Source organism: Xenopus laevis, chromosome 4S (genome assembly GCF_017654675.1).
Source record: "Xenopus laevis strain J_2021 chromosome 4S, Xenopus_laevis_v10.1, whole genome shotgun sequence".
NCBI classification, from domain to species: Eukaryota; Metazoa; Chordata; class Amphibia; order Anura; family Pipidae; genus Xenopus; species Xenopus laevis.
The window spans coordinates 4561537-4622484 of record NC_054378.1 but is presented as its reverse complement, the minus strand read 5'-3'; the positions used below and the strand labels follow the sequence as shown (position 1 = coordinate 4622484).

The 60948-nt window shown below is 36.2% G+C and overlaps 3 protein-coding genes, 1 long non-coding RNA gene and 1 other non-coding gene across 5 annotated transcripts; 4 read left to right on the top strand and 1 right to left on the bottom strand.

The window, feature by feature from the left end:
• The first annotated feature begins 2504 nt into the window (after positions 1-2504).
• LOC121393165 lies at positions 2505-4922 on the top strand. Its single transcript, XR_005960783.1, has 3 exons — positions 2505-2531; positions 3706-3762; positions 4880-4922. It is a non-coding gene; the product is annotated as an uncharacterized LOC121393165 (long non-coding RNA).
• A 130-nt stretch (positions 4923-5052) lies between these two features.
• On the top strand, positions 5053-24424 carry LOC121393424 (mucin-5AC-like; the record flags this gene model as incomplete). The annotated part of the gene is made up of 22 exons (XM_041561909.1): positions 5053-5306; positions 5967-6081; positions 6778-6868; positions 7675-7781; positions 8745-8844; positions 9058-9183; positions 9279-9396; positions 10417-10555; positions 11819-11926; positions 12055-12124; positions 13975-14112; positions 14289-14453; positions 15470-15564; positions 15771-15897; positions 16676-16931; positions 18036-18088; positions 19267-19367; positions 19743-19894; positions 21984-22122; positions 23492-23602; positions 23860-24039; positions 24173-24424. Coding segments are annotated over 22 exons (2997 nt in total), but the record flags the coding sequence as incomplete, so codon positions are not given.
• A 2613-nt stretch (positions 24425-27037) lies between these two features.
• On the top strand, positions 27038-29943 carry LOC121393423 (mucin-5AC-like). Its single transcript, XM_041561908.1, has 5 exons — positions 27038-27179; positions 28026-28072; positions 28616-28816; positions 29530-29741; positions 29914-29943. The coding sequence occupies exons 1-5, from the start codon at positions 27079-27081 to the stop codon at positions 29941-29943; spliced, it is 591 nt and encodes a 196-aa protein (XP_041417842.1). The 5' UTR covers positions 27038-27078.
• A 4518-nt stretch (positions 29944-34461) lies between these two features.
• LOC121393422 (mucin-2-like) lies at positions 34462-56474 on the top strand. Its single transcript, XM_041561907.1, has 15 exons — positions 34462-34672; positions 34812-35336; positions 35476-36003; positions 36143-36667; positions 36807-37334; positions 37474-42384; positions 44371-46968; positions 48651-48746; positions 50085-50125; positions 51229-51357; positions 52547-53200; positions 53911-54039; positions 54126-54180; positions 54681-54816; positions 56082-56474. Exons 1-15 carry the CDS (start codon positions 34462-34464, stop codon positions 56251-56253), a joined length of 11238 nt encoding a protein of 3745 aa, XP_041417841.1. The 3' UTR covers positions 56254-56474.
• trnat-ugu lies at positions 50878-50950 on the bottom strand. The gene has a single exon. It is a non-coding gene; the product is annotated as a tRNA-Thr (tRNA).
• Positions 56475-60948: the final 4474 nt, after the last annotated feature.

The window sequence follows — 60948 nt, the reverse complement described above, 5'->3', positions numbered from 1 at the left end:
ATATTTATAATTTTCTCTACGTTGATCTGTCAGTCTTCTTATCATCTCCAAGCAACATTCTGGAAAATGTAACTCTCATCAAATTGAAAGAACACAAACATCCTGAATCTAAAGGATTAGTGTGATGAGCATGTAGCATGTGTGACGATACTTGTGATCTACACAAACTTTGACTCCGCCTCTTCTGTTATAGTTAGAGGCAGGGTTTTCCTCTATAAAAAGGTCAGCCAAAAAGCAGTAAGTGTAGCTTCACTGGATACCCACAGTTCAGTACCAGGTTACTGAACAGAGGAAAAATGGGGACAAACAGAGGAACATGGAGTCCTATTTATGTCCTCCTGATAGTGCTTCCCTATCTACTGACACAAGGTATGTGTTTTGTTGTAGTTAGTATTGTTAGCATTATTATAAACTATTATATTTAATATTAGTCTAATAAATAAAACCTATACAAATGTATATTTTTCTTTGTTCAATATATGTGCAAAGCTTAACAAATCTATATCAAAATGTAGTTAAAATCAGAAACATTATTCTTTACTCCATGAAATGTATTTAATAGCATATTAATTATTTTTTTTTTTTATTTGGAACTGATCTAACAATCTACCCATACTTATTATTTTTCCCTTTTTCATTAATGTTAAAACTAACTTAGTTACTTTAGTATTTAAACCTTCTGGTTTTGCTACTGTTTTTAATATTTTAGGGCTTGAATATTACTAATCAGGGATGGGCGAATTTTTTCGCCTGTTTCGCCGCGGAAATTACGCCCATTGACTTTAATGGGCGTTGACGTAATTTCGATGGCAGGCCCATCCCTATTACTAATTGCAGCAATTTGCAAATTTTGACAAAACATAAACATATTACAGGGGATAAAAGCATTTAAATAGTCAAGGGATAGGGTTTTATGCTGCAACTTTACTTTATTGAGATAATCATAAAGGATAGTAAAAAAAGTACAATTTACTTTTTTGGTAAAAATAATAAAATACAGAGCATTTTTTTTGCAAAAATATAAAAATACATATAATTAGTTCTAAATTTGTTACATTTATCCATACAGAAGTTCCAGCTGAATCATATGCAAAAAAAATTCTAAATCTGCAATGCTGTACAACGAATATGCAGTTTACTATAATATAAAAAGGGGCAAATTTATTAAGGGTTGCATTAAAAAATTTTTGGTGAAAACTCTCAAATTCATATTGTGAATAATCCAAACTCGATTCAAATTTTAAATTGAATTTAAATTCAAAAATTGAGATTAAGCAAACCTTGACCCGTGGAATAATTCAAATTTGACTATTCACCACCTAAAACCTGCCGAGTTCATGTATAAATCCAAGTTTTTTTGGGAGAAAAAGCTCAATTCGAATTTAGTCGAATTTGATTATAATTCAATTCAAGTTTTCAGATCGATAATATTCGTTTGAGTTTTAGATATTCCATATTTTTTTATAAATTACCTCCCAATTGAATTTAGAGTATATTCGAGTTTATTAGACTTAAAAAAAAGTCTCATGAATTTGAAAAAGAATCTTTAATAAATGGGCCTCTCAATGTCTATCATGACAAAAAGCATTTTATTTTGTTGGTTTAAAAATATGGTAATAATGAGTGTGCATAAGGGATGATAGAAAATTTAAGCCAGCTCAACATAGTGAACATCCAATGGCAGCCACATTTTATACAATTTAAACAACATCAAAAAAACAAAAATTAAACACAAAAGAAGAACCACAAATAATTTTATCTAAAAACATAAAATATGTTAATGAATTTGGGATTGTTAGGAGGTTATTAACTAAAATCCAAAAATGTCCTATTATTTCAGTAAAACTACTTTGACTAAACTCCCATGCCCATTTTTATCATTTATCAATAAATTTACTCAAAATATTGTGGTGCGGGAGAAGACTTGATAAAATCGTAAAAGAAATTCAAATTTTTTTCAGATTTTCCCAAAAACCACACATTTTTCATATTATTGTATAAAACTCAGCGTTGCTCATGATATCTTCCAATTGTAAATGGGCCATCAGCCATTGGCTTCCACAAGATCACAGCAGGTTTGAGATGGAGTACTTTTTTATTTGGACTTTTAACAGCTTTGGGGTTTAATAAATCTTAAAAAGAAAAAAAATGGAATTTAATATATAACCCCCTTAATTTTTAATGTATTTTTAATGAATTAAAATATATTTGTAAGAATTCAAAATCGGCATTTCATTTTGGAAAATTGGACAAAATATTTTTTCTTTTCCATTTCATGGATTTCCCCAAAAAGATATTTCTAGCTTTGTGAAAGGTTTGTTTTTGAATTACAACAATAAGTGCTTAGAGCATGGCAAAACAAGCTTTTTATTACTTAGCTGTTAGTATGTATTTTATGGCTGCTATCATGTTTTGGTTGTTGGTGAGTGCTGGGTTTAAATTGTAGTTTCAAAACTGATTTTTCTTTTCCATTTGTTTAGCTAGTGGATCTGCCGAAAGGGATACTTCTGGGCAAGTTGCAAGCATAGAAGGTTTGTTTTTGGTTTGTTTTGGTTGTTGGTAATTGCTGGGTTTAAATTGCAGTTTCAAAACTGATTTTTCTTTTCCATTTGTTTAGCTAGTGGATCTGCCGAAAGGGATACTTCTGGGCAAGTTGCAAGCATAGAAGGTTTGTTTTATTTAATACAACAATACACACTAGTTAGTGTCAGACAAGGCACAGGGCAAAACCAGCTTTTTGTGACTCAGTTATTAATAAGGCTGCCCAGCTTGCACGAATTCATCCCCTTATCCTTTAATAAATATTGTCCCATAGCCACAGTCCCTTTTCAGAAATAGGAAAATATCAGCCTTCAATTCCTAATTACTGATTTCCCACGAAATTTGCGAAACTGCAAAAAATTCTCGAAACGGTGCTGGCGTCTAGTTTTTGATGCCGGGGTCCGTTTTTTATGCCGGCATCTGTTTTTTGGATGCCGGCATCCGTTTTTTGGATGCTGGCACATATTCGCCGGCGTCCAAAAAAACGATGCCGGCGTCCATTTTTTTGGACACCGGCGAATTTTCACGGCGGTTTCACAAATCACTGGAATTTCACACCTGGTGAATAAATTCGCCCATCACTTTTCCTAATCCTGCTATCATTCACCCTTTTCTTCCTGCTATTCTACATTCACAGTCTTTACACAACTATAATTAAAACGTGGCTTCAAAAATTACCCTGGTGCATCAGAATACCAAAATATGTAAATGGATGATTCCACTGTAAAAATAGGTTGTAGCCCTTTGCTCTGATAATCTGCTAAAGTAATTTACAATCTTTTCAAACTACCATTATAACTATTTGTTGTATGTTTTAGTTGTTTTTTTATTTTTAACCTTTCTTGTAGTGGACCTCAAATTAACCTATAACTAAAATAGAACTTTAAGAAAACTAAGTATAGAAGTTAAGCTGAAGATAGCTAGTAATTAAAAAAAACATTGGTGTTTAACTGAAACAAAATTCATAATGATAAATGTTTCTTAGACAACCTTCTTCCACCTAAACTCCAGGTTAATTGGCTACTGATAAAAATGAACTTTACTATGTGTGATTGTGTTAGGGACCTTAGATTATAGGCTCCACTGGGGGTACTTGTGTCAGTGCTAATAAATACGAAGAAATAAATCACCAAGTAACCATTTTTACCCCTTTTCTCATAATAGATTCCCCAGTAAAAACATATGACTACATGTATCAAAATTCAAACCCATTTAGCATTGGTAAGTGTACTCTACCTCTCTGTCATGGTTATTTTCTGCATTTCAAAGGATAACAAAATTCAGATTTTTAAGAAAAAAGACCCAGCTGGTTAAAGGAGAAGGAAAGTCTTTTTGCACTTGGGGGTGCCAAATGTTAGGCACCCCCAAATGATTGTATTTACTAACCTGTCGGTAAGGTGGTCCTATCAGCGAGCACCATGGATTGATCCTCTTCTTTCTTCAAATTTCCTGGGGCAAATGCATGCGCAGTAGAATGAAATAGCCGGCTTTTGAGTTAAAGTTCGGCTTTTCGCTCTACTGAAGGGGGAAGACATGCTGAGGTCCTATAGATCCTTCAGAATTCCTAAGTTTGTTCTTTCATAAATTACCCCTTATGTTTGATTTTAATATCAGGTACTGGAAGGGACAGTACCACCGTAAAGTGAACATATTTTGTTTGCCTTAACTTTTTACCTGTTTGTTCTGCACATGCAAATATGAGAGTTTTCATCTATGCGTGGTGAGCCATGAATGACATTTGCCTTGTCTTTATTTCAACTCAGGTTGTAAAACCATTGTATTATAAAAGCTTATCTTTCCTTTACTATGCATATGTGGGCTTGACAGCCCTTTTGCAACATGATTGCCAGCCACCATGGCTATGAAACTGCTTTTTTTATACCGGTGATAACGTTTTTGAAGTTAACCTATGTTTTTTTTTTTATCAGTCCCAGGGTAACTGTACAGTATTTTGCATTTAATTCATACATATTTTTTGGTGTTAACCCTTTAGTATAAGCTCCAGACTTATAAACAGGCTATATCAATCATCTATCATCTTTAAATAATCTCAGAGTTTTTGGGCTGTGCATAAATATTTAAACTCCTGCATTTTTGGAAAATAAATGGCATTTCTACTCTACATCTATAATTAAACTAAGGTATATCAGGACTGTTTGTAAAGTATAATGTAAACTATAATGTTCTCTTTGCACCACTGTGAGCAATGCTACATCAATACCAATGCCATTTGGCATTCAAAACATAAGTTTTCTTATATATTTATATATTTATTATATGTAGTTTATTTTTTTAATGAAAAAATATTAAATTAAATCTGCATTTGCTTCCCCTTTAGGTACTTCCTTTATTTCACCAAACATAAATCCCGTTTTCAAAAGTAAGTTACAGTAGATTATTTAGCAGTGCTACATTACAAATTGCAGTGACCTGGTATACTGTATATACAGTAACACAAACAGAGGAATAGAAATGCTCTAAACGTTCCTTCTTTGACTTCTAGGCAGCTCCCCTGCACATAATGGATATGTCTGCAGTACATGGGGCAATAACTATTTTAAGACCTTAGATGGGGATATCTTCTACTTCCCTGGAGAATGCAACTACTTGTTTTCTTCAAACTGCAAAAGTGTCACTGAGGACTTTAACATCCAGATCAGACACTCTGTTGTGAAAGGTCTTCCCACAGTTAGCCACATTGGTATGAAGATTGAAGGGGTATTTATCGAATTCACCGAAGGAACCATTAAATTCAATGACAATGTGTAAGTTTTTCTCTTGATCTTATCTTGCACAGTCATACCATGTTACTCGCCTAATAATTTAAAGTAGGAGTCCCCAACCTTACCTACCCATGTAGCCAAATTTAAATGTAAAATAAGTTGGAGAGCAACTTAATCATGCAAGAAGTTCCTAGGGGTGCAAAATATGGAATGTTATTGGCAATTGGTAGCCCCTATGTGGACTTGCAGCCAGCAGGAGCCTCTGTTTGGCAATAAACATGGTTTTGTACAACTAAAACTTGCCTTCAAGCCAGAAATTCAAAAATAAGCACCAGTTTTGAGGCCACTGGTTGGGGATCACTGATTTAGAGCAATGCTTAGGCAGGAACATTCAGGTTAATTCAAATTGCATGGTTCAGAAACAAATCAGCTGTGTATGGATATAAAGTTGTATGCAAAGAACAGTTGAAATATTAGATCATTCTTTATCCTTCATTATATTTTTATGTTGGCAGCAAGGCCTCGTGGTGCTTCCTGCAGTAATTGTATTGAGCTGTCCCAGTAGGGACCTTACAGACCCTGCAGTACCTTCAGGAGAGCAGTCTTCAGTAAATTGATATACTCAGGTCATTTTTGTTTCTATAACCATGGAAAATATGTACATATATTTATAATTTTTTTTCTATATAATTTTGGATCCAGGGTGGATCTGCCATACAGTTTTTCAGGAATTCAGATTGATAGAAGTGGACCATACATCAGAGTAATTTCCAAAGTGGGCCTGGAATTTAAGTGGAATGAAGATGACGCTCTAATGGTAATTGTTACATACATATTATGTTTGTTTTATTTAGCAAATTATTAAAGATTGAAATAGATGAAAAAAACCCTCTCTAAAACGTGTTGAGATTCTATAGAAGTGGACCTGTATCTTCAGCCTGATTAACTTATTTGGATTTTTTTCTTAAAGAAGGTTGTGGTTATGTTGTTGGTGAAATAAAATGATAACAGAAAGAAAGTGAATCAAGTTTTGTCATAAATGCAAACATGTATAAATGTGTTCCTTAGGTTAATTAAAATGGACATTATTTACAAGTACAGATAATAACTGAAGAAAAGGATGGTTGACAGTTGCCCCAAGCTTATGAGCAAGAAAGGTATCAACATCTATAAATCAAAATGAATAAGGGTGGGTTTTTAGTCTTGAGTGATGTAAGTGATATCAGAACTGCAGTTGGATCACATACTTGCTGCCCTTATTGATGCACTAGATTTTCTGGTTCAGTACACTGATATCAATCTACTTGCATGGAACCTTACTCTCTGCAGTGTAAATGTAGTGGCCATTTCAGATATACTGGATCATGCATTTGGGACTTCTCCTGAAACACATTACAATTTACTGCCAACACCAAATGTCTTCGGTTTTGACAGAGTTCATAACGCTGATGCAGTAATCAATCAAATGGACATGCTATGGCATAATGTAATAAACATGTCTTCTCTATTTTAGTTGGAACTGGATGAGAAATATCGCAACAAGACTTGTGGTCTATGTGGGGACTTCAATGGAATTCCAACTTACAATGAGTTCATGTTTAACGGTAAGCCATTTCAGATCTAGTGGGACATTTACTAAAGGGCGAAGTGGCGAAGTGGCTAATTTGCCAGCATGACGTCATTTCGGCACTTCCCCGATTTACTAACAGTAGTTGGAGTAATTTCACCAACTTCTCACTAACGCCAGGCAAATTTTCGTTCTGGCAAAAGAGTGTTACTACGCAAATTCACTACATTTTTTATTTTACTGACCGTTACCTCTATCACCAGACTTGCCTTCGCCACCTCAGACCAGGCGAAGTACAATAGAGTAGATAGGAGTTCCTCAGAAAAAAGTTGAACATTTTTCTAAGTCCCAAAAAACGCTGTTTTTTTTCCTATTTAAAGGGTGATAGACTGAAAAATATCGTAAATTTTATTTTGGGTACCCTCCTTCCCCCCTACATTTGCTAACATATGGCACCTAAACTATACTGTGGGCACATGTGTAGGGCAATATAATAACTTTATATAATTTTATTAAGGTTCCCTGGCCTTGTCTAGTGTAATGTCTTTGCTGCAGCATATACGGCCATTGTACTTTAACTGCATGCCGTATGCTAATTAGCCAACGCTAGCGTAACTTCGAACTGCTGAGCGTAAATTTGAGTGTTCGGTACGCTGTGCGCAACTTCGGATCTTTGTGAATTAGCGTTGTCCAGGCAAATTTACGCCTGGCGAAGTGTTGCGATGTGCACGAAGCCATTGCTGCCGAATTTTCGTCGGGTAGTGAATTTGCCCCCTAGTCTCTATTAATTAAAGTACGTCATGTAAAGATTTTTTTTAAAAAAAATCAAGGTGTTTCTTACAGATGTTAAGTTGACTGATAATCATTATGGGAACATGCAGAAGATCAATGGTCCTACTGAAACATGTGCAGATGTGCTTGAGGTTCCTGAGGATAAGTGCACTGATTTGGTAAGTATATTGTAATGATCTAGCTAGTAACAAGTCATATAGCTGTTAGTTGATATAACATTTAAACCATGTTCACAGTGTTCCAAACCTATATATTCATATATACTGTACTTTTCTCCTCTGGGATTGCACGTGCAATCTTCTTTGTGTGTACATATACAATTTATTAGTCTGTTGTTCTGTTGTGTGTGAAATATTTCCTGATTTTAATGTTCTTATTTATAATTTAATGTAGGAGCATCTATAATGTGTGGACTTATTGCAGATGTCCTAATTAATGATGTCAATAAAATAAAATCACTTGCCTTTGGTTTAACAATTTGTCGTAATACATTTGCTTTAGCCTTCTAGGTCTTAAATAGGTTTAAAACACAAGGTACAAAGATATTTAACTTAAGTTTCATTCACATTCACATCAATCACACCTTTTCCCCACTGAAATGTATGGTTTGGTTAGTGCACTCTACATATCGGATGGTCTTCTATCTGTATGTAGAAATACAGGTTCTTTAAAGGTCACTTTCCATTGACAATAATGAGAATCAGTTAAGTACAGGAAATCCATTATCCACAAAGCTCCAAATTACAGGAAGACTCCAATTTACTCCAATATAGTAAAATAATTGTAATGCTTTAAATGTTTTCTCTGTAATAATAAAACAGTACATTGCACTTGATACCAACTAAGATATAATTAATCCTTATCGGAGGCAAAACCAGCCTATTGTGCTTATCTGGAGAACCTCAGGTCCTGAGTATTATGGATTACAGGTGGCTTCTCAGGTATTACTTGCTGGCCAGGGGATATTTACTTTATGTTGCTGCAGTGATCACAATTTTAGTGTGCACTTAATGTAAAATTATACAAAAATTATAGTCTAATTAAAACCACTGTTAAGTCGTCTTTGTTGACTTATAAAAATTGTAAATCTGTTTAACCTTTTTGTTTATATTCTTTTACAGAGCAGCATTTGCCAGGCGATCTTGAAAAGTGCATCATTTTTATCATGCAACCGTCTTGTAGATCCTGCTCCATACATAGATGTCTGTGTACAGGACCTATGTAGATGCAAAAAAAATGCAACTGGATTCTGCCTCTGTAATACATTCACAGAATATTCCCGTCAATGTGCTCATGCTGGGGGCTTCCCAATCAACTGGAGAACAAAAAACTTGTGCCGTGAGTGATGCTTGGTTAAATTTGTTTTTGTATTTTGAAAACAAAACAATCCCTATTTAGTACAGAATTTGTACCAAAATACTTTACTTTTTCCAGCTTTACAATGTAGTTACAACATGCAGTACAGAGAATGTGGAGCAGCTTGTCCAGACACCTGCAGCAATCCTGACCGCTCATTATCCTGTGACAGACACTGTACAGACGGTTGCTTTTGTCCAGCAGGTAAATTCTCATGGAAATCATTTTAGAAAATCAAATAAATGTTGACTAATGAACGACTTAAAAGATACAATTTATATATATATTTTATTTTTAAGGAACTGTGTGGGATGACATTAACAACTCAGGGTGCATTCCCAGCTACCAGTGCTCCTGTGCTTATAATGGAAACATATATAGCTCTGGAAGTTCCTATTTTGCACAGTGTCAGTCATGGTAAGCCATATTTTATTTCCGTAGATGCTCTTTAGTGGTGAACGTAATTTTTCAGAGCAAAAATTATGGCCATAGTCTCCAACAAAAAACTGTTGCGCTTCAAAAAAGATGTTACTTGTCAAAAAAATTTTGTTGCCCAGAGACTTCAATGCATTTTGCCAAATTTACGGTGAAGCGAAACGGGTCAGGTCAGATTCAGCCCATCTTCTTTTATACAATTTTATAGTTTATGGGGCCGATTCACTAAATTCGAGTGAAGGATTCGAAGTAAAAAAACTTCGAATTTTGAAGTATTTTTTGGGCTACTTCGACCATCGAATGGGCTACTTCGACCTTCGACTAGGACTACGACTTCGAATCGAAGGATTCGAACTAAAAATCGTTCGACTATTCGACCATTCGATAGTCGAAGTACTGTCTCTTTAAAAAAAACTTTGACCACCTACTTCGGCAGCTAAAATCTACCGAAGTCAATGTTAGCCTATGGGGAAGGTTTCCTAAGTTTTCCTAAGTTTTTTTGATCGAAGGATATTCCTTCGATCATTGGATTAAAATCCTTCGAATCGTTCGATTTGAATGATTTAATCGTTCGATCGAAGGAATAATCCTTCGATCGTACGATCGCAGTATTTGCGCTAAATCCTTCGACTTCGATATTTGAAGTCGAAGGATTTTAATTCCCAGTTAAATATCGATAGTTAATTAACCCTCGATATTCGACCCTTAGTGAATCAGCCCCCAAATGTCTTCAAAAAATATAAACTGTCCTGTTTTAAGTTTATTTTATTTAAGAACTGTCAATGGTATGGACTATTTTACTAATGTCCTCTATCTTATTGAAATCTATTTTAATTGTATGTTGATTGAATAAATGACATCAAACAAGAATCACTAGCTAAGAAGGGAATGGACTTTCAAAGAATTTTCATATAACAAAATGCATGTCCAAAAGAAAAGAAGGTTAAAATGAGTGATACGTATTTTCTCCTTGAGAAATAAATTACTTATATTCTTCACTAGCACATGTTTTAGAGGAAAATGGAAATGTGTTGAACGAGATTGCTCTGGATCATGTTCAGTTATTGGAGGATCTCACATCACCTCCTTTGATGTCACTCGTTACAACTTTTTTGGTGATTGCAGCTACGTCTTGACAAAGGTACAAATATTTACTATGAGATAGGATATAAAAAAGATTACACACTTTTCTTTATGCTGTGTTTTAATGCCATGATAATAGATGGTGGAATGTTTCAATAGTTTAGTTCTGCTAATGCTGACAGTTACAATTCCCAGTGTTTTCTTTCTTTAGATTATTAATACCCATTTGTGAATAAGGCATGCATTAGGTTGAAATACAGAGGCCAATCTCATATGATTCTGACAGATTGGTTCAAATGAGTTTATACTCTACAAGGGGCCACACATGGTATGGCCACGTTCTAGGAGGAGAATAGCTAGGAGGATAATTTAAATGAATAATATAAAGAAAGACAAGAAAGACTTAATTACCCAATTTTAAAACATTGTAAAAATCAATGTAAAGAAAGTGCAAAAACACATGGGGCCCATTCATTCGCCATCTAAAAGCTACCGAACCCAATGTTAGCCTATGGGGAAGGTCCCCATAGGCTTAGCTAACTTTTTTTGGTCAAAGGATAATCCTTCAATCGTTGGATTAAAATCCTTCGAATCGTTCGATTCGAAGGATTTAATAGTTTAAATGATTATTCCTTCGATCAAAGTATTTGCGCAAAATCCTTCAACTTCGATATTCGCAGTCGAAGGATTTTCATTCCCCAATCGAATATCGAGGGTTAATTAACCCTCCATATTTGACCCTTGATGCATTTGCCCTATCATATAAAGCAACATAATCAACACAGTTTGATATATAATATTGTCAGCTAAATATGAATGCGTTGCCAACGTGTGTTTCGCTAAATGCTTTCTAAACAGAAAAGGGCTCTTTTCCTAACTTTTATTTAATTAAACTGCATGCACTGAATTTTTATTATTGAATTTTACATTCCAATTAATTTATTAGTCAATTTTGAGCACTGACACTTTATAAATCACACAATTCATTTTTGGACTGTACATAAAAATGTAATTGTAGTTACAATAATTTCATGTGTGAGTTTAATGAATTGCGATTAATTTCATTTTGAACTAAGCACAAAGCACATAGCACTTTAGAATGAATTATATTATCAATCGAATAATTATTCCGAAATTTCAAATAATAACATTTAATTGCTGGTCGAAAGTAAGTAGTTTTGTTTGTTTTAACAGTTGCCATTATTAAGTGAAATTACATAAAAAGAACACAAATATACATTTTGTTACAGTTTTGCTAAAAAAAAAATCCTGTTTTACTTCTAACAATGACAACTGTTTTGTTTTTGTTTTTATCTTTTAGGCATATGACAACCAGTTCAGCGTCGTGGGAGAATTGTCAAAGTGTGGACTTAAAAATACTGAGACTTGTTTAAAAAGTATTGTAATCTATTTAGAGTATGGAAATTACGTAAGTTATAAGTGGATCTTGTTTTCAATCCATCAGCTAAAGATAACAAGGAAATAAAATATTATAACTGTTGGTGTTGGATTAATAATTATTTTGTATTCTTTCATCCTTTATTTTTCATCCATTAGACCATTAAAATTCAATCCACTGGCAGTGTAGATGTGAACACAATCTTCTCCCAGCTACCAGTCTCATCAGGTAGGTCGGATCACTCATGTTCATCAGCCACATTACAATAATATTTTCACTTCCTTAAACAACAATATGGGGCACATTTACTATTGGTCGAATAGCGAGGGTTAATTAACCCTCGCTATTCGACCGTTGAAGTAAAATCCTTCGACTTCGAATATCGAAGTTGAAGGATTTACCTAATTTCCTTTGTTCGATCAATCGAAGGAAAAATCGTTAGATCGAACGATTAAATCCTTCGAATCGAACGATTCAAAGGATTATAATCCATCGATTAAATGATTTTCCTTTGATCAAAAAAAGCTTGGAAAGCATATGGGGACTTTCCCCATAGGCTAACATTGGTGCTCGGTAGGTTTTAGGTGGTGAAGTAGGTGGTCAAAGTTTTTTTTTTACAAGACAGTACTTCGACTATCGAATGGTCGAATAGTTGAACGATTTTTAGTTTAAATCAAAGTCGTAGTCGAAGTAGCCAATTCGATGGTTGAAGTAGCCAAAAAACCTTCAGAATTCAAAGGTTTTTTTATTCTAATCCTTCACTCGAATTTAGTAAATGTGCCCGATGTGTAAATAAAGGTATAGTTCTAATGTGTAAAGTTTCAGGCTGGACCTATTATCAAGTCAAATGGCTATGAGACAAACCGATTTGGGGTGTTATGTTCCTGATTTCATGATTCATACCAACATACAGTAGTTTTAATGGCATGTTGCCATCAATTATTTTATACCCTATTCTTGTATTTAATGATAAACACTTGCCGTCTATTTCGAAATGCAAATATCCAAATGGAGTGAGGCCCATTTCCATGTAAAGCAGTAGCTCAAGTCTTGTTAACTTAAAAAGGCTTTATTAGGACATGCATAAGCCCAACATGTTTCGTGCCTGTGTGGGCACTTACTCATAGACTAAGCCTGCAAGGTAGGTTAGATAGGCTGGTAATATAGTAACAAGTAGTAACATAGTAAGTTAGGTTGAAAAAAGTCACACGCCCATCAAGTTCAACCTTTTAAGTCTGTATATTAGGTGTATAACTGCTAGTTGATTTGGCAGTTACATTATGCGCATATTCCTTTGTCTCTTCACCCCTTCTCTGCTGTCTCTGCAAACTACAAGTAGATGCATGTTAGAAGAGTTATTGATACTCCATATAATAAAAAGCTAATGTGGCATATTTTTATCAAAGCATGGTGTAATTTTCAATTGCTTCCATTTAATAAAAGATCCCTGCATTTGGTGTATAATAATATAAAACAATGTAATTTAAGTTAGTGACTTTCTATGTAAGTAAAAGCTAAAGGCATGAGTTGGTTGGTAAAAAAATGCTTGTTAGGCTACTGATAATAGACAGATCAAATGAGAATTGCTTCTAGTCACTCCTTACCAGTGTCAGTAACATTAAAAATGTGGATTGGGTTTAAATCATACAACTTTTAACACCTGTCTCTGCTGCCAGGACCCAGTCTTCATTTTTCCATAATATTGTAGGTTACAAATCCCAAATGGCCCTAAACCCCCTCGGAAGGGCAGGGATGGTGGGGCTCACCTTAGCTTCAGCGAAGGTGGACCCACCCGCTCATGCTGTCCTTTTGGCCTTGCCTGGGACACTTGAGCAATGGAGCCCATGCCTTCGGGTAGGACTTGAGAAGGATGATTCAATATCATCTGTCAAAACACTGTTTGCCTAAAAAGTAGTAAAATAGTAATATTGAATATACTATTATTATCTTTCCTCTAGATGTGGTCTAATACTAACTTATTAGAGCAATTCAGTCCCTTATGGAACACTTATAGAAAGCAGTTTTAAACCTTTTTTATATATTTAATGTCTGTGTTCCTGTTATTTTTCCCTTTACAGCAAGTGTAACCATCTTCAAGCCTTCAACCTTCTTCATCATTGTGGAAGCAGCTGCAGGACTTCAGGTGGAGATACAGCTTGTCCCAGTAATGCAAGTGTACATTTATTTACAGCCAAAGTGGAGGGCACGAGTGTCTGGTAAGTAACTGTTCTGTTTTAAAGCAGCAATATTGTCTAAGTACTAAAAAATTCTGCCCACTTTATGGTATGAATCGAACAGCATTTCTGTTTATGCAAGACATACCTTGACATTAACAGCTCCACACATTCCAGCCTGTTTCTTCATAATATCTATAATATATATTCATTGACAGGACTCTGTGGCGATTACAATAGTATTCAAATGGATGACTTCAAAGTACTTAGTGGAGTTATTGAAGGGACGGCCTCCTCTTTTGGTAATACCTGGAAGACCCAAGCAAGCTGCCCTAATGCCTTATCATACTTTGATGACCCTTGCTCACTCAGTGTTGAAAATGGTAGGTTTAACTTTAAATATCTTTTATCTATTAATGTTTGGCATCTAAACTATCTTGAATTCACCCCAAAACATAGACAAGACATAAAATACCAAATTAAAATCTCACAATCTTTGAAAAACATTAGAGCAGTCTATTCAGAAATTCAGATTTAAATCTACAGGTATAGGATATATCATCCCAAAGGCTTGGGTCCTGGTGTTGGATCACCATACCTTAATTCTGCTGTTTAAACATTAAATAAACCCAATAAGATTGTTTTATCACCAATATGGATTCCTGCAACCATCAAGTATATGTTACTGTTTTAGTAATAAAGAGAAAAAGTAAATAATTTCCAATAATAAGATCGATCTGCTAAAAACAGACTCTATGGGAGATGAACTTCCCATAATTCAGGAACAGGTTTCCAGCTACTTATAAATAAGTTTGTCCAATTCATATCTCCTGTCATTCACCCCACAAATGCATGGGCAATTTCTGACCATGCCGTTTATATTCTGATCCAATTTCACTTCAATAAGCACCAACAAATCAATCAAACACACCCCTTTTAAGTAGGGATACTTGGGAGGTAAATCAATTTAATTAGACCCATATTTAGGTAGATTATGAACACCCACAAAATGTGAAAAATTACTTTTTTTTTTAAATCTGGTTTTATCATTATCAACCAACTGAATAAGGTTGTAAGAATTTTAACAGAAAATACTGTCAGACAATTAATTCAACTATTTAGCAAATTTTCAGATCCTGTTTGACCATTTATCCTAGTATTATCCTAATATGAACTATTTGCTGGCCACAAGGCATACAGGTTTGCCAGCAATAATTATAATAAGCATATGATGTGCCTTCAAATTGTTCTCCAGTTCACTGGAACCAAATGTCTAATCCAGTTCCATTCACTGGAACCAAATGTCTAATTAGTATTTATGAGTTATGTTACTTAAAAGTGGAAAAATATAATCATACACTGTAAGTACACTGTTAATTGTAATGTGGTATTTTTACAGCAAATTATGCTCAATTCTGGTGCTCAAAGTTGACTGACCCTGCAGGACCTTTTACAGCATGCCATTATAGAGTGGATCCACTAATATACAAAACGGTATGAAAATGATTAATTCATTACACCAAAGAATAAAAGTTAATGGGAATAAACATTAAAAAAAATAACAAAGTATGTTTCTCTGAGCTCCTCACGTTTCATGTAGCCAGTGTTTCTTAGGTAGAAAAATATTTGTCTCAGTTCTGCAGTGGCTTATGAGAAGTTGCTTGTGAAAACATGACTATTTTTATTTTATATATCTCTAGAACTGTATGTTTGACACTTGCAACTATGGCAACAGTCAAGACTACATGTGTGCGGCTCTCTCAGCTTACGTACATGCTTGTGCTAGAATGGGAGTTCTCATAACAGAATGGAGAGATACTTACTGCAGTAAGTTTCAGGCATATAAGTAAGCCTAAAAATGTTTACTATTTGTTATTGTATAAAGTGTATGTATGTCTTTGTACTGTCCTGGATAGTGATCGGTGAATAAATTCACCAGGCGCAAATTCACTGCGAAAAATCCACTGCGTGGACGTGAGTCACACCCATTGACTTAAATGCATTTGGACAAAATAGGCATGCGTACAAAAATTGTCTCTGGTGTGAAATTAATTTTGACGCCCATTGACTTCGCTAATTATTTGTAATTTTGTGAATTTCAAGGGAAATTCTCACATTTTTTGGCAAAACAGGACAAGTTCGCCATCACTAGTCCTGGACAATTTATACATTTCATTCCATAGTTCATTTTCTTAAAAAATGGAAAAATAATTGACACCTATAGACTTTAAAGCATTTTGGTGAATTTTCACAGATTGGTGAATTTTTGGTGAAGCAAAAAAAGTCAGATTCACCCCTCGCTAGTTACAGTATATGTGTTCATCATGGTGGCACAGAGCTTTGGCTTGGTCTTGCACTCGATATAGGTAGGGTTCTGCTGTGACAGTCAGGAGATATCACTGGATTAAGATAGTTTCTGCCATTTTCCACAGCCTCAGGTTAATTAAATTAAATGTCAGGAATATAAAACTGCCACTCCTTTTAATTGTTATCATATCACCTATAACAAATGTATAAGGCCTCAGTAAATGTTTGGTTGTGGTTTCGTTTTAACAAATTGAATATTGTACAACTGTTTCTAAATCTCTACCAATCTTTACAACAGATTCATACACCACCAACTGCCCAAGTACACTGAGTTACAGCTACAACATATCAACCTGCCAGCCTACCTGCCGCTCCCTCAGTGAGCCTGATGTCACATGTAATATCGACTTTGTGCCCGTTGATGGCTGTGTCTGTACAAATGGAACCTACCTTAATGAGCAGGGTTTCTGTGTTCCTCAGGAATCATGTCCTTGCTATTTCAGGGGCACTGTAGTGCCATCAGGACATACAATTACTGAATCTGGAGCCTTGTGGTAAGTATACACATACAGTACAAGCAAAAACTCACATATGTGTTTTCCTATGTCTTTATATGAATGCAAAGGAATCCACTTTCATTCAACTGCTAAACTGTGGATATACAAATTTTCTAGTGGAATTATAGTTAAATTAATTCAGTTGGAGAGAGAAATATGCCATTTACAAAAAGTAGTTAGTCTTTGGTACATGTCTGTAGCTAAATATAAGCAGTTAATTGATTGTTTTGGCCATTACTATCAAACTTACACTGGGACTATATAGTGCCATCCTGCCAGGTATCCGCACCATTTAAAAATTCAAGACAGGGGTGTGCAGTAGAGCTTGCTTGCTACAGTACATGGTACTACAAAATGTAGTGCTACAATGTAGTAACTAGTCCAATAGTTATGCATTTTTAAGAAATGTCCCACACTTCATTTTATTCAGCTGAACAAATAGTATTATATGTAAATATGTATTACATTAAATGTATACAGTATTTATAGCAAATAACATTTCCCCATTTTTTTATGGAACCCCAGATTCCAAGCATTCTGTATAGCAGGTCTCATACCCATTCCCATTTAATATTCTTCATTACACTGGGAACATTATTGTTGACATTAAACTGGTGCAGACTGGTGAAAAACTATAAAATGTACTTTATTCTCTTGTGGATGTGTTCCTTAATACTTTTGGGGTTTGTAATAACTATTAAATATAAGTAAAAAAAATATTCTCATTTTCACGATTTTTATTAGATAACTCATAATATTCCAGGTTGAGTTAGCAAAACGACCTCAGAAATGTGAACAGGAACAATAAAAAATCAAAAGGAAAAAAATAAACAATTACTTTATTATTATTATTATTATTATTATTATTATTAGTAGTAGTAGTAGTAGTAGTAGTAGTAGTAGTAGTAGTAGTAGTAGTAGTAGTAGTAATACTTATACTAATAATAATAATAATTGTTATTATTATTATTAGTAGTAGTAGTAGTAGTAGTAGTAGTAGTAGTAGTAGTAGTAGTAGTAGTAGTAGTAGTAGTAGTAGTAGTAGTAGTAGTAGTATTATATTAATGTAGACTAATAAATATACATTTATTTTTATTATAGTACCTGCAGCATGGGGAAACTAGACTGCATTGGAAAACCTGATATTAGGAAAGGTAAATCATTTGAATGATGGGTAACAAATACAAAATGTGTTCAATATAATTAACATGAATAGATTACCATTTATCTACTTTGCCTACTTATTTATGTACTTCTTATACATATGACATATGATTTTGGATCTGATTCATCATTAAAATCTTTATTAAAATTTCATTAAAATCGTAACTGAGAATCCTTTAAAATTCCCAGTGGATCAAACTAATGATTGTCAAGAATAATAATGTCAAAACTCAAGAGACTCCAGGGTGCTCCACTTAAAAGAATTACAACTTATTAAACAATGTTTTAGAGCAACCATGCATTCTTTCTTTCAAGAACAAAAACACTTCCATGTGAACAGTTAATATAGACCCAGACCCACCAAAGTTCACCAACCCCACCCATACTCATAGAGGCCCATTTATCAAAGTTCGAATTTATCTCAATATTATCTGAAAAAAACTCTGTCCAAATCTGTACGGGATTTATCAATACACTTTCCAGAAAATTTTGTTTGCGAGAAAAAAAAATAACAAATTGTATGAATTTTTTTAGATTTGTTTTTCCGATTATTGCACGAAACCCAGCACAGATCAAAAAATCTTTGGGACTTCTCCCATTGACTTATATGCAACCGTGGCAGGTCTGAGATGCTGGATTGTTGGATTCAGACTTTTTCCATCCTCGGGGGTATAATAAATTCGGGAAAAAATCATGTTTTTTTTTAAATTCCCATTTTATACTAAAAAAACACTATTTTTTTTATTTTTGGCATCCAGGGTTTAGTAAATAACCCCCTTAAACTTCTATTCATCCTGTATTCATATATACTGTATAAAAAAATTCTGGACACATTTCTATCATTTTAGATTTGTAAGCATTGATTTTATACCAACAACAAATAAAACCTCCAACAGGCCAATAATCCCTCATGCATCAAGTACTTTCATGCAATAAATCATATATCGTTTTTCATTCTAAATATATTAAAATATTTAGCATTTCCACCACAAATAATTCAGGGACACCTCCTTTGGTAGGACATTCTAGAACTTGCTTTTCCTTACAGTATAGTAACCCTTCCAGGGCCCAATGAATATGCTCTTTCATATGCAAATTATGTTTAATTATATGTATATATTTGTTCATATTGATCATATGGCTTTATATTTCCCCTTATCTCTTGTAGAGTGTAAATACCCTCAGGTCTATTTTGACTGCTCTAACAAAGCTGCTGGTACCACTGGCACAGAATGTGAGAAGAGCTGTCAAACTCTTGATATGTACTGTGTAAGTTGTCCTGATCTAATAAAATCTAATTGATCACAGAAAGTATATTATGTAGCAGTCAGTTACAAAAATTGTGCATCATTTTAGGAGGATTGATAGGAGAGAAATATATATTTCATTTATATAAAGGAAAATGTCCTTAATTACACTAGTGCCTGACATAGGTTTGCACTTTCAGGCCAATGCCATAGTATTAAACATTTGGTTGATTTTATGTACAGGTATAGGATCTATTAATCAGAATACTAGGGACTAGGGGTTTTCCAAAAAAGGATTTTTTGGTAATTTGGATAACAGTTTTACTGGGAAGCATGTTTAGTCTTATCTAGCAATCACTAGCAGCCTGCTTACTTTGCTTTGTAATGTTCCTTACAGTACAGTGCTCATTGTGTGTCTGGCTGCATGTGCCCTGAAGGATTCGTAGCAAATGGAACTGGCGGGTGCATTCCAGAGTATGAGTGCCCATGCATGCACAACAATAACCTCTATGAAGATGGGTCTACAATCAGAGTTTCATGCAAAACCTGGTAATTGACTCTTACTCATTAAATAATCATTATTAGGCAACAGTCATACACCTATAGCATCCCAGATGCACCTACTTTTCATTCTAAAAAAAACAACTTTTTAGATAGTTATCAAATTTTCTCATGTTTTATTGCCAGCATTTTTTGATGTAAAAATTAATTTCAGAGCTCAAATCTACCATCATATTTTAAATTTCTCATGTATGAGAGATACACAGAGAAAAATTATGATGATTTGTAACATTTTGATAAATCTGCCCTTAAATCTCTGCAGTGAAAATAGTTACTCGAGAAAGTGCAGAACCACTGAGTGCCCCAGAATATCTGCCTATAAACATTTGCATTGTTAAATAATGCAACAGTTAGGGGCTGATTCACTATGGGTCGAATATCGAGGGTTAATTAACCCTCGATATTCGACTAGGAATTAAAATCCTTCGACTTCGAATATCGAAGTCGAAGGATTTAGCGCAAATCCTGTGATCGTACTATCGAAGGATTATTCCTTCGATCGAACGATTAAATCCAACGATCGAAGGAATATCCTTCGATCAAAAAAACTTAGGAAAGCCTATGGGGACCTTCCCCATAGGCTAACATTGACTTCGGTAGCTTTTAGCTGCCGAACTAGGGGGTCAAAGTTTTTTTTAAAGAGACAGTACTTCGACTATCGAATGGTCGAATAGTCGACCGATTTTTACTACGAATCCTTCGATTCGTAGTCGAAGGTCGAAGTAGCCCATTCGATGGTCGAAGTAGCCCAAAAATTACTTCGAAATTCGAAGTTTTTTTACTTCGAATCCTTCACTCGAATTTAGTGAATCAGCCCCTTAGACTACCTCCTTCTCTTGATATAATTTTTCTATCGGATATTGGACAAGACTAACTGGGGCATTGCTTGTAACTGGGTAATTGGTTACAAAATAATCACTGTTGCACAGTACTGATCTCTGAATTTGACATTCAGGGGCAGATTAAGGGGGTTATTTATCAAAGTCCAATTTTATCTCAATATTTTCTGCTTCAAACTCCACTCTGTTTTTTTACGCTTACTTATTATTACATTTTCCTGAAAATTTGCTGTGCATGAAAAAAAACAGATTTTCATCAAAAAATAATTGGAACTTCTACCATTGACTTATATGCAACCTCGACAGGTCTGAAATGCCGAATTTACTGAATCAGACTTTTCCATCCTCAGGGTTTAGTAAATTATTAAAAATGTGTGATTTTTTTAAAAAAAATAAGATTTTATAAAAAAAAAAAAATCAAAATTTTTTTGGGATTTTTGCATTCAGAATTTAGTAAATAACCTGAGCTGAGATATCTTTATGATTCCATGCAGTTCAACATTTTTTTTCAAATGTACGCCTGGCTGAAAGAGACCATTTTATTTACGTGTTCTTTTTAAGAAAGGGGTGCTAACTTTTGTTATAGTTTTAACCAAAGATAAGGGAATGTAGGGCAGAGTTGTAAATATCTATATAAATAGAGAAATATAACAGAATTTTTTTAAAAAAATCGATAAAATCTCGGCCTGCATTCATATGTATTATACTCATAATATAATATAATAGGGAAGTTGGAGAGTGACACGTAGGCATCTCATGCCAATTATCTATCCCCTAACTTGCACATCTTTCAGAATGGAGTGTAGACAACAAATAAGTCCTGTGCTTACCTCCTGCCTAATGGCACCCTGCTGGAGGTGCTCTTTGCACCTTGTGCAGGCTTGGACCAGAAAGGCCCAGGCCTAGGGAGGCAGGAATTAGGTGACAAGCTGCTCAGCCATCTAAATTTTGTTTAGAATCTCTAAGGATATGCAAAGATTTCATAGCTCTATAAATCTTCTTTAAAAAACACTCATAGTAGCTCAAACTGGTGAGGTAAGGAGGGATTTGTGGAGCCAGGGGAGGCATTTGTTCAAATTTTTAATTTTTTCTACTAAAGCCTTCTCTTTCCCATCTGATCATCAAAATTATTTCAAAAGTGATTGTCCAACCTATGCTAAATGTATTTTTAACAAAGAAATATAGTTATAAGGTTAAGGCTAATTTGTTTTCTATTCATATTTTCTTGCTCAATTCAGCACCTGTAAAAACAGAATGTGGAATTGCAATGATGAGACTTGTCTGGGAACCTGCGCTGTGTATGGAGACGGCCACTATTACACATTCGACAGCAAGAGATACAGTTTCAGTGGCGACTGTCAATACGTCCTGGCTCAGGTAAATTTCACTTCTGTTCTGTAAATGTTAGAAATACTATTATGTATATACTCTATAAAGTCAATGGATTTTAAGCTGGGGCAGATGGTTATTTGCGGGAATTGTTGGGTTACTGCTCCTGAGTAAACTTTAGAAATTTTATTACTTATAGGGGCAAAAGAGAGACAAAAAATTTGTTAAATATGTTACTTGAGGGACAAACATACATGGTATGTTTTAAAACATAATTGTATGAATCTTGCTTTCAGAATGTGACACAGTGCTATTTAAAGGAGAAGGAAAGGCTTTGTGCACCTGGGGTGCCAAATGTTAGGCACCCCAAGTGATTGTATTGACTTACCTGAAGCCGGTGCTCCTATCAGCAGAAAACTGCACCGGCCAAGGGTTATACCAGTGAGCACAATGGATAGATGCTCTTCCGTCTTCTTCTTTCTTCAAATTTCCCGGGGCAAACACATGCACAGTTGAACGAAATGGCCGACTTTTTAGTAAAAGTTTGGCTTTTCGTTCTACTGCACATGCACAGCCGTGAAATGGAAAGAGGAAGACGGAAGAGGATTGCTCCGTGGTGCTCACTGGTATAACCCCAGGCCGGTGCAGTTTTCTGCTGATAGGAGCACCGGCCTGGAGTTTCAGGTCAATCAATACAATCTGTGCCTACCATTTGGCACTCCCAAGTGCACAAAGCCTTTCCTTCTCCTTTAAAAGAGTTCACTAAAGGATATAGGGGTTATATAATGAAAGGAACTATGTTTACCCAGGAAAAGTAACCTATACTGGTCACCTGTTGCTATGGGTTACTGCTCCTGGGCAAGCATTGTGCCATTTATTATATATAGGGCATGGAATTATAAAAAAGGGTGTGTACTTATCCATATGATTTGACCATCATTTGTTTGTCAAGAAGTACCTTGCATGTCACAAGCAGTGTCTGGCACACTGGTAGCAAGGGTTCAAGTTACAACCATGCACTGATTTGAATAAGGGACTGGAATATGAAGAGGAGAGGCCTGAATAGAAAGATTAATAAAAATTTGCAATAACAATACATTTGTAGCCTTACAGAGCGTTTGTTTTTTAGAAGGGAGTCAGTGACGCCCATTTGAAAGCTGCAAAAAGTCAGAAAGGAAAAGGCAAATAACTATAAAACTGTAAAAAAAATAAACAATGAAAACCAATTGAAAAGTTGCTTTGAATTGTCCATTCTATGACTTACTAAAAGTTACCTTAAAGGTGGACCACCCCTTTAAGGGCCATAGTGCTATATAACCAAACTATACATACATTTTATTTATGACAAATAAATTATACCTTTACTGATCAATAACACTTTTTTTGCACTTTAACATTTTTATTCTTTTAATATTAGGATTATTGTGCAAGTGATCCCAAAAAAGGTACTTTCCGCATCATCACAGAAAACATGCCATGTGGTAGCACAGGAACCACTTGTTCCAAATCTATCCGGTTCTATATTGGAGTGAGTTATTATTTCCTTCATAAATATCATGAACTAATCGTGTGATGTAAACCTAGAGGGATTACTTGGTATTGTTAAACAAATGCATTGGGGAACAAATGGATAGCTTGAAAAAAATGTGTTAATTTGTAAATTGTAACAAAGCCTCTAGTGGTTGCAACTCTGATTTGTATATTCTTTCTATAGTTGTAAAGTTCTCCTAGTCTTCTGCTAAATAATGAATCTATTTTTCTTAATTTGCCAAATATTTTTTACAGAATAATGTACTAGTACTTGCTGAAGGCAAATTTGAAGTGCAGAATGCAGATTCTGGAAACTCTGTGCCATACAAAGTGCACCAGATGGGCATCTTTTTGGTGATCGAGACTCTGAATGGAATCGTTCTGGTGTGGGATAAGAGAACAAGTATTTATATTAAGCTCCACCCAGATTTTCAGGTAAATTCAGAAATCCATAATCCAATTAAGCTAAAAATATTTACATTTATTTTACAAAATAATTGACTCCCATCAATTTATGAATGTTTTTTGCGCACCTGATAACTCTTGAGGGTTTTTTTTCTCCTTACAGGGTAAAATTTGTGGATTATGTGGAAACTATGATGGAAACGCTATAAATGACTACACCACCAGAAGTCTATCAGTGGTTGCTGATGTACTGGAATTTGGAAACAGCTGGAAACAATCCGCAAGTTGTCCTGCTCCTAAAGATTTTGGAGATTCGTGTGCAGCCCATGCATACAGGAAGCCATGGGCAGAGAAAAAGTGCAGTGCTATTATTGGGTCCACCTTTGTGGCTTGCCATGCTTTTGTAAGTTTGTGACAAATTTGAGAAGAATTCCCTAAACTGAATTAGCAAATAGTCAAAATTTTGGTTTTATTACTCTAATTCAGGGATCCCCAACCTTTTGAACCCGTGAGCAATATTCAGAAGTAAAAGGAGTTGTGGGGCAACACTAGCTTGAAAAATGTTCTTGGGGTGCCAAATAAATACTATGTATAGCCATTTGGTAGCCCCTATCTGGACTGTCACCCTATATTGAGGCTCTGTGTGGCAGTACACCTCTTTTTTATACAACCAAAACTTGCCTCCAAGCCTGGAATTCAAAAATAATCACCTGCTTTGAGGCCACTGGGAGCAACATCCAAGTGGTTGGAGAGCAACATGGGGATGGGGATGCGCTTCTGGTTGGGGATGTTACTTTTTGTGAGACATTTTTAATATCAAGCACATATCAACACGCATGTAAATCATTTAGTGCTGTATGTTTATTAAGCTGAATGTCACCAATTTAATTCAACCTAAATCATTGTATATATTTAACAACTGAACTCTTTTTCCCCAAAACCAGGTGAACCCAAGGCCATATTATACCACATGTGTGAATGATGCTTGTGCTTGTGACACTGGTGGGGATTGTGAGTGTCTCTGTACTGCAATTGCTGCATATGCTCAAGCCTGTAGTGAGGCTGGTGCGTGCGTCAGCTGGAGAACCCCAGATTTCTGTCGTAAGTACATATTATTTGACACTAAAAAGGGGGAACATGCTGGTGGCTGTGTATACAGAATAATTTGCAGTATTTGTGAATCACATTTATATTTGATAATTTCAGGCACTATTATTCTTTGGAAGCATATAAATGCATATGCACTTTATGTTGGATATGTATACATGCATATATAGTATTAATGTAACCTACTGTAGGTGTGCTCAGTACTAAGGTTAGCTAGTAATTGTGACAGCATTACCCTGTTGGCTAACCATGCCTTTGTGGAGAGAAAAACAACAACAAAAAAAATTGCAACAGATTACAGTAATGCCCCAAGTATTTTTTTTAATACAGAGTTTTTGGTTTACGACAATGTATATTTTATATGTTTTAATACAACCTACAGAGTGTACATCAATTGCATTTTTCTCCAAAATAGCTCTGTTCTGTGACTACTACAACCTTGAAGGACAGTGTGAATGGCACTACCAAGCCTGTGGAGCACCATGCATGAGGACTTGCAGGAACCCCAGTGGAAAATGCTATTACAAGCTGATGGGCTTGGAAGGTACCAAATTGAAATCAAAATGCATCTATGCAACTCATAAATTGATATATATGATACAGGAACTTTGTTGCATGTTTACTAAATGTAGACTCTTTGCTGTCAACAATAATTATAGCTATATTGGTTATATGGTTCTGGTGCCAAAAATAGTGTAGCTCAAAAAACTTCTGCTACTCTATGTCAAAAATATACAAAAATGTACAATTAATCACACCTTGTGTGTATCTGAATATGATACCCTAAGGGGGCATGGCTTAAAGATATTAATATAAGCTTCATCATGAAATAAGAAACTTTCTAATCGATTAAAAATTCTGCATAGTTTCTAAAATAAGTTTATCTTCACTATTCCTCTCTCAGCATCTGTTTCTCTTCATTCTGTCTTCATGCAGCAGTTGGGTGTCAGATATTCATTGACAGTTAGATCCAATATAACTTATAGGGGGGCTTCCTTTTCTAGCCGATGTATTAGAGCTCATTCAAATAACTGATTCCAGTACAAACACAATCTGACAAAATAACTGCCTTTTGCACAAATTCTGCATGTAGAGAGACATGATGTCTGGTGATTTTAATAGAGTGAGCTCTAATACACTAATATCTGACACCCAACTGCTGCATGAAGACAGAATGAGGAGAAACAGATGCTGAGACAGGGATAGTGAACATACACTTAATTATTTCAGAAACGGTACAGAATATTTAATTGATTGTATTCAGAAAGTTTCTTACTTCCGTGTGTTGAAGCTTATATTAAATTATCATTTTCACGATAGCTCCCCTTTAACGTTTTAGCAGGAGGGGCCTGATATTATTATGAGGCATGATATGAGCTGTGATGGAGCACTCCATTTCTTTTTATTAAGAAAAAAAATGCATAAACATTTAAGGTCATAATGACCCTTTAACAGATCTTATATATAGAGGGACTGCTCACATTTGACCGCTCAGTACAGATCAGGGTTTTGGTAATAATTTATAAAACCTGTATAAATATCAAAAAGTGCTCAGTGGTTTTATAGTCGTTTATAAATGTAATTACAGTGTTTGTGTATCCCCTTCTGTTCTCTGGTTCTGACTCTTGAAATATGGCTTAAGTCAGTTCAATTATTTCACATGTATTAGTTGAAAGTAACTGAACTAGAAAAAAAGTTTGTGGCAACGTGCCTTTCTATGGTCACTGAAATCCCTATATTGTACAACAGAAGGATATCTATTTTAAATAGAATGATAGTTTGGAACAAGATGGCCCATCAGAGCTAAACATCTAGATAAAGTTAGTCTCCTCTGTGAAACCAAGTGTCCTTGCTGTATGTATCATATATAATAACCAAGCATGTATATTAATCCCAGTATATTTGTATGTAGGTTGTTACCCAGTATGCCCACCTGACAGACCTTACTTTGATGAAGAAATTATGGAATGTGTGCCATCCTGCTGTTATGATAGCAGAGGCAGGAATTACTTGTTCCATCAACTGATGCCAAGTGAGCCTAAGGATGCTAAATGCACTGTCTGGTAAGACTGAATTCACTTTAGGGAGGAATTACATCTCTTTAAGTGATCTTTTTTTTCAAAGGTACATATATAACTGCAGGGACCAGCACTATACTGAGATATAACAGGACATGTGCAGTGTTTCATTATTTGTTTCCTTTTCTTTTATGTTTTTCTTTCCCTGTAGTCTCTCTATTCTTATTTTAATTGACAATTTCTTCCCTTCTTACTTTGCTTGCAATAGCCTTTTGATCAGTGACTCCACTGCAATCTGTGATCTTATGGGTGGGCCATTTAGCTTTGAACTTGCTGTAGCAATGACCAAAGTGCAGTTTACCTTATCATAAAGAAGAAGAGTTAGAAGTAGAGTTGCACAAACCAATAGCAATTGCTAAGGGGCCAATTTACTAATGATTGGACTTCTATTTTTTCCACAAATCTCTAAAAATGTGTTTTTTAAAACTTTCTTAAAAACTCAAAAAAAAATCAGCACAGTTTAAGGAACTTCTGATACCTCTATGGCCTAAGTTTTGTACTATGTAGAAGGGATGCACTGAATTTAGGATTTGGTTCGGGATTGTGCCTGGCCAAACCAAATCCAAAATATCATGTGACTTTTCGTCACACAAATAATGAAGTCAAAATGTTTTAACTATGTGCGCTCTTTCTGTCTTGTTTCACTAATTTTCATATGCAAATTAGGATCTGATTTGGTTTGGTATCCGGGTGAATTTTTTTACAAAGGATTTGAGATTTTGTGCATCCCTACTTTCTAGACATGGGTGATAACCTGGGAGATTATTTAAGTGAGGTTTATTGCTTACACTATTTCTATGAGTTCTATGAGATTTATTTTTTATTTTTTAGCATGTGCACCAGACAAGGAAGACAATGCTTCCCTGATCAAAGTAAAGGTAAATAGTATTTAAATCAGCACATTGCATTACAATCCTTAATCATTTCTGCTACGAAAACCTTCAAGATATTGATTGCTTCTGCTCATTAAATTTATGTTAATCTAGTTGACCTTAGCAGGGTGATTATGTGGATGGGTATAAAGAAGATGAGTCCTTACTGACAATCCTATTGATGCAAGTGCAAGAACCCTAAAGGGTGAAAAATTGCATCACATGATGCCACATCATAGAGCTTGTGTGCCTAAGGGATTGGTATAGGAACCTGCACTAGATTAAAATTTGAATTACATGCAAGTGGTCCATTGGTTACCCATGTGGCTCCCCATGCTCCTGCAACTGACAGTTGCAGAAGTTTATCTTTGTAACAAAAAAATGTTCAGTAAAAATGACTGAAATTGCAGAGCTTTTTCAGCCCAAAACCCAGTGTAAGTACAGAAACTCTATTCTGGTTTCCTAGATGATTGCATGAGCCACAGAGTTCAAGCAATCATAAATAGGGCCCTAAATGTCATACTGCTAATATATACATTTTATTTGCAGGTTGTTGCGAGTACGATAAGACAATGTTTACAACAGCACAACCAATTTATAGCACACCTGATAGACTGGGAGGATGTAATTATGCCAGATGTGAGAATGGAACAATTGTAAGATACAGTACAGATACTCCTTGCACACATACTACTACTATTCCAGTGACCACAAGTATTACTACTACATCAACATCCACCAGCACACCAGGTAAATCAACATCAATCAACTATAGACTCTTGAAATGTAGTTGTTACAGGTGTACCTATATACATACATATGTTTTAAAGCATCTTCATAAGCCAACCAAAGCCCAAGCCCAATAGCCAGTGTGCAGATCTACACTCTGCTACATATATCTCCATATATGTTTCTGTGAGGCCCTGGCTTCCCATTGCAGAAGTCCAACTCTCCAACCCTGAACAAAAAGGGTTAATAAGCCACTGGCTTATCCAATAATAATCTTATCCAATATTAATCTTATCCAATTTTGCTAGGGTATGGCCCAGACCTGAACTGCTCGTGGTATAATTCTGATTTGAGGCTCAAACAGTCCAGGATAGCAGACTTTACTTCTTCATGCTTCATTGATATACTTAACCATTCAGAAGTTGTGCAAATATAACAACCCACAAATCCACAGGCCATTTCTGGAAACTGACTACTCTTCTACTCTTTCTCTTATGAGAGTACTGCCTTGATACTGGATTATGAGAAGTGGAGTTGCGCCAGTTGCTCCTGTTAATCTTGCAATTTCCCTAATAAAGTTTCCATATTAGCCAGCTAAATCAAATCCAGTCCAATGATTCAGCAGCCTAAACATCCAACAAGCTATAAATAATGTGTGCATGTAATACATATTCATAAACAGGTACAAATAGCATGATGTGTATTAAAGGCAGATATCTTTGCTCATTTTGCAGAGTGTCATTACTGTAAGTCAACTGAATGGATTGATGTAAACTCTCCAGAACATGACATAACCGGAGATATTGAATCATTTGAAAACATCAGAAACCATAGTATTCCAATCTGTGAGAGTCCAATGACTATTAGGACAGTTAATTGTAGAGCAAAAGATTCCAGTTCTTCATCAGAAGAATCACAACAAAGTCAAAAATGCAACATGAAAAAAGTTGGTTTGCTTTGCCTTAACGGGCACAAATCTCAAAAGTGTAAGAACTATGAAATTCAAATAAAATGCTGCTACAGTGATCTTTCCATTACAACTACATGTTCAATGACTGATACAACCCCAACAACAAGTATAATAACCACAAGCCATTCAACAACTACAACCATTCCAGAAACAACAACAAGCCATTCAACCACTGTAACAATTCCAGACACAGTGACAACCCATTTGACAACAACAACTCCAACAACAAAATCCACTTCAGAGACCACAACAAGTATTACAACTACTGCGTTAACTTCTACCAGCATCCCAGGTACACACTTGTCAATCCCTTTCCATGTTTTTAATATTAAACAAGCTATAAGTAAAGACATGTATGTTTAGAAATATTCATAAACAGGTACAAATAGCATAATTTGTATTAAAAGCGGATAACTTTCCTCATTTTGCAGATTGTTCTTACTGTAAGTCGACTGAATGGATTGATGTAAACTCTCCAGAACATGACATAACCGGAGATATTGAATCATTTAAAATCATCAGGAACCATAGTATTCCAATCTGTAAGAGTCCAATGACTATTAGGACAGTTAATTGTAGAGCAAAAGATTCCAGTTCTTCATCAGAAGAATCACAACAAAGCCAAAAATGCAACATGAAAAAAGTTGGTTTGCTTTGCCTTAACGGGCGCAAATCTCAAAAGTGTAAGAACTATGAAATTCAAATTAAATGCTGCTACAGTGATCTTTCCATTACAACTACATGTTCAATGACGGATACAACCCCAACAACAAGTATAATAACCACAAGCCATTCAGCAACTACAACCATTCCAGAAACTACAACAAGCCATTCAACCACTAAAACAATTCCAGACACAGTGACAACCCATTTGACAACAACAACAAAATCCACTTCAGAGACCACAAGTATCACAACTACTGCATCAACTTCTACCAGCATCCCAGGTACGCACTTATCAATCCCTTTCCATGTTTTTAATATTAAACAAGCTATAAGTAAAGACATGTATGTTTAGAAATTTTCATAAACAGGTACAAATAGCATAATTTGTATTAAAGGCAGATAACTTTCCTCATTTTGCAGATTGTTCTTACTGTAAGTCGACTGAATGGATTGATGTAAACTCTCCAGAACATGACATAACCGGAGATATTGAATCATTTGAAATCATCAGGAACCATAGTATTCCAATCTGTAAGAGTCCAATGACTATTAGGACAGTTAATTGTAGAGCAAAAGATTCCAGTTCTTCATCAGAAGAATCACAACAAAGCCAAAAATGCAACATGAAAAAAGTTGGTTTGCTTTGCCTTAACGGGCACAAATCTCAAAAGTGTAAGAACTATGAAATTCAAATTAAATGCTGCTACAGGGATCTTTCCATTACAACTACATGTTCAATGACGGATACAACCCCAACAACAAGTATAATAACCACAAGCCATTCAGCAACTACAACCATTCCAGAAACTACAACAAGCCATTCAACCACTAAAACAATTCCAGACACAGTGACAACCCATTTGACAACAACAACAAAATCCACTTCAGAGACCACAAGTATAACAACTACTGCATCAACTTCTACCAGCATCCCCGGTACGCACTTGTCAATCCCTTTCCATGTTTTTAATATTAAACAACCTATAAGTAAAGACATGCATGTTTAGAAATATTCATAAACAGGTACAAATAGCATAATTTGTATTAAAAGCAGATAACTTTCCTCATTTTGCAGATTGTTCTTACTGTAAGTCGACTGAATGGATTGATGTAAGCTCTCCAGAACATGACATAACCGGAGATATTGAATCATTTAAAATCATCAGGAACCATAGTATTCCAATCTGCAAGAGTCCAATGACTATTAGGACAGTTAATTGTAGAGCAAAAGATTCCAGTTCTTCATCAGAAGAATCACAACAAAGCAAAAAATGCAACATGAAAAAAGTTGGTTTGCTTTGCCTTAACCGGCACAAATCTCAAAAGTGTAAGAACTATGAAATTCAAATTAAATGCTGCTACAGTGATCTTTCCATTACAACTACATGTTCAATGACGGATACAACCCCAACAACAAGTATAATAACCACAAGCCATTCAGCAACTACAACCATTCCAGAAACTACAACAAGCCATTCAACCACTGAAACAATTCCAGAAACAGTAACAACCCATTTGACAACAACAACTCCAACAACAAAATCCACTTCAGAGACCACAAGTATCACAACTACTGCGTTAACTTCTACCAACATCCCAGGTACACACTTGTCAATCCCTTTCCATGTTTTTCATATTAAACAAGATATAAGTAAAGACATGTATGTTTAGAAATATTCATAAACAGGTACAAATAGCATAATTTGTATTAAAAGCAGATAACTTTCCTCATTTTGCAGATTGTTCTTACTGTAAGTCGACTGAATGGATTGATGTACACTCTCCAGAACATGACATAACCGGAGATATTGAATCATTTAAAATCATCAGGAACCATAGTATTCCAATCTGTAAGAGTCCAATGACTATTAGGACAGTTAATTGTAGAGCAAAAGATTCCAGTTCTTCATCAGAAGAATCACAACAAAGCCAAAAATGCAACATGAAAAAAGTTGGTTTGCTTTGCCTTAACGGGCGCAAATCTCAAAAGTGTAAGAACTATGAAATTCAAATTAAATGCTGCTACAGTGATCTTTCCATTACAACTACATGTTCAATGACGGATACAACCCCAACAACAAGTATAATAACCACAAGCCATTCAGCAACTACAACCATTCCAGAAACTACAACAAGCCATTCAACCACTAAAACAATTCCAGACACAGTGACAACCCATTTGACAACAACAACAAAATCCACTTCAGAGACCACAAGTATCACAACTACTGCATCAACTTCTACCAGCATCCCAGGTACGCACTTATCAATCCCTTTCCATGTTTTTAATATTAAACAAGCTATAAGTAAAGACATGTATGTTTAGAAATATTCATAAACAGGTACAAATAGCATAATTTGTATTAAAGGCAGATAACTTTCCTCATTTTGCAGATTGTTCTTACTGTAAGTCGACTGAATGGATTGATGTAAACTCTCCAGAACATGACATAACCGGAGATATTGAATCATTTGAAATCATCAGGAACCATAGTATTCCAATCTGTAAGAGTCCAATGACTATTAGGACAGTTAATTGTAGAGCAAAAGATTCCAGTTCTTCATCAGAAGAATCACAACAAAGCCAAAAATGCAACATGAAAAAAGTTGGTTTGCTTTGCCTTAACGGGCACAAATCTCAAAAGTGTAAGAACTATGAAATTCAAATTAAATGCTGCTACAGGGATCTTTCCATTACAACTACATGTTCAATGACGGATACAACCCCAACAACAAGTATAATAACCACAAGCCATTCAGCAACTACAACCATTCCAGAAACTACAACAAGCCATTCAACCACTAAAACAATTCCAGACACAGTGACAACCCATTTGACAACAACAACAAAATCCACTTCAGAGACCACAAGTATCACAACTACTGCATCAACTTCTACCAGCATCCCCGGTACGCACTTGTCAATCCCTTTCCATGTTTTTAATATTAAACAACCTATAAGTAAAGACATGCATGTTTAGAAATATTCATAAACAGGTACAAATAGCATAATTTGTATTAAAAGCAGATAACTTTCCTCATTTTGCAGATTGTTCTTACTGTAAGTCGACTGAATGGATTGATGTAAGCTCTCCAGAACATGACATAACCGGAGATATTGAATCATTTAAAATCATCAGGAACCATAGTATTCCAATCTGCAAGAGTCCAATGACTATTAGGACAGTTAATTGTAGAGCAAAAGATTCCAGTTCTTCATCAGAAGAATCACAACAAAGCAAAAAATGCAACATGAAAAAAGTTGGTTTGCTTTGCCTTAACCGGCACAAATCTCAAAAGTGTAAGAACTATGAAATTCAAATTAAATGCTGCTACAGTGATCTTTCCATTACAACTACATGTTCAATGACGGATACAACCCCAACAACAAGTATAATAACCACAAGCCATTCAGCAACTACAACCATTCCAGAAACTACAACAAGCCATTCAACCACTGAAACAATTCCAGAAACAGTAACAACCCATTTGACAACAACAACTCCAACAACAAAATCCACTTCAGAGACCACAAGTATCACAACTACTGCGTTAACTTCTACCAACATCCCAGGTACACACTTGTCAATCCCTTTCCATGTTTTTAATATTAAACAAGCTATAAGTAAAGACATGTATGTTTAGAAATATTCATAAACAGGTACAAATAGCATAATTTGTATTAAAAGCAGATAACTTTCCTCATTTTGCAGATTGTTCTTACTGTAAGTCGACTGAATGGATTGATGTACACTCTCCAGAACATGACATAACCGGAGATATTGAATCATTTAAAATCATCAGGAACCATAGTATTCCAATCTGTAAGAGTCCAATGACTATTAGGACAGTTAATTGTAGAGCAAAAGATTCCAGTTCTTCATCAGAAGAATCACAACAAAGCCAAAAATGCAACATGAAAAAAGTTGGTTTGCTTTGCCTTAACGGGCGCAAATCTCAAAAGTGTAAGAACTATGAAATTCAAATTAAATGCTGCTACAGTGATCTTTCCATTACAACTACATGTTCAATGACGGATACAACCCCAACAACAAGTATAATAACCACAAGCCATTCAACAACTACAACCATTCCAGAAACAACAACAAGCCATTCAACCACTGTAACAATTCCAGACACAGTGACAACCCATTTGACAACAACAACTCCAACAACAAAATCCACTTCAGAGACCACAACAAGTATTACAACTACTGCGTTAACTTCTACCAGCATCCCCGGTACGCACTTGTCAATCCCTTTCCATGTTTTTAATATTAAACAACCTATAAGTAAAGACATGCATGTTTAGAAATATTCATAAACAGGTACAAATAGCATAATTTGTATTAAAAGCAGATAACTTTCCTCATTTTGCAGATTGTTCTTACTGTAAGTCGACTGAATGGATTGATGTAAGCTCTCCAGAACATGACATAACCGGAGATATTGAATCATTTAAAATCATCAGGAACCATAGTATTCCAATCTGCAAGAGTCCAATGACTATTAGGACAGTTAATTGTAGAGCAAAAGATTCCAGTTCTTCATCAGAAGAATCACAACAAAGCAAAAAATGCAACATGAAAAAAGTTGGTTTGCTTTGCCTTAACCGGCACAAATCTCAAAAGTGTAAGAACTATGAAATTCAAATTAAATGCTGCTACAGTGATCTTTCCATTACAACTACATGTTCAATGACGGATACAACCCCAACAACAAGTATAATAACCACAAGCCATTCAGCAACTACAACCATTCCAGAAACTACAACAAGCCATTCAACCACTGAAACAATTCCAGAAACAGTAACAACCCATTTGACAACAACAACTCCAACAACAAAATCCACTTCAGAGACCACAAGTATCACAACTACTGCGTTAACTTCTACCAACATCCCAGGTACACACTTGTCAATCCCTTTCCATGTTTTTAATATTAAACAAGCTATAAGTAAAGACATGTATGTTTAGAAATATTCATAAACAGGTACAAATAGCATAATTTGTATTAAAAGCAGATAACTTTCCTCATTTTGCAGATTGTTCTTACTGTAAGTCGACTGAATGGATTGATGTACACTCTCCAGAACATGACATAACCGGAGATATTGAATCATTTAAAATCATCAGGAACCATAGTATTCCAATCTGTAAGAGTCCAATGACTATTAGGACAGTTAATTGTAGAGCAAAAGATTCCAGTTCTTCATCAGAAGAATCACAACAAAGCCAAAAATGCAACATGAAAAAAGTTGGTTTGCTTTGCCTTAACGGGCGCAAATCTCAAAAGTGTAAGAACTATGAAATTCAAATTAAATGCTGCTACAGTGATCTTTCCATTACAACTACATGTTCAATGACGGATACAACCCCAACAACAAGTATAATAACCACAAGCCATTCAACAACTACAACCATTCCAGAAACTACAACAAGCCATTCAACCACTAAAACAATTCCAGACACAGTAACAACCCATTTGACAACAACAATTCCAACAACAAAATCCACTTCAGAGACCACAACAAGTATTACAACTACTGCGTTAACGTCTACCAGCATCCCAGGTACACACTTGTCAATCCCTTTCCATATTTTTAATATTAAACAAGCTATAAGTATAGACATGTATGTTTAGAAATATTCATAAACAGGTACAAATAGCATAATTTGTATTAAAGGCAGATAACTTTCCTTATTTTGCAGATTGTTCTTACTGTAAGTCGACTGAATGGATTGATGTAAACTCTCCAGAACATGACATTACCGGAGATATTGAATCATTTGAAAACATCAGAAACCATAGTATTCCAATCTGTGAGAATCCAATGACTATTAGGACAGTTAATTGTAGAGCTAAAGATTCCAGTTCTTCATCAGAAGAATCACAACAAAGCAAAAAATGCAACATGAAAAAAGTTGGTTTGCTTTGCCTTAACGGGCACAAATCTCAAAAGTGTAAGAACTATGAAATTCAAATTAAATGCTGCTACAGTGATCTTTCCATTACAACTACATGTTCAATGACGGATACAACCCCAACAACAAGTATAATAACCACAAGCCATTCATCAACTACAACCATTCCAGAAACTACAACAAGCCATTCAACCACTGAAACAATTCCAGAAACAGTAACAACCCATTTGACAACAACAACTCCAACAACAAAATCCACTTCAGAGACCACAAGTATCACAACTACTGCGTTAACTTCTACCAACATCCCAGGTACACACTTGTCAATCCCTTTCCATGTTTTTAATATTAAACAAGCTATAAGTAAAGACATGTATGTTTAGAAATATTCATAAACAGGTACAAATAGCATAATTTGTATTAAAAGCAGATAACTTTCCTCATTTTGCAGATTGTTCTTACTGTAAGTCGACTGAATGGATTGATGTACACTCTCCAGAACATGACATAACCGGAGATATTGAATCATTTAAAATCATCAGGAACCATAGTATTCCAATCTGTAAGAGTCCAATGACTATTAGGACAGTTAATTGTAGAGCAAAAGATTCCAGTTCTTCATCAGAAGAATCACAACAAAGCCAAAAATGCAACATGAAAAAAGTTGGTTTGCTTTGCCTTAACGGGCGCAAATCTCAAAAGTGTAAGAACTATGAAATTCAAATTAAATGCTGCTACAGTGATCTTTCCATTACAACTACATGTTCAATGACGGATACAACCCCAACAACAAATATAATAACCACAAGCCATTCAACAACTACAACCATTCCAGAAACTACAACAAGCCATTCAACCACTAAAACAATTCCAGACACAGTAACAACCCATTTGACAACAACAATTCCAACAACAAAATCCACTTCAGAGACCACAACAAGTATTACAACTACTGCGTTAACTTCTACCAGCATCCCAGGTACACACTTGTCAATCCCTTTCCATATTTTTAATATTAAACAAGCTATAAGTATAGACATGTATGTTTAGAAATATTCATAAACAGGTACAAATAGCATAATTTGTATTAAAGGCAGATAACTTTCCTTATTTTGCAGATTGTTCTTACTGTAAGTCGACTGAATGGATTGATGTAAACTCTCCAGAACATGACATTACCGGAGATATTGAATCATTTGAAAACATCAGAAACCATAGTATTCCAATCTGTGAGAATCCAATGACTATTAGGACAGTTAATTGTAGAGCTAAAGATTCCAGTTCTTCATCAGAAGAATCACAACAAAGCAAAAAATGCAACATGAAAAAAGTTGGTTTGCTTTGCCTTAACGGGCACAAATCTCAAAAGTGTAAGAACTATGAAATTCAAATTAAATGCTGCTACAGTGATCTTTCCATTACAACTACATGTTCAATGACTGATACAACCCCAACAACAAGTATAATAACCACAAGCCATTCAACAACTACAACCATTCCAGAAACTACAAGACATTCAACCACAACCCATTCAACAACTACAATTCCAGATACTGTTACAACCCATTCAACAACTACAACAACAACTCCAACAACCACAACAATTGCAGATACAGTAACAACCCCTTCAAAAACCACAAGTCATTCAACAACAGCAACAATTCCAGACACAGTAACAACCTATTCAACAACTACAAAAACCACAAGCCATTCAACAACTATGACAATTCCAGACACATTAACAACCCATTCAATAACTACAACCATTCCAGAAACTACAACAAGCACTTCAACCACAACCCATTCAAGAACTACAACAATTCCAGACACAGTAACAACCCACTCAACAACAACAACCATTCCAGAAACTATAACAAGCCCTTCAACTACAACCCATTCAACAACTACAACAATTCCAGACACAGGAACAACCCATTCAACAACTACAAGAACTACAACAACCACAAGCCACTCAACAACTACAACCATTCCAGAAACTACAATAAGCCATTCAACCATAACTCATTCTACAACTACAACAATTCCAGACACAGTAACAACCCACTCAACAACTACAACCATTCCAGAAACTACAACAAGCCCTTCAACTACAACCCATTCAACATCTACAACAATTCCAGACACAGTAACAACCCATTCAACAACTACAACCAGTCCAGAAACTACAACAGGCCATTCAACCACAACCCATTCAACAACTACAACAATTCCAGACACAGTAACAACCCATTCAACAACTACAACCAGTCCAGGAACTACAACAAGCCATTCAACCACAACCCATTCAACAACTACAACAATTCCAGACACAGTAACAACCCATTCAACAACTACAACCAGTCCAGGAACTACAACAAGCCATTCAACCACAACCCATTCAACAACTACAACAATTCCAGACACCGTAACAACCCACTCAACAACTACAACCATTCCAGAAACTACAACAAGCCCTTCAACCACAACTCATTCAACAACTACAACAATTCCAGATACAGTAACAACTCATTCAACAACTACAACCAGTCCAAAAACTACAACAAGCCATTCAACAACTACAACCAGTCCAGAAACTACAACAAGCCATTCAACAACTGCAATTCCAGACACAGCAACAACCACCACCCATTCAACAACTACAACAATTCCAGACACAGTAACAACCCATTCAACAACTACAACCAGTCCAGAAACTACAACAAGCCCTTCAACCACCACCCATTCAACAACTACAACAATTCCAGACACAGTAAGAACCCCTTCAACAACTACAACCAGTCCAGAATCTACAACAAGCCATTCAACCACAACCCATTCAACAACTACAACAATTTCAGGAACTACAACAAGCTATTCAACAACTACAACAATTCCAGACACAGTAACAACCCATTCAACAACTACAACCAGTCCAGGAACTACAACAAGCCATTCAACCACAACCCATTCAACAACTAAAACAATTCCAGACACAGTAACAACCCATTCAACAACTACAACCAGTCCAGAAACTACAACAAGCCATTCAACCACAACCTATTCAACAACTACAACAATTCCAGACACAGTAACAACCCACTTAACAACTAAAACCATTCCAGAAACTACAATAAGCCCTTCAACCATAACTCATTCAACAACTACAACAATTCCAGATACAGTAACAACCCATTCAACAACTACAACCAGTCCAGAAACTACAACAAGCCATTCAACAACTACAACAATTCCTGACACAGTAACAACCCATTCAACAACTACAAGTCCGGAAACTAAAACAAGCCCTTCAACCACAACTCATTCTACAACTACAACAATTCCAGATACAGTAACAACCCATTCAACAACTACAACCAGTCCAGAAACTACAACAAGCCATTCAACACCTACAACTAGTCCAGAAACTACAACAAGCCGTTCAACAACTACAACAATTCCAGACACAGTAACAACCCATTCAACAACTACAACAAGTCCAGAAACTACAACAAGCCATTCAACCACAACCCATTCAACAACTACAACAATTCCAGACACAGTAACAACCCATTCAACAACTACAACCAGTCCAGAAACTACAACAATCCATTCAACAACTATAACCAGTCCAGAAACTACAACAAGCCATTCAACAACTACAACAATTCCAGACACAGCAACAACCACAACCCATTCAACAACTACAACAATTCCAGACACAGCAACAACCACAACCCATTCAACAACTACAACAATTCCAGACACAGTAACAACCCATTCAACAACTACAACAATTCCAGAAACTACAACAAGCCATTCAACCACAACCTATTCAACCACTACAACAATTCCAGACACAGTAACAACTCTTTCAACAACTGCAACCATTCCAGAAACTACAACAATCCCTTCAACCACAACTCATTCAACAACTACAACAATTCCAGATACAGTAACAACCCATTCAACAACTACAACCAGTCCAGAAACTACAACAAGCCATTCCACCACAAGCCATTCAACATCTACAACAATTCCAGAAACTACAACAACTCTTTCAACAACTACAACTATTCCAGACACAGTAACAACCCACTTAACAACTACAACCATTCCAGAAACTACAACAAGCCATTCAACCACAACCCATTCAACAACTACAACAAGTCCAGACACAGAAACAACCCACTTAACAACTACAACCGGTCCAGAAACTGCAACAAGCCATTCAACAACTACAACCAGTCCAGAAACTACAACAAGCCATTCAACAACTACAACAAGTCCAGACACAGTAACAACCCACTTAACAACTACAACCATTCCAGAAACTACAACAAGCCCTTCAACCACAACTTATTCTACAACTACAACAATTCCAGATACAGTAACAAGCCATTCAACAACTACAACCAGTCCAGAAACTACAACAAGCCATTCAACAACTACAACAATTCCAGACACAGTAACAACCCATTCAACAACTACAACAATTCCAGACACAGTAACAACCCACTTAACAACTACAACCAGTCCAGAAACTACAACAAGCCAGTCAACAACTATAACCAGTCCAGAAACTACAACAAGCCATTCAACAACTACAACAATTCCAGACACAGTAACAACCCATTCAACAACTACAACAAGTCCAGAAACTATAACAAGCCATTCAACCACAACCCATTCAACAACTACAACAATTCCAGACACAGTAACAACCCATTCAACAACTACAACCAGTCCAGAAACTACAACAGGCCATTCAACAACTACAACCAGTCTAGAAACTACAACAAGCCTATCAACAACTACAACAATTCCAGACACAGCAATAACCACAACCCATTCAACAACTACAACAATTCCAGACACAGTAACAACCCATTCAACAACTACAACAAGTCCAGAAACTACAACAAGCCATTCAACCACAACCCATGCAACCACTACAACAATTCCAGACACAGTAACAACCATTTCAACAACTACAACCATTCCAGAAACTACAACAAGCCCTTCAACCACAACTCATTCAACAACTACAACAATTCCAGATACAGTAACAACCCATTCAACAACTACAATCAGTTCAGAAACTACAACAATCCATTCCACCACAACCCATTCAACATCTACAACAATTCCAGACACAGTAACAACCCATTCAACAACAACAACCAGTCCAGAAACTACAACAAGCCATTCAACCACAACCCAATCAACAACTACAACAATTCCAGACACAGTAACTACCCACTCAACAACTACAACTGGTCCAGAAACTACAACAAGCCATTCAACTACATCTCATTCAACAACTACAACAATTCCAGACACTGTAACTACCCATTCAACAACTACAACCAGTCCAGAAACTACAACAAGCTATTCAACCACAACTCATTCAACAACTACAACAATTCCAGATACAGTAACAACCCAATCAACAACTACAACCAGTCCAGAAACTACAACAAGCTATTCAACCACAACTCATTCAACAACTACAACAATTCCAGACACAGTAACAACCCTTTCAACAACCAAAACCATTCCAGAAACTACAACAATTCCTTCAACCACAACTCATTCAACAACTACAACAATTCCAGACACCGTAACAACCCATTCAACAAGTACTACAACTCCAACAACCACCACAACCCTTTCAACAACTACTACAACGCCAACAATAATAAGTCATTCAACAACTCCAACAACAAGTTCAACAACCACCTCAACTACATCCACAACATTTACAACTTCCACCTATGTCACTATTACTTCGACATCTGGAACAACTACTTCCACAGTACCTACTACATCATTTGCTACATCATCCACGTCATCTACACCTAGTACAACCACCTTATCTACAACAATCTCAACCACAAGCAAAGAAACAACTGCATCTGAACCCACCACCTCATCTACTCTATCATCATCACCTCCAACTACTTCATTTTCAACCATTACCACATCAACAAGATGTTTTTGCCAAGTTGAGACCACCTTATATTCTAGTGGTAAGTTTATGTATATTATGATGCCATTTTGGCAGCATATATACTTCTTTTTTATGTGACTGTACTTATCATATTAATAAAACTAACAATAATACATTAGTTATGTATGTAATTTAATTAAATGTATTTAATTTAATTAAAACCCTCAGGGTTACTATTTCTGTATAGGGAACATAGACTGATAATAGTCACACATTGAGATGTCACTGGAGGCATCGCAAGGACAAAAACATATCACACAAATGACTTGTACCCATATTTTTGTTTCCACACAAACCTAAAATTTTTCTATATACTGTTTACATGTATAACATTGATATTCTGTTAGTGACACAAACTCCTTGTTTACCAGGACAGCACTTGGTCTTTTCTACTTTCTTAGCACAATTACTAGCCAATGGTTTGTAGAATGTTATTCCCTCAAGAGTTATATTTACAGCTTGATGCATACAGTGACGCCTCCATTTTACTTACCCTAATTTTAGGTTTTCCATATATTTTACCATTTTTTGTGACCCCACCAATATATAATGCATAATACATTTCCCTGACTTTACACCATTTTTATGGTCCCCTGAAAAATGTGCAGATATCGACAGCACCAGCCATAGATCGCTTTGTTTAAAATGCCTTTATTGAGACATGGGTTTCTGACCCCAATACACTTGGCAACGTTTCAGACCGCCATCGGCTGGTGCTGTCGATATCTGCAAATTGTGAGTAAACGGACACATGGTGGAAACCGGTGCTGACTGAGAAATCTAATCCCCTGAAAAATGTAAAATGGGGCTTCTACTGTTAATAAAGTAGAGTAACAACAGCAGGAAGAGGTTGTGCAGAACTAAATAGTCACTAGTATAGAAATCTATGTTTATATTTTCTATTTCAGTCTGGGGAAAGCTGCTTTGTTCCCAGAGTGGCAGAAGGGTTAAAAGATTAGAGTCATCCCAGAACACACAATGAGGTGGATACAGGGCAGGAGCAGGAGAGGGGGTGAGGTGCAAACATATATAATATTATAGATATTTCTATCTATACAAATTTATCCAGACTGCAGCTCTGAGCAGTAGAACAGGCATTGGGATGGACCATTATTTGAAGGGGAGCTGACCATAAGATGTAAGCCTTTTATAAGCTTATTGCGGGTTCTTAATGGTAATTTAAGAAATGTGGTCATATAAGAAATAACAAAACAATATATATACATATGGCAAGAGAATATGCTTTATTATAAAGAACAAGTCTGGGGGGCAAGTGCCCCCCTTGACCTTATATGTGGACACCCATGACTGGAGGTGTGGCATCATCTATATCAGGGTAAACAGATTTTTCTTCAGCCCGTACAAAATGATATCATAAATTTGTGCTGGCATTTCACTGTACTACACACATCTTTACAGGGAACTGTGATATTATAGTGGCTCCTTAATAAGTAGGATTTATCTGTATTTATACATTTCATTGATTTTTAAATATATAAAGTCAAATGGCATAAGCAGTTTGTAATTGCCTCAAACTTTATTTTCACCCTTTAGGGAAAACAGTAAAACACAAAATAATACTGATGCTGCATCAATTGTATATTTTGTGCCAAATGTAGTCCTGCCAGCCAGCCAATGACTACTGCTGATTCATAGAATGAAATAGTCAAATAGCAGTGGTTATACTTTCTAGATCCTCCGAGCAATTATTTGTTTTATGGTCACAATAATTAACTCAATGCAGTTTAGCTATTCAGATTTCCACCCAAATAACACATCCTTCCATTGTCTTTTTTTGCCCTAAATATTTGTTCCAAAAGACTTCCACATTTTATTTTAATAATCTATACTTTTTATTTATTTAAAATTTATTTTGAAATGTAAAATACTGTGTTCATATATTTCCTTTTGTATTACTATTTCATTGGATACATCTGTAAAAGGTGTCAGCTATAAAGTCTGCAATGCAAACAAATTAATCTGCTTTTTTAATCTCATGATACAGGTGAGCGTCTTTATACAATTATGGACAAGGCTGGTTGCGAATATTACGCATTATGTAATGATACCTGCAAACCACAAAGATATGTTGATTGCACACCTAGAACCAGCACAACCTCTTCAACTGGATCAACAACTGCAGGTCCGACACCAACTACAACTTGTTTAATGTGGAAGCCAACTGAATCATACCCTCCATTTTCAGACTCAAAATCATCAACTATTTCATCAAATAAAGAATCATCTTCAACTATATCACCTTCTCCACATGATAGAATTGCATCAAGCTACCCCACACCTGATACAGGTATTTCATTTTCAACACCTGGATCAAGTGACATACACTCCACAAAATTAACAAGTTCTCCACCATTTAAAGTATCCGCCACTCCTGATTCAAGAGAAAGTCACACTACCAGGGTGTCAACTCCTCCACCTGATAGATTAGTCTCAATACCAAGCTCTGAATTATCTACACCTGGATCAAGTGACATACACTCCACAAAAGTGACAACTTTTGAACCATCTGAAGTATCTGCCACTCCTGATTCAATAGAAATTCATTCTACCAGGGTGTCAACTCCTCCACCTGATAGATTAGTCTCAATATCAAGCTCTGAATCATCTACACCTGGATCAAGTGACATACACTCTACAAAAGTGACAACTTCCCCACCATCTGAAGTATCCGCCACTCCTGATTCAAGAGAAAGTCACACTTCCAGGGTGTCAACTCCTCCACCTGATAGATCAGTCTCAATACCAAGCTCTGAATCATCTACACCTGGATCAAGTGACATACACTCTACAAAAGTGACAACTTCCCCACCATCTGAAGTATCCGCCACTCCTGATTCAAGAGAAAGTCACACTACCAGGGTGTCAACTCCTCCACCTGATAGATTAGTCTCAATACCAAGCTCTGAATCATCTACACCTGGATCAAGTGATATACACTCTACAAAAGTGACAACTTCCCCACCATCTGAAGTATCCGCCACTCCTGATTCAAGAGAAAGTCACACTACCAGGGTGTCAACTCCTCCACCTGATAGATCAGTCTCAATTCCAAGCTCTGAATCATCTACACCTGGATCAAGTGACATACACTCTACAAAAGTGATAACTTCCCCACCATCTGAAGTATCTGCCACTCCTGATTCAAGAGAAAGTCACACTACCAGGGTGTCAACTCCTCCACCTGATATATTAGTCTCAATACCAAGCTCTGAATCATCTACACCTGGATCAAGTGACATACACTCCACAAAAGTGACAACTTCCCCACCATCTGAAGTATCCGCCACTCCTGATTCAAGAGAAAGTCACACTACCAGGGTGTCAACTCCTCCACCTGATAGATCAGTCTCAATTCCAAGCTCTGAATCATCTACACCTGGATCAAGTGACATACACTCTACAAAAGTGATAAGTTCCCCACCATCTGAAGTATCTGCCACTCCTGATTCAAGAGAAAGTCACACTACCAGGGTGTCAACTCCTCCACCTGATAGATTAGTCTCAATACCAAGCTCTGAATCATCTACACCTGGATCAAGTGACATACACTCCACAAAAGTGTCAACTTCCCCACCATCTGAAGTATCCGCCACTCCTGATTCAAGAGAAAGTCACACTACCAGGGTGTCAACTCCTCCACCTGATAGATTAGTCTCAATACCAAGCTCTGAATCATCTACACCTGGATCAAGTGACATACACTCTACAAAAGTGACAACTTCCCCACCATCTGAAGTATCCGCCACTCCTGATTCAAGAGAAAGTCACACTACCAGGGTGTCAACTCCTCCACCTGATAGATTAGTCTCAATACCAAGCTCTGAATCATCTACCCCTGGATCAAGTGGCATACACTCTACAAAAGTGACAACTTCCCCACCATCTGAAGTATCCGCCACTCCTGATTCAAAAGAAAGTCACACTACCAGGGTGTCAACTCCTCCACCTGATAGATCAGTCTCAATACCAAGCTCTGAATCATCTACACCTGGATCAAGTGACATACACTCCACAAAAGTGACAACTTCCCCACCATCTGAAATATCTGCCACTCCTGATTCAAGAGAAATTCACTCCACCAGGATGTCAACTCCTCCACCTGATAGATTAGTCTCAATACCAAGCTCTGAATCATCAACACCTGGATCAAGTGACATACACTCCACAAAAGTGACAACTTCCCCACCATCTGAAGTATCCGCCACTCCTGATTCAAGAGAAAGTCACACTTCCAGGGTGTCAACTCCTCCACCTGATAGATCAGTCTCAATCCCAAACTCTGAATCATCTACACCTGGATCAAGTGACATACACTCCACAAAAGTGACAACTTCCCCACCATCTGAAATATCTGCCACTCCTGATTCAAGAGAAATTCACTCCACCAGGGTGTCAACTCCTCCACCTGATAGATTAGTCTCAATACCAAGCTCTGAATCATCTACACCTGGATCAAGTGACATACACTCCACAAAAGTGATAACTTCTCCACCATCTGAAGTATCCACCACTCCTGGTTCAAGTGAAATACATTCAACCAAATTAGCAACTTTTACACCTATTCCAGTTCCCAGGAGTACACGTGAGTATAGATTTCAATGAGAAACAGACAAACAGACAGAACATGTTATGTTATATAGGAAGGCACAATAGTACTAGTCCCAATAAATCTTTGTTAAAACATATGTTCCATGGCCACCTTCCATAATGCCATATTTGACAAGAAGTACAGCCAGCTATTGAACATTGCAGAAAATTCCTCAGCTATTTTGGGAATAAACAATAGGGCATGCAGTATATGCATAAAACTCAAGACTGTACAAATGTAATTTGCTAACTGCCACTAGGAGATGGAAGGGATTGTCGATGGTGGAGTTGTTATGTTGTGTAAGAAAAGTCTTATAAAAGTATTTGCACTCCTGCCAGTCCAAGCACATAGAAAAAGCCTTGCATGATATAAATATACAGCACTTTCCCCCGGTTCTACTGTTTTTGCATAATAAATGATTAGTTGGAGTGCAGAGGCCTGCAGTCATTCTGCAACAGCAGAACACATTGTGCAAAGTGCAAAACAAATTACATTTCTGATTTAATTTGTATTTGTAATTTCGATTTGTAATTCTAAAACCATTAGATGATTAAGTACACCCATTATTCCATACAAAACATACAAAACGTTTTAACCAGGCTTGTAACTTTAACCCTCCCAGAAGTTATGCAATACCACCACTGAAACCTAGAAAAGAAGATTTAAAAAAGATTTGTATTGAAACACAGATGGTCATCGTGACATTATAAAATATTGATCTTGGATATTGAAATTAAATTTCTGTAGATAACTTATAGTCAACTATACTATTTTAGTTCTAGTTTTTGCAAAGGCTTTTAGTACAATACCATAATAACAAAAAGAACTAAAATATGTTATCCATAAATCTTCTATACCATATAATACAGACAGCCAAAGAATTAGCATAATTAATTTGAGCACAAATATCTTATTCGTTCATAAGAATAAAGTTGAATGCAATGTAGATATCATTTCCGTTTTAAGGGAGCTTTATATGAGATGTTTATCAATGACACAAAAGTAGAATCTGACAATAATATGTCTAGGGCAATACAGTACCCACAAGATGGAGAAGAAGGCCAATAAGGCTTTTGGAATGTCATAGATATATATTGACACTTTTATGGAAACAAGTTAACACAACTTGTTGAACTTGAAGGATGTAACTTTTCAAACTATACTGCTGTAAATAGTATAGTATTCCCTATAAAAAGGGAAAAACTCAATTTAAAATGTACAGTACACACAGACATCATATAGAAATGTGTTGTGATATTTCTCACCAGGTACTCTCTAATTGTCTCTTTTTTTTTTACCAGAAAAGAAAATATTATTTATGTTATTTCTATTCTTGTATCTTCTTTATTCTTTCCATTTCCTTGCTTTCCATGATTTCCCCTTGCAGCTATAAGGTTAAGTTTGAAAGTTAAATTTAAAACCATAAATATTAGAGACTGATTGCAGTAGAGACTAATTATGCAATAGAGCTAATGTCTTAGAATGTCATCATTTATAGGGCAGAAGAATGAGATGCTTGGGTTGAATTTGTAGAATTCCCCTTATTGTAGAGCCATGGCAAATTTCCTCTGTAAATCTACAGCAATATTAAGACTCACAATATTTTAAAATGGCTGTTTAGAAGCACAAAACCAAAATCTTTGAATGTTTACTAAAAAAAACTTGTTTCCCAAAAGCAAACGAATGTCAGTGTTTTATGCCGGACTGCTCAACTGGCTTCCGCGTGGCTGCTGTGAAATCAAGAATGAACTCTTGTCCTAATGTTACATGCGGTAAGTGCGATTGTAGGACTATTTTACATATCAAGAGTATTTTATTTAGATATGCTAAACTACAGGCGCTCATTCAACAGTCATTCAAACATCTAGGCAATATTTTTCTACATTCCTATAGTTTAAGGATTAAATCATTTTTATTAATTAATATATAAAAACAGTCATTTTTTCTAGGGATGGGAAATACCCTTTTTCAAATTTTACAAACTTCAGTGCTGTGTCACCTATACAAAACCCTTTGTCAAGCCCTTTCATATAGACAAGAGAAACATGCTTAAAGAGTTACCCTACCTTTCATTTCACCTGGAAATAGAACATTGTAATTTTATATATCATAGGAGAGGCCTGATTTTTTAATGTAGTAATTATAATGAACTATTCATACTGTAAAATAAGAAATAAATACAGGTACGGAATCTGTTATCTGGAAACTAGTGATGGGCGAATTTATACGCCAGGCGCAAATTGGCCGCAAATTCCCATGGCAAATAAGTTCACGAAACCACCATGAAAATTCAACAGCAAAAATTTGTTTTTTTGGGCGCCAGAGCATTTTCACCGGCGAATGTGCGTCGGCGTCAAAAAAAATGGACGCCGGCGTAAAAAACGGAATTTTTCGCCCAAATTTGCCCATCACTACTGGAAACCCATTATCCAGAAATCTCCAAATTACAGAAAGGCCGTCTCACATAGACTCCATTTTATCCAAATAATCCACATTTTTTTTAAATGATTTCTTTTTTCTCTGTAATAATAAAACAGTAGCTTGTACTTGATCCCAAGTTGGGATGAGCGAATTTGACCTGTTTAGTTTCGCCAAAAATTTGCAGCTGGAGAAATGTTGCCGACACCCATTAAAGTCTATGAGTGTCAAAAAATTTTTTGTCACGTGGCAAAATTTTTTGATGCACGTCTTTTCTTTTTACGCACACTGCCATACAAGTCTATGGCCGTAGTTTTTGCGGCGAAACAAGGTGAAAAAATTCGCCCATCCCTAATCCCAACTAAGATATAATTAATCCTTATTGGAGACAAAACCAGCCTACTAGGTTTATTTCATGTTTATATGATTTTCTAGTAGATTTAAGGGATGAATATCCGAATTATGGAAAGATCCGTTATCCGGAAGACCCCGGGTCCGGAGCATTCTGCATAACAGGCCCCATAGCTGTAACTCCACCCAGCAAGCCTATGCCGTGCATTATAAAAATCTTTATTGAGAACACAGGCAAACATTGTTTAAATGGCTGAAATGAGTAGCTTTAATAGCAGTAAGACATAACTTTTTTTTTAGCGAACCCAGCAATGTTTTCACAGTTTTTTTTTAATCAACAGTACCTGATGCTGTCTGTGTTCATGGAACTGAAGTATATCAGGTAACGTGTATTTTGGTGTGGATTTTTTAGTTTTTAGTTTATAGATAAAGTTAAAATCTAGCTGCACTGTTCATTTTTATCTTGCCAAAATAACGGGATGGGCAGACATCAGTCCAAGCATCCCTTGTTGAAATGCAGCTACAAACATGGAATTGGATGGCTGCTGGTAAATGTACAACAAATGGAACACTGGCATTTGGATAAAATGTATATAAATTGAATATATATATATATATATATATATATATATATATATATATATATATATATATATATATATATATATATATATATATATATATATATATATATATATATATATATATATATATAGCTATTATTCCAAAATTTCCGGTGCTTCTATCAGCAGAAAACTGCACCAGCTAAGGGTTATACCAGTGAGCACAATGGATCGATCCTCTTCCGTCTTCTTTTTTCTTCAAAGAATGCACAGTTGAACGAAATAGCCAACTTTTTAGTAAAAGTTTGGCTTTTCGTTCTACTGCACACGCACAGCCGCGCAATGGAAAGAGGAAGACGTAAGAGGATCGCTCCGTGGTGCTCGCTGGTATAACCGCAGGTGGGTGCAGTTTTCTGCTCATAGGAGCACCGGCCTAGGGTTTCAGGTAAATCAATACAATCGCTTGAGAATTTTTTATGACTAATTCTAATTGATATTTGATTGTCTGTTTCATCATGACACTGTTAAATCTAGAATGTCAAAGATTGAGTATTGATTGAACATAAATCTGAGGCCCCAGCAAGAATTGAACTCACGACCCCTGGTTTACAAGACCAGTGCTCTAACCACTGAGCTATGAAGCCAGATATGCTTATACCCTGGAGGCTTTTGCATAGGAGGGTCTCCAGTTCAAAGTTAGGGCTCCGGTTTCAATCCCTGGCTTCTCCACCTTTTCTCCAATGACCCTTCAGTCTAAAAGCTTTATACTATGGACCAATCAATACCCAAGTTGCTAAGGAATAAGGAGTCTAAATTCGCCTTACTGACCTATGCATCTTCATTGGGAAGGAGAAAAAATATTATTATTTTGTATTCTAGAAACTATTATAAATAAATATACGTTTCTGTTCTTTATTTTAAGGTTGGATCAAATATCCCACAATCTGCAGATTCTTGTCAGACATGTGAATGCTCTCATGAAATGGACACAAGATCTCAATTCTATATAGTAAAGTGCCAGCCAGTTGTATGTGACAAGACCTGTAAACAAGTAAGTTTCTCCTAATTTTAATAAGGATTTTCTGTTTTTGAAATCTGATCACTAGTGATGGCCAATTTGTCCTGTTCCACTTCGCGTAAAATTAGCGAAACACGAATTTTGACGCCTGCAAAAATCGACACTGGTGACAATTTGACATGCATTACAGTCAAGTTTAATTATCGCCGGCCTTTGAAATTGTCGAAAAACGTTGACTTTGCCGGTGAATTTTTGCTGAATTCGCCACAAATTCACATCTGGCGAATAAATTCACCCATCTTTACTGGTCACATATGTTTCTGTAATATATTCACAAAGGAACAGGTGCAGTTGTGAGTTTTTAGGGAGGATCGGTGCTTCTATTTGCTCAGCTTTAACAGCACATTCTTTTTTTACTCAAACCCATAATAAAATGTAAAATCAGAAATTGTATTGCATACATAGATGCCATCATTTGCTTACAATTTTAAAGCGTAACAATTTTGTCCCACAAATTTTCATCAGTAATTGAAGGGGTTCTGCTTTTTTGGATTTGCCTGAAGCAAGAGTTGCTTGAATCCTAAGACAAATCTGAAAATTAATTTATATTTTCAAATATAAGCAAATCCAGAAATATTGCATAATCAGTAAGAAAAAGTTGCTGCTAGTGATGAGCACATTTTCAGCGAAGTTTCTCAGTGAAAATGATGCCAATAAACTCTATGGGTTAAAAAATTGTTGGGTATTAAAATAATTAGTTGCACAACCTCTGAGAAAAAATTGTTGCCATAGATTTCAATGTATTTTGGAGAATTGTCACCATTTCACTTGTTTTTGGCAAAGCAAAACCAGTCAGGTTCAACCATATAACTAGTTGCTGCCCTTTTCCAAATTGAATTTGTGCTAAAATTGCTGAGATTTGGCTGAATCCAGAACAGATTCTTGGATAAGGTACATCCTAGATGGACAAAAAATAACAATTCAGAATCTCTCTTCTTTTTATCTGTTCTCATCGACCAGCTGACCCCTCCCCTGATATTAAAGGTCCAACCCCATCCTGCTTCATTTTTTTTTTTACTGTTTACATATTAAAAAAATAATTTGGGATTCATTTTACCCCTTGCTGCAATACTCTTTTCCATCTCAAATTTAGCTTGTCTAATAGCTTTTTTGCATGATTTATTGTTACTTTAAACCTTTATATATATTTTTTTTAAATTAGGGTTACGAATACAAAATGAAAGCAGGACAGTGCTGTGGAGAGTGTGTGCCTATCCAGTTAAAATGTACCATGATGGTAAATTTTGATGCAAATATAAACACCGGAGAAACAGGAACTAATGGAAACCCAGGAGATGCAGGAGCCACAGGAAACAATGGAGATTCAGGAGTCACAGGAAACAATGGAGGTTCAGGAGTCACAGGAAACAATGGAGGTTCAGGAGTCACAGGAAACAATGAAGGTTCAGGAGTCACAGGAAACAATGGAGGTTCAGGAGTCACAGGAAACAATGGAGGTTCAGGAGTTACAGGAAACAATGGAGGTTCGGGAGTCACAGGAAACAATGGAGGTTCAGGAGACACAGGAAACAATGGAGGTTTTGGAGTCACAGGAAACAATGGAGGTTCAGGAGTTACAGGAAACAATGGAGGTTCGGGAGTCACAGGAAACAATGGAGGTTCAGGAGTCACAGGAAACAATGGAGGTTCAGGAGACACAGGAAGCAATGGAGGTTCAGGAGGAATAGGAGTCTCAGGAGACACAGGAAGCTCAGGGAGTACAGACAACACTGGAAATTCAAGAGGGACAGGAAACACAGAAAATAATGGAAGCACAGGAGGCAAAGATACAAGAAATGCAATAATAGACTTACAGGTAAACTCTGCCTCCCTACTCTACTTGTGTGGGCCATACTCTGCCTGTGTGTTCAATACTTTGACTGTCCTACTCTACCTGTGAGTGCCATACTCTGCTTCCCTACTCTGCCTGTGTGTGCCATACTCTATCTGCCTCCCTACTCTGCCTGTGTGTCATACTCTACCTGCCCTATGCCCCATGTGTGTGCACTACTGTGGGAGGTAAGCCTGGTGGGGGTTGCTCTGGGGTAACAGTTATTATAGGGTCCCTAAGGTATTTAATTATATTCTTGGTGGTGCTGTGCTATCCACGGGGGGCGGAGCATATGGATTTAAGGGCATATCTTATTATGACCAACCAATTATTTTTTTGGTGTGTTACTGCCATTAATATGGATATGGTTTAAAAAGTTCTTGTGATAACATGTGTGTGGTTTAAAGTGGGTGTGTTTTAAAATTGGGAGTGGTCAACACAGACTTTTTTTTATTATCGGCCCTCTGCCATGTTGCCAAGAAAAATTCTGGCCATTGGACAGCATTGCACTAGAACAAGCTCCACTAGAGTCCACTGGAGTCCCAGGGGTAGCAGTAGTCAAATATACAAACATTTATTCAAACTAACAGTTAATTAAAAAAAAACTATGTAGGGCGGTCTGGCATTATCAAATATATTTTTTGTTAGTTTATACACCAAACATATTTTTTTGTATTTTTATCTTCCTTCCATAGATTGGTGAAAAATACCATGTACCTAATAACACTTGTGCTTATTATGAGTGCAGAGAAGTAAATGGTGTTGCCATTCTCACAAAGGTGGAGAAAGTTTGCCAGCCACTGGATATCTCCATATGTGACATGGTATGTTGTTATTGTACTCTGATGTACAGTATATTAATAGCACCTACTATTTACTATATGCAAATGATTTTTCTGATTTGTTCCAGAGTACTCTCACATATGATGCAGACAATTGCTGTAGGACATGCACGCCTAAAACACGTAAGTAGGATTTAGTCATCTCTGCCAACTGTTCAACATAATATAATTTTTAGTCCAAAACTTTTCTGAATGTGAGCGCCAGATATTTGATTCTACCTTTTCTACCTTTTCAAAACAGTTTAAAATCTCAGAATTATGTTACTCATTTTGCAAAACATGCCATAGATTTAGGGGTTTCACCTGCTCGGTTTTGACCCAGACAGCCCGGTTTTTTGAAGGACTGCCTGGGTCAAAACTGCCTGCCCAGTTTTCCAAATTAGGAAAACCGGGCAGGATTTCCTATAATTGATGCAGTGACTGGCCAATCGGCGCCCGTCGCGTCATAGCCCCTCCTCTTACACCAGGGCCTGTCCACTTCTACATCACTGCCTCACCCCAACTGCATCACTGCGCTGCTCTCTGCCCAGATACAACTGGCTGAAAAGATGGCAACCCTACATAGATTTAACTCTCAGAAATGCAACTAGAGCTTCCTGGGGACAAACAATGTTTTCTTTTAGAGCTCATAGTAACACCACCTCCAGAGATCATAGAAGACTGCAGTGTACGTAAGAATGTCACAGTCCTGGAACAAGATGACTGCATACTGGAGGTAGAACTGTCTTACTGTGGAGGACCCTGCATGGGATCTTCAATGTAAGTTACTTATCCAATGCTTAATTATGCATTTTATAGTGGAAACAACATTGTAGTACATTATTATTAGTTTAGTTGTCAGTGACACAAAATTTAGGGGTTGATTTATTAAGGTTTGAATGGTAAATTCAAATTTTCAATTTTTTTTGTATCAAAATTCACAAATTTGAATTTAAAAGCACCGACTCATATGTAAATGTGAATGTGAGATTTATCATACCTCGACCATGGAAACAATTTGAATATTTGCCACCTAAAACTTGCTGAATTAATTTAAAAGGCAATGGCCATTTGAATATGTTAATAGCCTTCCTGACATTCAAGTTTTTTCAGGAAAATTTTTATTCAATTCGAATATGAACCGCATTTCTACCAAGGTGCATAATCTTGCATTTATTATAGTAGAACATCATCTGCTAATTTGCTGCCCAGTTATATAGTCGAGTCAGATTTCTGTGCAAAGTGGCTGTATCTTACATGGAACTTACAATTTTTCAAAATTTAGTATTATTATCAGCACAAATACAGACAGTAATTTTAGGGGTAGATATATCAAGGGTCCAATTTCGAAGTAGAAAAAGCTTAGAAATTCCACCATCGAATTGTAATATTTTGACTTTTTACATCGAATTTGGCCATTTGCAGTCGAAGTAAAATCGTTCGATCGAACAATGAAATCCTTCTAATCGAACTATTCAAAGGATTTCATCCATCGATCTAATGATTTTTCTTCGACATCAAAAAACTTTAGCTCTAGAAGGTCCCCCATTGGCTAACAGCTGCCCTAAGGGGCAGATTTATCAAGGGTCGAATTTCGAAGTAGAAAAAGCTTTGAAATTCAACCTTCGAATTGGAATACTTCAACTTCGAATATCGAAGTCAAAGTTTTTTTTAAACCGAATGTGGCCATTTGCGGTCGAATAAAATCGTTCGATGGAACAATGAAATCCTTCAATCGAACGAACGAATTTTCTTCGACTTGAAAAAACTTAGAAAAATGCTCTAAAAGGTCCCCACAGGCTTACATAGCACTTTGGCAGGTTTAATTTGGCGAAGTATTGAAGTCAAAGTTTTTTAAAGAATTCGAATTCAAAGTCGAAGTCATTGTAGCCTATTCGATGGTCGAAGTATCCAAAAAATTACTTTGAATTTAGATTTTTTTTTTTACTTCTAAAATTCCCTCAAATTCACTTCGACCCTTACTAAATCTGGCCCACAATGATAACCATCAAGGCCATAAATCACCTTAATTCATTTTTCCTCAGGTATTCAATGGCATCCAATAGTTTGGATCAGAAATGCTCCTGCTGCAAAGAGATGGAGTTTGTAACAAAGAATGTGCAACTGCTATGTGCTAAAGGAAGACGCCAGAACTACAGCTACGTTGATGTGTTGAGTTGTGGCTGTGCTGGAGCAGTTTGCGTTCCTCAGAATTAAGCCAACAATCCATAGAAAAGTCAGCAGACACAAATTAAATACTCTGCAGGTTAAGATGTTCTTCAAAGCAGAGAAAGCAGGGACTGAAACATAGAAACATTTTGTAAAGCCCACATAATCTATACCTCTCTATTCTTTGTGATTTTAGAACATTAGCAAGTTTCAATTGTTCTGGGGATTTGTAATGAAGTACACGCTCATAAATAAACTTTCAATGCAAATAAAAATGAAAATGTGTTTTTTTTTTGTGGTGATTGACTTTTGTAGAGAATTATTTATGTATCATGTCTTTGTATTTGGAGATGAAGTAAGAACAAATTTAATACATGTCTTGCTTTTTTAGTGAAATGACAGATCTAACTATTTGTCATCCCTGGGAGATTTTACTATTTGCCTCAAACCAACTGGAAATATCTTGAACTGCAGAGGAATAGGGATTTCCAATTGTACACTTGGCATATTCCAACGGTTCATCTGGTATTTGTCAGAATATACAGACTTCCAGTCTAAGCCAGCTGATTTCTTTTAAATTGAAGCTCGAGTCATGCTTCAGTCACCCAAGTGCAAGTTGTCACACAGCGTGCAAGGTTTCAAGTAGGACTTAGCCTTAAAAAGTCTAAGCCCCCCAAAACTCAGAGTTATTCAGGCAAAAGGCACAAGGAAATAAACAGCTTGCAATATAACATTGGTCAGTAGGTCGCAGCATAACAATATATATGTATGTAAACATCCGCAATTAAACATAATAAAACTATAAACTTCTGGGGCAGCATATGCTTACAGGGTTGACCTCACTATGGCTTGGAAATCTCCTACTAGATAGAAACCCCTTAACTAAGAGCCAAATTAGAGTAAGGAAGAGAAGTTGTAAGGCTCAAACAAGAAATTAGATATCACCTTGGCGTAGTTGTGTCCAATGCTCAATCACACAGTGGTGGGGTTCGCTAAGTCCACTTAAACTTCGGAGTATAAACAATAATTCCACTGGAGAGCTGGTAACAATTCAGTGAAGTGTTTTATTGAAGATGCATAAGCACTACATGTTCCTCTGGTGCAGTTGTAACTAATTCCAAGTTAAATGGTTCCCCTGGCAGTTATATATATGGCCATTAGGTGTCATGATTTCCCACATCTTCTTCTTTGGCTTCCATATGCTGAGGTGAATGTCTGCTGGAGAGCCTAGGATTTAGGCCTCAGAAGAGGAAAGGCCTTAATGGCCAAAGTCAGGGAATAGGCCACATGAATGATGCATAAGACAGTGGTAGATGAACTCCTGTCATAGTACACTCTAGGACAGGGATCCCCAACCTTTTCGACCTGTGAGCAACATTCAGAAGTAAAAGGATTTGGGGAGCAACAATATGAACAATGTTAAATAAGTGCTGTGATTGGCCATTTGGTAGCCCCTACTTGGATTGTCAACCTTCATTGAGGCTCTGTTTGGGAGTGCACCTGGTATTTATACAACCAAAACTAGCCTGGAATTCAAAAATAAGCTTCTGCTTTGAGGCCAGTGGGAGCAACATCCAAGGGGTTGGAGAGCAACATGTTGATCACAAGCTACTGGTTGGGGATCACTGGTCTAGGAGAGTGAGGGTCTGATGTAATTCGTACTGGGGTGCTCTTGGTTTGTTCCCCTTGTAAGGGGCATGGGGGGAAGTAGATTAGTCCAGGATCTAAATGTACAGTTTTGTATCAACTTCCATAAAAGTTTTGGCAATAATATCAAAGGGCTCATGTGTATCCCTGCAATTTCTCCACAACCTCAACTGCACATAAAACCACTTTTATTAAAGGTGCATGTCTAAATGTGCTCCGTGTACTTTCCCATAGCTGTGCTTGGCACCACTCAGCTCTTCTGACTTTATGAATCCTTTATGAATCAATGAAACCACAATGATGAGGGAATTCTGAGAAAAACACTGCATTGTGGTAGACAAAACATTGTGATCGCACTCAAAAAATGTACTTTGCTCACTGCATAGTATAGTTATATATATATAGTTCATATGACTAAGGCTGAGAGTAGAGGATAGAGGTGTGATTGCAGATTTGGATGATGAGTGACGGTAAAAGCAACCGATGCGTCATTCTGAAGGCATAGGAGATCGCATCAAGGACATGTATTTCACTGCAGGATGTCCTAAAATGCACAGGTGATTTCAATAAGGAAGGAACATCACAGTGCAATGCATTGTGGGTTATGTATCTGTAAACTGTGGAGAAGTTGTTACAATATGTAACATCAGTGTTTAGTCCCTCCTTCCCTGCCAGGATTTCAAATGATGCAGAAAGAGAACTGTTGCACAGCTGGATTTCAGCATAGAAAATGCCATTTATTCAGACTTTTTGAAGAAACAGGTAACTGTGATGGGGATATTAGGGGTTTCTGTGTTATGTGGCCTCTTTATCACATTTTGGTTCCCCATTATTAATATTATCAGATATGATTTAAAAACATAATCCCAAATAGGAAATAAACATAATCCCAAAGAGGAAATACTTTTTACTTACTAGGACACAAAAGTAAACAAAATATACCCAATCCAGGGCCCAGAAGTAGGAACGTGCCTAGGGCGCAAATCGGGGGGGGGGGGGTGCCAGGCACGCACCTTCTCTGCTGCCTGCCTACCCCTAGTCCAGTCCCCTCTCTTCTTTCTAGACTGTCAGGTGGTGCTTGCTAAATGAAGCAAATTTTAACTACTCTATTCACTGTGGTACATTTAGGGGCAGATTTATCAAGGGTCGAAAAAAAAAAATCTTAATTTTTTTGGGGGCGAATAGTCTGTATTCGTTGAATTCGTCCGAATTTGAATCGTTCGAATTGAAGTAATAGCGCATTTGATTGAATTTGAATCAAAGTTTTTCCCAATTAACTCCAAATAGGTTCTAGGAGGTCCCCCATAGGCTAAAACAGTAATTTGGCATGGTGAATGGTCGAAGTCAAATTTTTAAAGAGACAGTACATGATAAATTTCGATATTTGAAGTTTCGATTTTTTTTAAAGTTCAATTTTAATTTGGACTAACACCTAGTTGAAGTACACAAAAAATTGCTCAAAATTTGTTTTTGTTTTTCATTGAATTTTCATTTCGATAAATCTGCCCCTTAGCGCTGTCTATTCTTTTAGGATTGTTTGTCAGTAGCCACTGCTTATTTCCTTTAAATTTTATTGAAATTCTGAACCTAAGCTGTCCTTAATAAGATGTTATGTTTTTTAGTCATTCAGTTAAGAACTGCTTTCCTCTTGTATTTTAACTAATTCTTGGAATGCAATCCCTTCCTCACCCTTCTTAATTATTTTTGTGTATCTTTATCCCAATATAAAAAACCAAAAATAATTCTCTCTTAGAATAACATTTTAAAATTGAAAAAGAAAAAAAGAAAAAAAAATACATTTGTGAATATGGATGTGCACTAATGCATTTTTATAATGATACTGCACTTAAAGCACGGGTTGTATATGATTAATGGGAATTTAGTCACCTGTTAGTCCACATCATCACTCCAATGCTAAACACAATGTTCAAAGGCAACATTAAAAAATTCAGTAAACTGACTACACAGATTATTTAACAAAATCAATCAGACAATAGCAAATACAATCCGTCAAACATTAAAAGAACTGAGATTATGGAACGAGGACACAAACAGAGAAGCTGGAAATTAAAATGGAGAACTTAATCCAACCTCAAATAACTGAACATCAAACAACCTACGCAATAAAAGAAATGAATTGTGACCCTTGGAATAATGACAGAGGAGCCTTGGGACATGGCAACGTAAGCTAGCTACAGTACTTACTTCACTAAATAAAATAATGTAAAGAAAACCAAGGAGTCTGGTTAACTCTTTAAGAATGTGTCTACTATATTGAATCAATGTATTCATGTTCAGGAGCAAAAGTTAAGAGTAAATGGTTTTTTTTTGTAAAATTTACATACTAGGGGGCCCATTCATTAAGTTCAAGTGAAGGAATAGAATAAAAAATACTTCGAACTTCGAAGTGTTTTTTTGGCTACTTCGACCATCGAATCGGCTACTTCGACCTTCGACTTCGAATCAAAGGATTCAAACTAAAAATCGTTCGACTATTGGACTATTCGATAGTTGAAGTACTGTCACTTTAGTAAAAAACTTTGACCCCCTAGTTCACCACTTAAAAGCTACCGAAGTTAATGTTAGCCTATGGGGAAGGTCCCCATAGGCTTGGCTATCTTTTTTTGGTCGAAGGATAATCCTTCGATCGACGGATTAAAATCCTTCGAATCGTTCGATTCGAAGGATTTTATCGTTCGATCGAAGGAATAATCCTTCGATCGTTCGATCAAACTATTTGCGCTAAAATCCTTCGACTTCGATATTCGAAGTCAAAGGATTTTAATTCCCAGTCAAATATCGAGGGTTAATTAACCCTCGATATTCGACCCTTGGTGAATCGGCCCCTTAGCTCTAGTGATGGTGGAAATATTCTCAAAATGGTGAAAAATTCATGAAACGCATTGAAGTCAGTGGGCGACAATTTTTCAAATACCTCCAAAAAAAATTCAATAGTTTCAATCATGTGTGATAAAAAGTTACTTACAATTACTTTAAATATAATTTATCTGTAAAATATTAAAAATAATCACACACATTTAATTGTTCCTTAGGTATTCAATGGCATCCAACGGGCTTAACCAGAAATGCACATGC

Excerpts from the sequence above, each read along its gene's own strand:
- LOC121393423 (XM_041561908.1), top strand. The coding sequence starts at position 27,079 with ATGGAATGTGTGCCATCCTGCTGTTATGATAGCAGAGGCAGGAATTAC. Across the intron at positions 28,073-28,615 it reads CTTCCCTGATCAAAGTAAAG|GTTGTTGCGAGTACGATAAG; the intron begins GTAAATAGTATT and ends TTTTATTTGCAG. Across the intron at positions 29,742-29,913 it reads AAAAATGCAACATGAAAAAA|AAACAACAACAAGCCATTCA; the intron begins GTTGGTTTGCTT and ends CAACCATTCCAG.
- LOC121393422 (XM_041561907.1), top strand. The coding sequence starts at position 34,462 with ATGACGGATACAACCCCAACAACAAGTATAATAACCACAAGCCATTCA. Across the intron at positions 42,385-44,370 it reads GACCACCTTATATTCTAGTG|GTGAGCGTCTTTATACAATT; the intron begins GTAAGTTTATGT and ends CTCATGATACAG. Across the intron at positions 48,747-50,084 it reads TTGTCCTAATGTTACATGCG|TACCTGATGCTGTCTGTGTT; the intron begins GTAAGTGCGATT and ends TTTAATCAACAG.